Source organism: Choristoneura fumiferana, chromosome 13 (assembly GCF_025370935.1).
Source record: "Choristoneura fumiferana chromosome 13, NRCan_CFum_1, whole genome shotgun sequence".
NCBI classification, from domain to species: Eukaryota; Metazoa; Arthropoda; class Insecta; order Lepidoptera; family Tortricidae; genus Choristoneura; species Choristoneura fumiferana.
This window is the reverse complement of record NC_133484.1, coordinates 15,065,505-15,122,251: the sequence shown is the minus strand read 5'-3', so window position 1 is coordinate 15,122,251 and position 56,747 is coordinate 15,065,505. Positions and strand designations below refer to the sequence as shown.

Genomic DNA, 56,747 nt, shown 5'->3' with positions numbered 1-56,747 from the left:
TAGGTCGTGCATTATTAGGGTGTCCAAATTTTTGCTCGGCCTGTTAATGCTCGACCTGTTATTGTACGTCGTTATAATCGGAATCCAATCGAATCGAATGACCATAGATTTGTGTTAGGTTGTGTTAGGTCCAATTGTGACCACAATGCGCGAGCCGAGCGAGCGTAGCGAGCGTGCCGCGGCAGCGGCCGGCGAAGCGCCAGGACCAAATTAATTTATTTTCTACTAAATTTATTAATATTCGGTGTACACGAAAAACATGATCAATCGTGCGAATGCGTTCTGTCTAAAGTGTGCTCCGATTATTAGGTCGTACAAAATCAGGTTGTCCAATAGCACCTTGAACATTATCGGTACAGGGTGATAAAGCTCGACCCGTGTTCCAAGTGACATGTGATTGAATTATCAGGTCGTACAAAATCGGTCGAGCATTGTCCAGGTCGTACAATAACTACACCCGCTAGTGTTACATACGATACGATAATGAACGTATTGTAATACAGTTGCCAGCTTCAGAGGCAATTTTGATCCCCTAAATTTAAGGATAAATTTTCAAAATTTTTACTGTGAAACTTGATCACCGATCATAATTATGCGAACTCGCTTCACGGATTTTACAGAATTGGATTGGATTTTAGAGGAGTGCTAGTAAACGTCTAACGTAACGTTAATGTAGCTGCCAAGTTGCGCTGGTGAACCATTCGACGTGTTGATGGATAGTGTAGTGATGCACCCCAGCAGGGCTACTCCGAAACTCGAAACTCGAAGTTCGTGTCGTGCGGTCCCTCTCACTCTCGTATTAAATAGTATAAGTGTCAGAGGGACCGCACGACACGAACTTCGAGTTTCGAGTGTCGGAGTAGTCCTGCTGGTAATCTTTCTTAGTTTGATTAAAAATGAAAATGAAAGAGTTTATTCCACGCACAATATACAAAACACAAGAAAAAAAAAAATTTGGGATGGACTAGTTGCTACGATTTTTCAATTTTATCAGGACACGGAGGCTTACAGGTTCAGGTATCCATAGGCGGTAGTAAGTACATATAACCACCACGTGAACCACAATATGTCCGTTTGTCAGCTGTAGTATATAAATCACACAAACAAAAAAAATTCTGTAACAGCAAAAAGTTAGTCATAAAAAGTCTAAAATATCAATTTTTATTAGATATTTTAGTCACCAGCCTTGACTGTTCTAATTTTTTTAAGGACCAAACAAATTTACTCTAAGATAAGATATTTAAACAAGTTTTGTAAAAATAATACATAAGTAATAATATTTTGACGACCAGATGGCCTAGTGGTTAGAGAACCTGACTACGAAGCTTGAGGTCCCGGGTTCGATTCCCGTGTCGGGGCAGATATTTGTATGAAAAATACGAATGTTTGTTCTCGGGTCTTGGGTGTTTAATATTTATTTAAGTATGTATCTATCTATATAGTTATATTTATCCGTTGCTTAGTACCCATAACACAAGCTTTGCTAAGCTTACTTTGGGACTAGGTTAATTGGTGTGAATTGTCCCGTGATATTTATTTATTTATTTATTTATTCATTTATAATAAATTATTTTTAATATAGTTTTTATACGTGACACGTTTCACTAAGGAAGAAGACATCTTTTTTTACGGAGTGAACTTCAGACTTGAACAACAACTACTACGAAACTCGAAACTAGAATTTCGTGTAGTGCGGTCCCTCTGACACTTATACTATTTATTTAATACGAGAGCGAGAGGGACGGTACGATACGAACTTTGAGTTTCGGGTTTCGTAGTAGCCCTGCAGATACCGCTTTCTATTTTAACAGTTTTTTGCTGCAAGGTTGCCAACCGTACGAGGTTCCTCGTACAATTTTACGTCGAGGTACGGGGACAACATCAACCTCGTACAATTATGTACGAGATTTTGATAATATGGCCATACGAACATTTTGCACAACCATTTTTTGCAAAATTTCGTAATAATATAGACAAATTTAGTTTTTTTCTGAGTTTATTTGAATTTTGAGTCACGAGAAAACATTTTGTTTAGTAGGAAACTTGGACAGTTTATTGAATTTTAAGTACAGTGATGTTTTATTTAGTAGGAAACTTGGACAGTTTATTGAATTGAGTAAAAAGTCTTAAATCCAATAGTTTAATATGGCTTAATTTTGGTTTTAGCACGTTTTAGACGCATAATAATAAATATACAAGGTTTGAAAGCCAAAATACAAGATTTTTAGCTGTATATTATGTACGAGGGATTTTTTTTAGGTTGGTAGCCCTGTCTTCTGGCCATACTTGGAAACCTAAGTTGGAAAATGGAAACACTGACGGACGACCGCCATCTTGAAGCGTAATTGTTGTCATGTTTACGTTGTGTGTGGAAGGTGAAATTAATGAGTTTTGATACTAAAATCAGGTAAAATCAGCGTTATTATCGCAATAACTATAAACTGTTTACCCTTCTGTCGTCATAATGTATTTCCAACAGAGTACGTTAGTGTTCTCATCGAAATATACTACAATGTAGATTAGGCGCCAAACTACATTAGTCGTTAAGCAACACTAACGAGCATTGTTTAGTTTATTCTTCTTTTTTGTGACCAAAATGACTTCGACAGACGTGTTTGGAGTGGAGTCGTGATGGATTCACTAAACCCTTTAACATGGTGTGCATTTTTTCTAGGCCAGCGTTGATGTAACTGTTGATCGAAAACAGTAGACATTCACTATGTTTTACGCACATTTTGTGCTGGCCAAAAAGGGCCCGCTAGCCAAAATTTGGCTGGCGGCCCACTGGGACAAGAAGCTGACGAAGGCCCATGTGTTTGAGACAAATATTGAGAAGTCAGTTGATGGTATTTTGAAGCCTAAAGTGAAGATGGCTTTGCGGACTTCTGGTCATCTCCTGCTTGGCGTTGTCAGAATTTACTCCAGAAAGGCCAAATATTTGCTGCAGGATTGTAATGAAGCATTCGTCAAGATCAAGGTCAGTTGTTTTTTTATGTGATTTAGAAAAGTTGCTTATTCTGTCAATTGGTATTCTGAACAACCATCTTTTACATGTAAAGTTGTAAACTATATAATACAAATTTATAGTGTTATGCATGTACAATTATGTGGTTCAAGAAAAGAGGTTTTTGAAGATCTTTCATTCTGAAATTCTATTGTTTTTTGTGCTATAAATTACATTAATTAGTTTTGGGTGAAGCCAAGAAAATTGTGTCAAAACTATGCAACTTCTGACCATGGCCTCTGCAATGTGGTTGAAACATCTTGGTAATTTTAGCAATAAAATAATTTGTGATGAAGTCTTCAGAAATATTAGTTGAGTGACAATCACAAAAGTTACCACCACACGCACATACTTACCACAAGCAAGGGAAGGGCTTTTAGATTAAAATGATTAATCTTTGTTAGTCTAGTTTATATGCAGATTCAACAAGTTCAGTTATTTTGGTTGTTTAAATTTTAATAGTTTCTCAGAGAAAACTGTTGGCCTCTGTAATCCTCCACATATCTAATTTAATCTAAATTGTTAGCCATTTTCAAGATCCCTGAAACAAGTAAATATACAAGGTTTGCTCATCATCCCCGCCTATATACGTCCCACTGCTGGGCACAGGCCTCCTCTCAGAACAAGAGGGCTTGGGCCATAGTTCCCACGCGGGCCCAGTGCGGATTGGGAACTTCACACACACCATTGAATTGTTTCGCAGGTCGTGCAGGTTTCCTCACAATGTTTTCCTTCACTGCAAAGCTTGTGGTCAATTTAAAATGTAATTCTGCACATGAATTTTGAAAAACTCAGAGGTGCGAGCCGGGGTTTGAACCCACAACCTTCTGCTTGAGAGGCGATAGGTCAAACCACTAGGCCACCACAACTTTTTTAGCATGATTTAAAGGTATTTAGCTGTATTCACAGCTGTACTAAAATTAAAACAGAAACTGACAAAAATAATATTGAGGTAAATGGTATTCTCTTCCTATCCCACCTTAACATACACACACACAACATTATTTCCCAATATTTATTATATATTTTATGGTAGTTTATTCTATATCAGCTAACAGGATCATTGGGGCTTACACTGTATGTAATAAAGTCAATTTTCCTGTGGAGTCCCATACTTTTGGATACTTTGGCTGTTATGGTACTTATGTTGGCTTTAAGATTACCAAGTATTTGGCGATGTGTGTGCGTGCTCCAGTGTTTGTACATGATGTTGAACAATTTCACCGCTTTGACTGAGTCACTGTTAAGTTAAGGACTATTTTGTATTTTTCCAAGTATTTAGTGATCTTGACTGCTATGCATTATATGACACTGTATAGGCTCCTATTTCACCAACATGACAATTGTCAGTGACTTATATCAAGTGAAAACCTATTATTTGTATCTAATGAAAATGAAAATTATATTATGAAACAAGGATTATATTTCGTAATCAATATTTATTTTTAGATTTGTCGGTAATTCTTGACATAAGATTTACCTTACAAGTAGTGTTTTGTGGTGAATATACAGTGTCTCTCTATGAAAATAGTAGTCGCACCTGTCAGTGTGGTGGAATAGGGCCCTAGTGCTAGTGTTACGAAATCACTTTGACAACTTATATTGCATTGGCATCACATTTGCAGTTATAATAAATAACTACATGAGCCAATCCTAAGCAAGACTGTAACGTCAAATGGTCCTCTTGATAACATTACCTAGCTATACATATTCTGCCTGGTTAGTTACCCTCATGGTGATACTTTACTACTAACATCCTAAGGACTTGGTTGCAACCAATTACTGGTAAGTGCCACCTCTTTGATTTGTCAAGAACATTGTCTATTTTTTTTTTCAGATGGCCTTCAGGCCAGGCATGGTGGACCTGCCCGAGGAGCACAGAGAGGCCGCCATGAATGCCATTACCTTGCCTGAGGTTTTCCACGACTTTGACTCCGCTATGCCAGAGTTGAAGTGAGCATTTTACTTTTTTTATACTGATGCATATTATATCCTAACAATTTTACATTAAAAAAAAAAACACCTTTTATGGAAATCTACTAAAAAATTAAGATCATCAAGCAATCATTTTAAAGAATTTTATAATTCTGATTTGATTATTAACATTCAGTTATTTCGAACTTAAGTTGCTTTCAAGTGATTTACAGCTTTATCAGAACTTATCCATGAAGTTTTGATGCAAACCTAGAGTCAAATTCTTACTTTACAAAAATATTTCACTAATTACTTTTCAATTCTAGTGAGGTAGACATTGAAGCCCAATTCTCTCTCAACCAATCCCGTGCCGAGGAGATCACTATGCGCGAGGACTATGGATCCCTAAATCTAGTCACTCATGATGATGGGTTTGGGGATATGGGATTTGATACTGACAATCCCGATATCATGCGAGAAGCTATTGGCAACGAGGGAGGACTGGAACAGGTATGACGATATAAAAATGTAATTGATTACAGTTAAAATCGTTTATAGTGACACCAGTTGTAACAATATATACGATGTAATGACATCTACAAGCATATTGCTCGTAGAATGGCATATATCGGGGTTTTCGGTGCGGGAATGTTTGACATTAGCCAAAGAGTAGGTATTGACATAAAAAACAGAATGTACTATAGCAGGTTTCTGTTCAATGAATAATTAATTGGAAAAAAAAGTACATGAAAACATAATATTATATAAATGAAAAAGATCAGTCATTATATAAGATATGAACCTCTTCAGTTAAGTCCCTACACGCGCCTATTACAACTACCGACGTAGAAAGATCGTTCAGTTAGTTGAAATGGATATTTACAGAAAGACGCCATAGCTCAACTGTTCCAAATATAGAATAATAATAAATAAATAAATATCACGGGACACTTAACACCAGACTTTTACAGACAAACTTCTCTGTTTATCTCTACTCTTTCTCAAATCATTCCCGCACCGAAAACCTCCATGTATGGAATGATCAAGAAAAAAGTCCTAATTAAAGGGATTTTTTTTTTAAAACGGTTTTCAATAAAATCCCAGGTCAAGATTGATTAATTTCTATTGAAAAAAAAAAACTGAAGTATTGTATTGCGTTTGTTTACCTGAAAAAAAAAACGACCAAATTTGAAAGACAACAAATAGTAAAATTTGTACAATATTTCAACTTGACTTGTATATTCCAGAGTAACCTCCTGTTCGCGGACGGGTCATCCCTGGAGCTGGGCGGCAAGGAGGCGGCGGCGGCGGCCGGGCCCGCGCTGTCGGCGCCGGGCCACGAGCGGCGCCTCGAGGCCGCGCCGCACGCAGCCATGGACGATGGCTTTGGCGGCACCATCGGGGACGTCGCTGATTTTGGACGTCAGTTCATTTTCATAAGTGAAATACTCTCGTCCATACGAATTCGTGTTTCTCTCAGCTAGATTTCTTATTATTTGAGACTGACCAGCGCTTTGTCTGATGGTAGTAAGTTCTGTATGGTGGTGCTCACTGCTTCAGTGACAGCTTACTCATTCTGGCTTTTAATAGCAGTCAAGACCAACTGCATGAGAGCAGTCGCAGTCGTTGGCTTCGCCTTTAACCCGACTGTCAGCACTGACTGCTCTAAGCGGTCCGTTTATGGAGGTCATTAACAATACTGACAATAGACTAAAATTCCATTTGTACGAGAAAACAAAACATTTACTTAACTTTTATATATTATAGAATAATATATAATTCAGAAGTATGATAACACTCCTAAACCACGATATCCTATCCTCAGATGCAAACATTCTCTGTGGCTGTTGCTAAAAAACCACCAACTTGTTATAAAAGTAGATATAATTCGTTTCCAGATGCGGGCGGGCTGTTCGAGGGAGACTTGTTCGGCGACGTGACGGCGGGCAGCGCGGCGGGCGGCGCGGCCGCGGGGCTCGCCGGCACCTCCGCGCAGCCGCAGTCACTGCAGGTCACTAATTATGCTGATTAAAGCTGTAATATACACAAAAAAGTGGCAAGACATTAACGCATGCTAATTTACAAATAATGTACATATATGGTAAGATTCAAACCTGCAATTTTTTTCTCAATGTGCCTTGCTGCTATTTTAGCACTTGATTGTCTGATTGTCTAACTAACAGACTAATTAGCACTTTTCATCCGTGCTAGCTCTTTGAATCGTCCTGTACGTTGGTTTTCCGTTAAAATTAGTGTTATTGTATTCCAGGCTGAGATAGAAGCGGCGGGGGTGAGCGGTGGCGACGCGGGCGCGGCGGCGGCGGCGGACGCACCTGACTCCGATGACGACATGGGCGACCACTATGACGCAGGCAACTCGCCGCAACACAGGTACATAGCTCGTTAAAACCACTAAATTCTTGGACACTTAGCCAGTATGTATTTTGTTTTTGGAATATTTTTTTGCATTTGCCATATTTTTTACTAAAGTAAGAAAAAGTTTAGTTTACTTTTTTTTCTCTAATTTTGTATTTTATTCAATAAGTAGGTAGGTAAGTCGTAGAAAATATATAAGTAAATGTATAAGTAAGTCAAAAAAAGCCCGCGGCTTCTTCTTAAGATGTTCGCTACGCTCACATCGTAATTCACGCCGCTCGCCTTTTTTTAACCATTGCTTTACAACTGTTGCATAAATGACTATTGTGTATCAAAATGTTGTTTTGTGGTCAGCTGGGGCGGGTCTCCGCCGCACGACATGGACGAGCCGCGGCCGCTGGACGACGCGGCCGACCTGATGCCGCCACCGCCGCCCGCCGCGCCGCGCCCGCCCTCCGTCAGGCCCATGGTAACACCACGCAACCTCACTTAGGCTATAGGCTCCTAGGAACGCCATCGGTCGCTCACGTCACGTCGTACGCTGCGTCACTATGGGTACGTTCCACTCAACGCCCTCGACCAAGACCGCAGGGCTGTCTTGGGCCCTTTAGGCACACAAGAATTTAGGGCCCTTTTGGAAATTAAAGGAGGGAATGATAATGTTTTAGTGGAACGTAGCGTATGGTTACTATAGAGATGTACTAAGCTGTTGTGGTCTCTTTTGATTTTGATGTCGTGCGCGGCATTCAAACTCATTCATGCAACACTGAGATGGAACTTAACTCACGACTCTCACTCTTCGAGTGGGCTAACGAATATTTTCACTCTACACCACTGTCTTAACTTATACACTAAACAACTGTGTTGTTGCCAGGAGGTGGACGAGCCGCCGGGCTTGGCAGAGGAGCCTCCAGCCGCGGCGCCGGCGGCCGATAACACCACATTGCTGCAAAACGACGAGGAGTCCTTCGCGCTCGCGCCGGTCGACGCTACAGTCCTCAAAGGTATGTTGACTTGCTTCTCATCATCAGCCGGAAGACGCCCACTGAACAAAGGCCTACCCTTGGGGGCCTAAGGGCTACTAACGCATTATACGGCTAACCGCTCGGTTTTAGCGCGTCGTCTCTTTCTCAAGCGATGTTGTGAAGACTCGGTCAGACTGCGGTGTGGCTAGTCGAGAATGAAGATCGATACTTTTGATTATATCCTTTATAATATACTATAGTAAATCATGAACAAAAAGTTTAAAATATGAAATATATAAGAATTTGATGCTTATTTTCAAAATTCCACGCTAAAAGTATACACTCAAGTTTAGCAGCTAATTCAACCCGTAGGCATCACCAAAACGAAGCGCAAACGCAAGCTGATCGTGGACGAAGTAAAGAACATATCGGGAGAAGAGATGAAGAATCAGCTCAGTAACACATCGGACATCGTAACCACGCTAGACCTAGCGCCTCCCACCAGGAGGCTCATGCACTGGAAGGAGACGGGAGGCGTCGAGAAACTGTTCACACTGCCCGCCAGGCCGATACCTTCGAGAGTTCTGTTCAAGGTGAGATTACAGTGAAGTCTTTGAAGTGTAGGGTATCACGTTCGATTAGGCGCGCGAGTTTTTGACCTACCTGCACTTGATTTTCCTGTGCATAATATAATAACACAATTCACAATATCTCGCGATTTATCCGAAGACACATCTCGACGCTCGCATTGGCTTATCAACGATTCCATGCAGAAGAGAGCTTATATCATCATCATCCTAAATGTTTTTATTAATTATTTATGTATTACATGTGTTAAAATGATCCCAGAAATACCAACGCAACATGACGCTCCGCAACGAGAATGAGGATGGCGACGCCAAGTCCCCCGAGCACCCCGAGCCCAGCACCGCGCGCCGCGGCCCGCGCAAGCGCCGGCACGAGGAGGTACGGTTCATAACGACTTGCCAAACTTAAGGGACAGAAAGATTAACCCCCTTATTCATAAAACTTAATAAGCCTATGTTAACTAACAAATGCTTTGTCCCTTTCTAACAAATACAAATGTCGAAGTGACAGATAAGGACAAACGAATTTTAGCGGCATTTTAACTAAAATAGGTTTGATTGTCGTTTATGAATAAGGGGGTTAAATGCTAATATAGTTTAAGGCAGAGATGCAGACTGCGGCTCGCCAGCAACCTAATAGGAATAGCGAAAACCTAATGATAATGTTAGTTGTTTTTATTTACTGCGGCCCCCCTAGGTCATGATGTGGCAGCGTGGCCCCTTGGTCCTAATAATATTGTGTATCCCTGGCTTAAGGCAATACCCGTTATAAATGCTTTGTGATCAAATTAAGTTGTCTATTTTAGTAAAATCTGAAGCTCCGTTTTTTGGAAAACAATACATTTCCTCTAACCTACTCTATTTTTTTCATAGACCATGCAGCCACCAGAAACGCCAGCGCCCACTCCTGCCGCCGATATCGAACCCCCCACCCCCATGCCGCAGGAGTATGAACCTTCAGTCGGTAAGTACTGCTTTAATTTACTACCATTTTGCTTTGAACACGCTCCCCTGGTATGGTCATTCACCAAATCACCTTTGGGCTGTTTCATTCTTTCACAAAACTTGTACTTATAAAAAAATGCTTCAATACTTTATGACTGTTATAAGTTTATGGGATACTTGAACAAGGACTGTTCAATTTGCAAATATCTTGTCGGTTACATTTGCTAAGCGTTTGAATTTGTTCTTTCATAAGTGAGACAGAACCCTTCGTGTGCCACGTGAGGTTAGATTCGTACTTGGCCGGTTTTTAGTCTTTTGAGTAACACGTTTTTAATCAAACATCTTGCCCACATCCAGTCCAACTTTTATTATAACATAAAATTCCAATAATCTTTAGTTAGACACTGAAATTATTTATAATATAACTTAATTTAACCATGAAAATATTTTAGAATTTAAATTTTGTGTATTTTGATTCATTTCTTATTCATCTACTTAAAAAATCTGATGGTGACAGTCGATCATAATTTCAAACTGCCAAATAATGCTCACTCAATGCGCTTCAAAATCACTTTGGATCATTTCATTAAAACATTTAACATACGATTGGGGACCATCCATATATTACGTCTCAACAATTTTGACACTACATTTAACACCTACTACTATGAAAATCGCAATCATTTTGTTCGTATGTCACAAATCGCGAGACAGCCCCACCCAGCGAAACGTGGCGTATTTTAAGGATGGTCCATTATTAATTGCACGATAAGCAACTAACATAACTCTCATGGGCTCTGGCAGAGCCGGAGAGGGAGGCCTACCCGCAGACGCCACGCTCCGAGGCCGACGAGGCTCCGCAGACACCCGGTGAGACTAACCCACGTCATCTCACATTGTATTTATCTGATGTACAGTCAACCAATTTGATTCCTATAGGCCACAAGGCCTAGGAGTGTTCGAGATGCATTGACCGTTATTGTTTCGCCCAGTAGTGATAAGATAACTGCAGACATAATCAGAGTTGGTTACAATATTCATGACGGTACCGCGAAGGCGGTAGCTGCCATAGCGACGTTTTGACAAAATAAATGTAAAACTGTCAAATAGAATTATGCTGTCATAACAAACAACTCGCCAATACGTCATTTCGTGGTCAGTGAATATATCAAAGTGAATGACGTTATTGTCGTGAATAAAAGACTGACGATTGGTTGATTTACCTTTAAAAAATATTCTGTTTGATAAATTCGGGACGCGACGCATGTGTCGAGACTTGGTACGTGTCGAATTTAGTTGTTTTGTCATACTAAGTCAGATTCCATAGTGGCACAGAAATTAAATTGGTTGACTGTCCTATTTTTAATGTAAATTTTCCTTCTTCTCGCTTTACTAGGGTGGATCAACATTTGTATCATTTAAAGGCGCTTACACGGGCAACAAAAATTGCTCAATTATGAGCATACACACAAAAAGGAACACACAGCATTATCTCTTTTAAAAGATTCTACGATACAAGCCAGCAGCATTGCAGTTGTTGCAGCATTTTCCTGCTAACATCATAGACTTAACTTCATATTAAATTCCACTCGACAAATTCACTTAACTAAACACTAAAACCATTCGGCCATTAAAACTGGAGTCCAATCCACCAGTTTTAGTGGAAAATCCACGTTGGCAACACTGCCCCGCGCGCTGGTGCCCCCGCCCGCGCGTGGTCTCCCCGCGGAAGCGAGACGTAGAAGCCGCAGAATAAATAAGTGCATACGAGTTAGAAAACAAATTGACTTGAATTTCTGTACCCACTGGATATTGAGCAATATGGAATATATGGAACAATTAGAAGAAATATTGCCGAAACAATTGCCGCATTTTTTTGGAATTGCTGCATATCGCTCCACTAATTACTCCAGATTGATCCATTCGTGTTGCCGAGCAATTATTGCTCAAAAAATTGCCCGTGTAAGCGCACCTTAAGACAACATAGATTAATTGTAGGGTACCATGGTTATTAGTCTGGAGGCCGTGGTGGCCGAGTGGTTTGACCTATGGATCGTGGGTTCAAATCCCGGCTCGCACCTCTGAGTTTTTCGGAATTCATGTGCGAAATTACATTAGAGATTTACCACGAGCTTTTCGGTGAAGGAAAACATCGTGAGGAAACCTGTACAAATCTGCGAAGCAATTCAATAGTGTGTGTGAAGTTCCCAATCCGCACTGGGCCCGCGAGGGAACTACGGCCCAAGCCCTGTCATTCCTAGAGGAGGCCTGTGCCCAGCAGTGGGACGTATATAGGCTGGGATAATGATGGTTATTAGTTTGGACGTGAAAAGAAACAAGATCATGCATGCCGTATCTGATGCGTAGCGATCTTTGTAGCACCGGGTACCTTACCTCGGCGCTACTGCGAGCTAGTCAAAGTCTTTTAAATTGTCTCGTGATATCTATTTATCTCGCTCTCGCTCCGAGTCATTTCTAGTGCAAAGGCTGTCCATAGCTATCCAATGTGGAAATGCCGCAAGCGCCGCGCAAATAGTGTTTTGGTATTTATCTTGTATTATACGCTACCTTTGGTTGCCAGTAGTTAGTATTATGCTTCCATTACACGTCGACAGAAGTTTGCGCGGACGTCGGTAAATGCATCAGCAGATGGATCTCCACGAGTCGACCACACGTGGTCGACGCCGTGCGCTCGCGCTTAAACCCTTTGATCCGTGCCACAAAAACCGACAACAAACGGATCGGTTGCAGATGCATCTGCCGACATTAAATACCTGCTACAGATGAGCAAATTAACCCGTCTACACGTCCGCGGCGGCATACGCAGATAACATCTGCTGATGGATCTGTCGACTTGTAGTGGAGGCTTTAGGTTCTTGTGGCGGTAGGTTTAATACGGTTTATGATGCAGGCATGCTCAGCGCGCTGGGCCCCCCCCTGACACCGGGCGCGCTCGGGCCCCTCACTCCGGGCACGCTGCTGCAGGGCGGCCTAACGCCCGGGAACTTGCCGCTCGGAGGCCTTACGCCAGGTATTATAATAACCATTACTTTTCGCATTTATCTCGAAAAAGTAAAAGTTTTGATTTACATTAGTGTTGTTTGTTTTAGAAGTGCGATTTTATTAGAAATCAAGCCAATGATTGACTATAACGATGAATATAACCTAACCAACATTCAAGTTTAAAAATCCTCTTCATTGTCATTTCACAGTTCAATATCCTCAAAAACGGTTCTACCAATTGAAACATAACTAAGAACTACTTACCGCAAGAAAACTTGCTTTCACGTATAAAAATCGCATCGGACACAGACGTCAAACATATAACAAGCCTCTTTTTACGGCGGAGGTTGAAATTGTGCCTTAAAACTTAATTAATTCATCCGGCTGTATTGTCCAGGAGGGCTCCAACACGGCGGCATGACGCCCGTGGGCCTGCAGCACGGGGACAGCGACTTCGGCGCCGGCGGCATGACCCCTGCTCACCTTCACCATGGCGGTAAGTCCCCTTGGAAACTACATAATCAGGGAAGTGGGATTTTCTATAAAATTCATCAGATCTTTATGATCCGAATTTATTTACTCTTATATTTATGACAAATTGCATGTTCTGTTATTATTAACCTTATCTAGTGTTACGAATTTATTTATTTATTTTGTTAATTTAATGACAGTGTTTAGTTTAATTTAATTAATTAATTTGTTATTATAAATATAATACTACTGCGAAATATTGGGGTACCTCGCTCGCTACGATATATCTGAGGCGACTGATTATTTTCGAGGTAATTTGTGAAGGATTCGGATCAGTTCAAAGCTGACCAAAAGCTCTAGACAAATCAAATGGGGGACTTTTTTAACCCTGGCGAAGAATATGGAACTTAACCCGTCCACCAAAGTAACCAACTACTTTTTTGGGTAATTTTTTTAAGTACCCTATGCTAGAAGGTAAACAAAAGTAGTGATAAAAATGCAAATCAAAAACAATTATTTCTGCACATATGATGCGCACGGAACGTTCCATTGGTAATTTATTTAATACCCATCATGGCTGGGCCTCGTCAATATAAATTGTATTATTATTATTATTTTTTTTTTTTTTTTTTTTAATTTATTACGGCAACAAACAGTCACATATTTAAACATTGCATTTAAGACATGATAAGGTATAGACCTGGAGTGCCATAACAGTAATAAAGCATACATCGGTAAACAGGAATGGTAGATGCGATAAAATGGCAATTGCAATTGAAGTAAAAACAGAATAATCCTTATACGCTGAAAAACAAAAACAGTTAACCATTCTTATGGAGTTAAACAAGAAAATTGGAAAATTGGAACTGCGAATTATATTGTGAATTTGTGACCATTCCGCCCACCTTGAGCATGAGCTTTCATTCCACGACTTCGTCTGGGTTGAATTAATTTTTCTTGTGAATTTCCAGCTTAAAAATACAGTATGTCCTTTTTATTCAAATCAGCCAAGCGGGTTACCCATGAAAACTAATAGATAGATTAAACACTCGCAAATTTCGGACTAACGTGAGTGTGTTTGTTGCAGGCATGACTCCCGGCCTGGGGCTGGACAGCGGCATGACGCCGGGCGGGCTCGGCCACGGCGGGCTGACGCCGGCCGGCCTTCATCACGGTGGAATTACGCCAGGTTCGTAGCTGTTAATTATTTCTTTACTTAAACGGGTGAATATTCGAGCGTTTTGACCGCTCGGTTAAATGTCATTAGTTCATTACCATCCCGCGTTCATTTGCACAATGGTAGGACAAGTTACAAGAATTTTGATCAGCCTAGATTTAGCATTGGTGGGTACATTGTTCTCTCTAACCATTTTACGAATATAATTTCTCACATTATTAAATATTATCCTAAATTAGGTTTGTTTTGTAACTATAGATTTATGAGATTTAGAAGTATTATTAAAAGAATCCATTGGCCACTTTTTTGACATAAAATACTCTGAAAACAAACTCCTTTCAGAATCAGTATAGTTTTAAATGCCTAGAAAAAAGTTTCTGTTCCCAACAAACAAGATGTACAAATGAGTAACTTATTTCCCGTGACTGAATCACAATCGCTTTCACCGCTTGTTTCTGTCAAACAGTCGAGGATGAAGGTAGAAAGAGTCGGTAAATGCTGTCGTCCGCGTCTTACACAATACGGCCTCTAATTTGATCGTGTCCGCTTACTATTTTAGACTTAAGACCTTTGCATTTAACAGTCCTAACCAGTGCTTATATTTTCAGGAGGTTTAGACCACGGCGGTATGACACCAGTCGGTCTCCAGCACGGAGGCATGACGCCGGCCGGCCTCCAACATGGCGGCATGACGCCCGCCGGGCTACAGCACGGCGGGATGACGCCAGTGGGTCTACAGCACGGAGGAATGACTCCCGTGGGGTTACAACACGGTGGCATGACACCAGTAGGGCTGCAGCACGGAGGAATGACCCCGGGAGGGTTGCAGCACGGCGGCATGACACCTGCGGGATTACAGCATGGCGGTATGACGCCTTCTGGTTAGTACTGAACACTTCTAGAAGTTTCTCTCATTAGGACGGAGTGGTAATATCAACTATTATAAATGCTGCGCTATCGCTACTCCCACTGTCATGCTGACGAGCCAGGTCGTTGATTTCGATATGGCTTCTAGTCACGAGGCGAGGTAATTTAAAGCAAAAGCAACGAGACGTTAGCGTATTATTATTTGTCTCATGAGCGTGGTGTTTACGAAGGCTTCTCCCAAAGTCGGGATATCGACTCAGAGTCGGCAATTATTCTATTGTCATGAAACCTTTTATGGTAAATGCAGATAAGGCTGAAGATGCTAACTCAAGAACTCGTTAACTCCACCTGTTTCCGGTTCTTCGGCAGATATGGCCAGCCCACTGCCACTTCAACTTGCTAATTCTCTAAACCGACTAAATACTTGGAGTAATGTTATCTGCACACCCTTCCTCAGTGATGAAGGTATGATGTGTGTAATTGCAGGTCTGCAGCACGGCATGTTGGGGCACGGGCTGGAGCAGCTGCCGATGATGCCGGCGCTGGAGGGCGAGGCGCCGCTGCTGGCGCGCGCGCCGCCGCCGCACGAGCTGCACGTGCCCATGGAGCCGCTGCCGCTGCACGCGCTCACGGACCACCCGCACTACCAGGTGAGTGCACGTGTCTAGCAGGGCCCCTTCCGGTCAAGCCCGCTTTAACCCTTAATAAGGCCCCATTTATTGGAGCATACTACCACAGAATCAAAAGCAGCTATCTAATACATACCTGGCAATTACTCTTTATTGTACACCAGAAATAGTAAGCGATATTTTTAAAGCTAGTAGTATTTTCAATATTAACAATGAATATTGTAACTTATAACTAAAACAATAAGGTTGAATTTCCAAATCAATGCATGTGGTCGCTAAATGGCCTCTATCTTATTAAGGGTTAAGATCTTCGCACACTTATCAACCGAATTAGTCGTTAATGCACGGAGACTGTTCTCTAGCCGTTGGGGCCGAAAGGTTCTCGAATAAAGACTACGCGGAAAGTGCAGCGTAGAACGTCCACCAACGAGATGGATGGATGACCGGGTTATAGCCGCAGGTTCACGGTGGATGCAGGCTGCTTCCAACAGAAGTAACTGGAGGTGTTTGTATCAACTCCACACCACTGCAGCGCAAATCCCCCAATGGTGACTGCATAGTCGCCACGGGATCAAGGATCAACGTTTGGGAAACGCGTGGCAAATAGGTTCGAGTTGACGCGAAATTTTGAAAAGTGAACTGTAGGAAATACGACATAAGACTTAAATTTCCAGATTTAACTTTTGAGTATAGAGGCCATTGAGTTCTTTAAGTGTGCGAAGAGATTTAGGGCCTCAGCGCTGCTCTAATGGATGACATGAAACAACCGCCAGTTAGGAAGACTCTTAGGTGGAGAGGAGAAGAGACCGCAGCAGAACCTGGGGTTGTATTTGTATAGTCTAACACGATCTGAATCCTGAGGTTTTTAATGTTTTCATTATTGTCGTGCTTAACACAATGCCTTGGTTTTTCAGTCCGGTATGCAGATGACCAATTTGGGCTACGAGGACAACAATGGCCACCACAGTCCACAGCACGACTACGATTTACCGCCCAGTGTCGAAAATGTAAGTATTCATTTCATATTTTAATATATCGAATTCTCTGAGAGACCCCACATTATAGCTGTGTCCTATCCTAATTGTAAAACCATAGATTGTTTTGCGCATAGCCAGTATGCGAAATAACTTGTCACCAATGATATTGGCGATTGTCTGCAATATGAACTTATTTTAACTCTTTGAACGTCACTGTAACCTACTCGCCATGTCAACGCTAAAAATTAACTTGAACCTTGAACACTCACATATCACATTGCATGCTGTAGTTTAATCGATTACATAGGTCGGGGACTATATAGTGGGGAGAGAAGTGGATTCCGACACTTTTAATTGTTGTGTTTGAACGATTCTGCTCGTCTCCGTTCCTCCGACGCTGTGGAGCTATTATAATATACGACCTAAAGCAAAGCCAACGAGACGCGATATGTTTCATCCTTGTTTAATACGTCAGTATTATCATATTGCTCCTTCTTCTCTACATAAGTTGTTTCTTCTCGTTGGCTTTAGCTACATTGTAATTGTGTTGCAGCCGGAAGAAGGCGAGCGTGAGGCGGGCGAGACCGACGAGCAGTTCGAGGAGCGAGTGCTGAACCGGCGCGCGGCGCAGCTGTTCGCGGCCATGCGGCCCAAGCTCGCCGCCGGGAACGAGCTCGCGTTCAATGAGCTCGCGCCACGGCACAACAACCGGAAACAGGTACGGTTCTATAATCACACATTCGGAGAGGTGGCTAAAGGTGGCAGAGATGTAGCGTGGCTACGGTACTAGTCGTACCCGCTGCGCCCTTTTTTGTCCGTTTTGCGACAGTAAGCTCTATCTAGAGCTTCCCTCTAGCTAGAAAATTAGCGTGCGTTCAAATTGTAAGGGAGCTCTGTCAAATTTCCAATAATCTTTATTTTTACGACCTCTCGATATACTTTAAAATATCGTTGTTTTCTTCCAGGTGGCACAGAAGTTCTACAGTTTACTTGTCCTCAAAAAGCACCAAGTACTAAAGTTAATACAACAAGAAACATATGGACCTATTACTATTATGAAGGGCGCCCAATTTGAGACGGAGGCGATTTAAACGCGATAATGTTATTTATATTAATTATTATAATATAAAGAGGAATATCTAAATTAATATGTAAAAGAGGGTATTGCGAGGTATCAGTTATAGTGATGTTTATTGAAGTTGTTAACTCGAAGTTATGGACTTCACTCAGTACTAGATTGAGCCAAAAATAACGGGTGTTTGTTGACCTTTTGATTCGAGTCCACGGGAGCATTTTAATTTTCTTAATTGACGGACCAAGTGAAAGCGGTGATCTCAGTAAAGTTGAAATAACGATATATTTATATTATATACATACATATTAATTAATATTACACTTCTCGAAGCCCCGCGGACTCCGGTCAGGAATGACAACAGGTAAGCGCGAACGTTCCGTTGATAGACATGTGTAGGAAAATGCCTTATTTTGTTTTTGCTCTAGATTAAGTCAAATTATTGTAAAAATGTTTACAAATGATGTTTCAATTGCTTTTCAGTCGAAGATGATAGTGATGCTGTTGTGAAGTATCTTGAATCCCAAAATTATGTAAGCGTGTATTTTTTGTACTGATCATGTCATTAAGAGAAATTTATTGTGCATATTTGCCGACTGCATCCATTCTCAAGGAAATGTAGGGTTTGTAGTGGATTTAGAATTACAGCTGCAAAATGCAGTAATGGAATTGTAAATTATTATAATGTAGTAAGTATTATACCTGTTATGAATAAGTGTATTGTTTAAAAGTTACATACGGAAGGGTGGACTTGTGCAGAGAATGAATCATTTCTTTTTTTCCTAGTGACAGAAGAGTTTTTTTATAGGTATGACAATTTTGTATTAATCGTGTGATAAAATTTTGCACGTAAATGCATTGTACAGTGCGCTCCTGGATGTTTATAGGATCGACTTGCGTTAGTCTCGTCAAGTGGGCATCCAATAAAAATGAACTAAGGGGTGGCAACCGAAGAAAATATATTATTGGTTTGTGATTGTGCTGTCAAATTGTTTCATTAGAATCGTGTGAACATAAAGCGAAGTATACATATTTTATATCCTAATATCGTAGTCATCTGCGTTAAAAGTTTGAAACGATTGGTATAAGCCTTTTTGACATGTTTTTGTTTTGTCCGAGTGAAATTTCGTGAACTACTTACCACTGACTGGCTTTAACATTGCATCTTTTTTTGTAGTATCTGTACTATTTCATGGGTTTAATTGCTGATCACTTTAGTTCTATATCTTGAAAGTTTCTCGCTTATCGCCAATTCTGATCTTTCACGCTATACTTTAAAAAATGTAGAATCAAACTTTCTTATAAGTTCTACTGTATATTGTAATAAGATTTGAAAACTGCCTTATCGTAACTATTGCAATATCACTGTCAATATTAAATTTATGTAGCCAAGTAGCCGCAGAGCTAATTTCTGTAGTACAGTTTTGTTCTTACAACATGCATTTTTTCCGTACAATTGCATTAGTCTATCGGAGGCAATCAAGGTGCTTCAAATATCAGACTGTAAAAATATGTATTACACGCTCTTATTCCAACGCAATAAGATCGTGGTTCATAGTTGAGCATATCCAATAGTTCCATACGTTTACACTCGACTGTACTTTACACTGTAAGGCAGCATTTCGTCACTACTTTCGAAAAATCTCGTATCTTAAATCAATGCGTCAGCAAAATAATGTTTATAAAGTTTACTCAAAAATTATCAATTTTAAGGTGCAAGCTTTAAAAGAAGTGACGATTTATAAGAGGCATAAGCAGCGTTGCTGGCGCACCGCTCGAAAACTTGTTCGTTCAAAATGTATGAAAGCGATGCGACATAAATTATAACTAAGTGGCATGGCGCAATGCCGCTTGCTTGGTATTTGTAAATGCTAACTTGAGTAGAAAATATAGGGTTTAAATGACTTGCATAGTAAAATGCCGTGAGTAAAGTGAAACAAGTAATCATAGTTGGGAGATGCTGCTTCAGTGGCGTGGACTGAACATTTTCGTTGCAACCTGTAGAAAGAGAAGAATGAGTTAGGTACTTTTTCATATGCCACCTTTCAGTTGGCGTATTTCAACACAAATTTGTGAAACGGTATTAGACGAGGCAATAAATCGCTTTTATCTTCTAGTCGGGAGTTGAACAAATTCAAAGGGCTTGCTCAGAGAAAACTTTAAACTTTAATAAATCTACTGTACTCCCTGAAGTGTAAAACAAGCTTTTTGCGTTTATTGAACTTTAACACGTTTGGCGCATGTCTACGGAATTCATACTTTTATGCCGGTGACATCCTTAAGTTTGATCGCGAAGATACTTGCCTTTTTACTCCATTTTTGTACTTATTTATTTTTATTTGGTCTCTTGCGCCGCTCCGTAAGACGTCGAATGCGCGTACCGAACAGCGTAAGGACAAAAATATATAAAGTTTTGCCGTATTGTTTAATCAATGCCGAAACAGCACGCTTTTGTTTTCCTATGCTTAACCCAAATTAAAAGTAAGGACTGAAATCGGCGAATGACAAATGGATGCCGTAAAATTGCACCTCGCTGTGTCACACAGTTGCACGCGAAAATGTGCAGTTACCAAAATACACTGTTGTTCGCAGATCGTCTATTTTTTATTTGGACAGAGTTCTTATATGCTGGCGGCGAACAAAAGACTAAATGCAACAGATTTTGTAGCAATGTATACTACATAGGTAACTATGTCTAAGTTAGCAAAATATTCATTTCTGTGACTGCTAACGCGGCTATAGTATTTTCAATATTTTATGTAATGTTTTTGAGAATTGTTAGAAAATAGCTGATGCGGTTTCACTTGGCGATTGAAGTGTAGTTAAAGAGATTACCTTAGCTTTATACATTATAAGTAATATCCATAGGTTGCAATCCCAAAAATGTACAAGAGATATAAGAGTGATATTGTAAAGAACACCAACAACCTTCCATAAATAAATGTATGTATAAGTATTCGATGGCTTGTTTGTGTAGTTGTTACATTTCTTTGAGAACGATGTTTTTTGTGTGTTCATGATTCATGGCGCACCAAACTGGATCCATTCTACAATTTTAGACTGTATTCATTTTGACGTCTTAATTAAAATTGTGTAAAATTTATATAGCATTATAAATGCCAGGCACTTGTAACAAATCCCTAAGTTTACTTTTAACCGAAATTTAAGCGTTTACCTCCGCGACAGAAGTGCTTCAATAATTCTGGTCAAGTTACGGGGGTAATGGCTTAGATGATTATCACAAACCATCTGTATTTGCAATAAATTTGTTAATAAAATGTAGTTGTATTATTTATACCATGTTCGTAACGTAATTTTCGTCAGCCAAACGCTTGTAAATTATGTTCGCTTCGTAAGACAAACAAGTGGTAAGGTCAACCGGGGCTAATGCGTCCATTCCAATTATCATAAGAAAATCATCCTTTAGAACATACTCACGACATTTTTTTAAAGGTTTTGGCACTAAAAGTACTAAAAATGATCACTAGATGTCGTGGCCGAGCTCTTTTTTAGGGTTCCGGAGCCAAAATGGCAAAGACGGAACCCTTAAAGGTGCCTTATAGTTTCGCCATGTCTGTCTGTCCGTCCGCAGCTTTGCTCAGGGACTATCAATGCTAGAAAGCTGTAATTTTGCACGGATATATATGTAAACTATGCCGAAAAAATGGTACAGTCAAGGGCAAAGATATCGACACGGCCAAAGTTACAAAAATATGTATATACCACTTTATGCACTTAACATTAAGGCCGTGTATACATATTATTGCAACTTTGGCCGTGTCGATATCTTTGCCCTTGAGTGTACAATAAAAAAAACTTTTAGGGTACCTCCCATAGACGTAAAGCGGGGGTGTTTTTTTTCTCATCCAACCCTATAGTGTGGGTATTGTTGGATTGGTCTTTTAAAACCATTAGGGGTTTGCTAAGACGATTTTTCGATTTAGTGATGTGTTTGCGGAATATTTAACTAAAGTGCAAATTTTCATTAAAATCGAGCGTCCCCCCCCCCCCCTTCTAAAATCTAAACCGGTGGGTGGAAAAATTTGAAAAAAATCAGGATGGTAGTAAGTATATCAAACTTTCAAGGAAAACTATAACGGCTAAGTTTGCTTGAGAATTATTAGTAGTTTATAAATAGCACACTTAAGTATAAAATATACCTAAACTTGGAAGATTCCGTATAAAATACGATATCCTTTCAAAAATTTTACATTTTTTCGTAATGGCTTCGGAACCCTATTTTGGGCGTGTCCGACACGCTCTTGGCCGGTTTTTTTAAGTAATCCGCCATCTTTAATGAGTCATTTCATTTCGATTCTTCTTGTTTGCCAATACGTGCATTTGTACCTAACAAAATCTCAAGTGTTTAAGTAAATCGATGTTTCTGAACCGTAAGTACTTTCGTTAATTCATTGGAATACATGTTGTTTTGATTATTTTATTTTAATGAGTCGATGTTCGTAATTCTAGTACCGCCTGTGCGACATACAATGTTTTTCATCACATTTGCGAGTAAAATTGTATATTTGTAAAAGAAAAATTAATATTTTTTTCAAAAATTGCACATACCGCTGATTGCGCTCTTGGCAGCGCCAGCTCCCCGCCGCCCTCCCCCTCCGCAGCATGTGCATGGCGTGCGTGTGCAGCGCGCGCACGGAGCAGCAGCACACCATGCAGTAACAAACTCATTTACCGACCTTGGGCTCCATGGCATGAAAATTAGTACGGGCAATGACTCATTATATGACTTTTTATTATTATTATTTTTTTAATAAGAAACGAGGTCAATTAGACGCTATAATCCCGAATATTTTTGTTCAACTAATTACCCTAAACTAAGGCTAGAATTTAGCGTACAACATAATAATAAAGTTTGTCTTCTGTGATTATATAAAATTGTCTCGATTAAAATCATTCCGACCAATCCGATCACATAATACTAGTAAAAGACGCTTTCACCCCACCTGCCACCTGGGGTTATAGCGTCTAAAAATCCCAGCTTTTACAGAATAGTACATTACTGCAGAGGCCATGAAGTAAGGGATTGATGGACGAGTTCGGGTTAGACGGCCAAGTCGTAGACGAGGCCGGATAAAACGAGTCCAGCAATCCCTGTTCTGGCCGAGGTTTGTATAGTGCTTTTCTCAATGTGAGGAAGTATTTCATTCATCCATCCATCGCATCGCATCGCATCGCAGTATCGCAAATACTTACAGAGTAGTGGTGGTTGGCTGTTCGTAATTTTTCCTTTGTCAGTATAATGTTAGTAAGCAAATTTAAAAAGTTAGGGCAGCGGACAATAATGGATTTTCATACATACTTCATGGCCTAGGCCAAGAAGTTATGTAGGGAGGTGGTAGGGAGCCATAAATGAGAAACTTCATGTCTCCATTTCGTGACATTAACGCATACATTTCCGAGCATGTTTGAGAAAACGTAATTTATAGGTAAAGTTATTAAAATGCCATAAAATGGCACTAAAATATGAAATTAGATAAGATATGCTAACTTGTATCATAAGTTAGAGCTTTTAAGGATACATCATGTGTTTGTTATAATCTGATAAATATGCTGTTTTAAGTATTGTGACGCATTAGCCCCGGTTGACCTTACTAGTAGGTCCACTCGAACAAACTGAATCGTGATACACTGTAGAACCTTTTCGCAGAAAGTCATAGTGACACGCATTGCTTGACAAGGGAATTTATTATGTATGACACTGCGAGAACGTTACGATAGGCCAGGAATCAATTGGTTTGACTGTTTAAAGCACGGGTTTAAAGTTATAGATCGGCAATGAAAAAGGAAAGGAGCCAGTGTTAGGTTAGGGCACTCTAAATCACGCTGTACGCAGACGCAGCCCGCTGACTCGCAGACACGGTGCAAACGGGAGAGGCACCAAGGACGAGCTTCCAATGGTCCATACAACAACACAACGCTGACATCGTGTCAACACACGGCGAATGAACCGTGCTTTTTCACAGCAAAAAAAAAAAAAATGGACAAGCGGCCTAATCATTTTGGCCTCTAACGTATGTTTCTGTGTTTTATGACTTACTTCAGAGACCGACCGAATTTGTTTTCAGCGTTAAATTGTAGTTAGTTTTGGCATTTTATCTGGAAACTAGGGTCGAAACCCATTTGTAGCCTTGGGGAGCAATCGGGATCGTGGAGTGGCTCGGTTCCGCCACTCGCGTACCTGTCTGCTGGCATGAATGAATGATAATTAATAATATTATGTCATGTCTGGTCTGTGCATCACAAAATGATTACATTCAGGCTGGTTTATTTATTAACCGTGTAATAAATATTGATTTTTTTTTATTGTACTGGATGGCAAACGAGCAAGTGGGTCTCCTGAGGGTTAGAGATCACCACCGCCCATAAACATCTGCAACACCAGGGGTGCAGGGGAGGGGGGGCAGATGCGTTGCTAACCTAGAGGCTTAAGATACCTCAAGTGCCAGGAATTTCACCGGCTGTCTTATTCTCCACGCCGAAACACAACAGTGCAAGCCCTGCTGCTTCACGGCAGGATTAGATAAGATGGTGGTAGCAATCCGGGCGGACCTTACACAAGGTCCTACCACCTGCATGTATGTACAGTTAAGTGCAAAGATGGACACGGCCAAAGTTACAAACAATTTTATACACGACCTTATGCACTTAACATTAAGGTCTAGTATACATATTTTTGTAACATTGGCCGTGTCGAAATCTTTGACTACAAAAAGAGCCCCGGCATTGTCATTTCAAGTTCAATATCTCAATTACGGCTTAACTGATTTTTATCATGCACAGCTAAGAATCGCCGCAACAGAACTAGTTTTCATGTAAATAAACTGCATCGAAATCGGTCCATTCATTATTCGATCGGTAAATTCATTATTCCAATAACTACCTACAATTCGTACTTTTCTCATTCTCAATATTAACTACGAAGCTTGAGGTCCTGGGTTCGATTCCCGTGTCGGGGCAGATATTTGTATGAAAAATACGAATGTTTGTTCTCGGGTCTTGGGTGTTTAATATGTATCTATCTATCTATATAATTATATTTATCCGTTGCTTAGTACCCATAACACAAGCTTTGCTAAGCTTACTTTGGGACTAGGTCAATACGGTATTTGACAACTCCTGATTTTGCCATATCTTAATATTATTATCAAAATATAGATATACAGATAGTGTTTAGGGAAGAGAAAATTTAAATCTGTTGAAAATTGGATTTAGTGATTTTTTGAAAAATCTATATACCTGTCTCTTTCTCAAATGCTTTTCTCTATGCAGCAGGTATGGCGGTACTGGCGTGTGACGTCACATGCCAGTATGTCTCTTTGTCTAATCTTGAATTTCAAACCTTTATAACTTTGTTATTTGTACAGGTAACTTAAAAAATATTTTTCTATTCGATAACAGGCATTGTGTGGTTTTAATTTATAAGACATATACAAAATAGTCAAATACCTTATTGGTGTGAATTGTCCCGTGATATTTATTTGAGGGCCAGATTTTTTGTCGCTCAGTATATCTTTTCAGGCCAAGACTATTTGCGAGACTATCCTTGTAGGTACCTCTAATAAGAAAGAATACTGAATTCATTGGATCAATGCCAGACGGTCGTGTTGTCCTGTAAGTTATGCAACTATGGCTGTTTAATGGTGAGGCAAAACTAGGTGGTTCAATGTTTAGCATTTGTCATTGAATGGTTGAAACTAAACTAAATCTAGCAAAAAAATTTAACTACGGCTGTTGTACATCCCAGGCAATGCCCGCTTGCTACAGTATTCAATTCAGGGCCACTATGCTATGAAGAGAAATGTTATTTATCGATTAATTACAAATTTGTCAGAACAATCATTTTAGATAATGTGGAAATATCATGAATTCGGACTAAACAACTTATCGGTTTGAGATTACCACTCTTCTTGTCCGAGCTCATGCAAAAGGAGGATTTAGAAGAAACTCTGAACCAGTATTTGGGGAGTCAAGTAATAAATGGGTGGTGAAATTGTTTTGTATCATTTAATTGCCCTAAAAATGTACAATACATATTGCTGACATTCTCGAACAGGATAACTCATTTTTAAGTCGATGACAATTCTTACACGCAATACACGCATTCACTGGCTTTATAAATTTATCATCGGCTTCTAAACATTACTTATTCCGCGAGATTATGAATAACATGATTCAGAGTAACAGTCTACCAAAATCAGGAATAGAAATAATTGTAGCATCCATGTAATGTTTACGTACAACATTTTATTTGCAGATTTTCTTTATACTACATAATTAAATAATTGCATTCCTGATGACGCGCACTGACAAGTTAACACATTATATTCAGTCCTTGCATCACTATGAGGGTGAGGTTTCCACACATTTGATTCCATGGCCGTCCAATCAGATAGTAAACACTGAAACCTCATTACGTTTGGTGGCAGTTGTAGTGTTCTTAAAAGTAAATGGCTTAGAAAGCGAACAGCAACAGGAAGGCCATCATAAGACAGAACAGACCCATAGCCTCAGACAGGGCGAAACCCAGGATGGCGTACGAGAACAGCTGCTGTTTGAGAGACGGGTTCCTGGCGTAGCCGATGATCAGGGAGCCGAACACCGTGCCGATACCAGCGCCTGCAATCACACAATAAAGGTTACTCACATTCTACAGACCCACAATGGAAAGGGACTTATCTCAGTTATGGAAATGGGACTTATAACATTATCTCAGTTCTAACTACATACATATAAGAAGCTGTCTCACCTGTAACTCGTCTTCTCAAATCATAAAATTGTATTCAAAACTTGAAAATTGTTTGTATAAAAAAATATGGCAAGTAAAAAAGTCCACACATGGTAGGTAATATACACTGTACATAAATCTTGCCAAAAAAAAAAAAAACTAAAATGCAAACAACATCAAGAAGGCAATCATCAAACAGAACAGGCCCATCGCTTCCGAAAGCGCAAACCCCAGGATAGCATATGAGAAAATTTGCTGCTTCAAGGAGGGATTTCGTGCATAGCCAATGATCAAGCATCCGAACACCACACCAATACCAATACCTGTAGGTGACACATTAATGGGGTTATAAAAATAATATTAGACAAAGCAGGAAACAACTGTTAGTAAAAAAAAAAAGTGATGATCAACTTTTCAAACCCTTAAAACAATGATCAGAGACAAGAAAAATCAATATACTGCAGTGTTATGCAATCACTGTCAATTTCCTGGTTTTAAGATGCAAAAGGGGTTTCAAAAGTTGCCAAAGTTAAACTGCAACAAGGACAAAAGTACAGAAAGTTAGTAAATTAAGTTAATTGTTAATTAAATTAAGGTAACTCAAGCAGGGACAATCACAAAAAAGTTGTAAGACACACACACAGGGGTTAATTATTGGTATGTTACATACCAGAGCCTGCAACTCCGACTGTCGCGGCGCCAGCACCAATGAATTTGGCAGCAGAGTCAATATCTTTGGAAACCGCTGTGGTCTGGAAGGAGCGGACTGCCGAGAGCTGGGCAGGGGCTACCGGTACAATCTGTGTCTGCGAGGGCACAGCTGCTAGTGGTCGCACCAGCGCTGTGTTGCTGAAGATCTGAAATATCCATGTTACTAATTATTTTCCATTGATTTCAAAAACTTCCTGTAAAGAGTCATGTAGAGAACTATTATTGAACAGCAGATAAAATAATTGTGTAATCAGAAGACTGAATTCAAGAAACCATAAGACAGAAAGATGTTTCAGTGTTCAACTTAATAAATGTAAAAGGATTGAATTGACAAATCAATATCATGCACTTTGGAAGTAGTTTTTAAGTTCATTCACATTTAAAACTTATTAGGACAGTTATCGTTGTGATAAACCAAGATTTATGTGGTTATGTAACACCCATTTTGAAGTTCAATGGATAAAGAATATGGATTTTTCTGAAGTTTCCAGTCAGGACAGTAGATACCATGTAAAATCGAACTAGATTTCCAAAAAACCGGTATGCAATCGGTAACATACAAGGTCAAATACTGATTATGTACCCTATCAAAGACGATACTATCAAATTCCGGCTGGTCGATTATTACTGTATACATTGAGTAAAAACCTAAGGGTTGGTAATTTATCACTGGATATAGAGGATAATAAAAGAGATACTCACAGCAGACCTGGCAGCAGGGGCGATCAATCTTGCGGCAGACAGCATTTTGTGTTGATTTAGGTGCGGCGAGCGACAACTGAAAGAAACCGAAGCACGAGATGAGTATCCGGTAGGGCGCAGAGGAGTACTGGCGCAGATCTGAAGGATACTTGGGAGACTTGACAGTTTGACCGACGAACCGCAAAGCGTTACGTAATTTGCGGGACTACGTAACGGAGGCTGAGGACCGCCCAATCAACACTTATGCAAATATATGAATTGTGGTATCACTGTGCTTGTAGCTTTGCAGAGGTTTTGAATTAAGTACAGCAGAAATATTTTTTTTACGAAGGAAAATGGCCGATGTCCAGAGCCGACTCAGAATGAAGATTTTATATGACAACTTACGAAATCACAATAAAATATTAACACTGACACCCACTATACGCCGGTGCGGAACGGTTTTATCACTAATTGACTGAGGATGGCTTATTATTTTAACACTTTTCCACGATTCGTTTTATTCACCAAATTCACCGCACTTACCAAAGAACACCGCGAAGGAGGAGACCGGCCTTTGGAATGTTCAATTTCTGAGTGGTAAAACGAAACAGAGTATAGTTTGCGCACTCCTATTGGCTGAAACGTTTGAGGTCAGCGCAGTACGTGACGTCTAGCCAGCTATTGATCAAATGGCTTCAATGACAATACTTTTTTCTTAAAAAACGTAAAGTTTGAAGTATGTCAATTATTAACCTTCGGTAAAATCTACACCACAATTGTAGTATTGCCGCACATTTGTAAATAAATCGAACTTTTTAAAACAAATGTCAATGATAACAAAACTTTTCATTGAATGTAGTTTCTAATTTGACCTAGTACATTACCATCTGTACGACAATGGCCGTCTTCATGATAAACATCTGTAAATTTAATGGCTGTGGTATAACATTTCCACGATTAGCGGACTTAATTGAACACATCGAAGACGTGCATATAGGTAAATATAAAATGATCATTCCATCAACACGTTGCATTGCTGAAATTGAGGCTTTTAATTTGTGAACCTCCCATCTTTGCGTAGTTGCTAAGTTTTTGATGTTGTCAGCCCTGTAATGCATTACCGCTTGAAGGGAAGTGCACCGCGGCAACTTTCAACTTTTTACTTATTTTATCTTTCGGAAATCAATTGTTATGAAATATAAATAGCAAATAATCCTAGTAACCATTGAGACTTTTTCGAATTACTTCGTCACCAGTTTTTAATGTAGCACAATAGAAACAGTCATTATGGTCAACTTTGGGAAACAGCTGATCGGATGTAAACAACGCGGAATGTTTTTTTTTCAGATTATGATCCTGCTGTCGTAGAACAAAAAGAGGCTTCCCAGCCATCATGTATCCCGTTGAGTTATGTTTTGAAGTTTTTTACTGAAGCCTCGAGGAGGGAGATTCAAAATATGCCTCCAGCAGCGGAGGTCCGTCGGCGTCTCCTCTCTGCTCCTAAAACTCCGTCTGTGCGCAGCAGCACCCCAACTGGTTTGTAATTAATTTATTACAGCCTGAAAAGGTAGCAATAGTTATTACCCCATCGTATGCGGGACCGGTTTCACAATTTGACACCTCAATTGCGGCCGCATTCGGAATCGGTGTAAATTATTTTTGACCTATGTTTTACAGCAGTAAAGTAGAAAATTTAGTAAAATGTGAACATACTATGCATAGTAGCTTTGGAACATGGATACGTGCTATCGCAATTCATAAACTGGCGCGGATCCGTGTCTAAGCATACGAGGGGTTAAACATCCACATTTGCATTCTACACATAGAAAGTGGGAGGTAAACGATTCAATGTGTCACCATACAGTAACTGACATGGGCGCTGGGATGGGGGTGCAAGTGGGTGCAGTGCACTTGAATCCCCCTGGGGTAAAAGAAAATACATAGAACAAAACTAAGATACAGAATTAAACTTATAAATGCATCTCTCTGTATTCAGATGCTAGATGCAATGCACCGGTGCCCATGGTACTAATCATTGCTACTCATCATCCAATGGACGGAATAGACCATGGTCGAAGATTCATAATTTTTTCAGTCTCAATACTCACTCATGTCAGTTGGGATACTATCTGTTTCAATGGTTTGATCTGTTCAATAGAAAATTACATAGGATTTTAGTCTATTAATTAATTGATCATCCAACTATGATTGGACTAGCTGGTGACTCAGGAGAAATTAAATAGTGATTCATGTGTATAAACATCAGATAATATTATGACACACTCATCACATCACTTAATAAATAATGTTTCGCTTTGATTATCCCTAGGATTAAATATTGGGTTATTATCATTTGGTGACAGTGAAAATTTACCTAAATTAAAATACTTATATATTTTTTATTTCAATTTTAGTCTCATTTACACTCAATTTTATTGTTACCACCCTAACCCTAGGTCTGTTATTTCCATGATAATGTTCCAGGCAGCGATATGGATGAAGATGAGATGATGAGCCCATCGGAGGACAGCAATGACTCGTGGACCACTGTTGAGGAATACAGTTCGGAATACATACTACGCTATGGCGTCAAGTAAGAGAAACCTTAATTATGTTTATAACTTAGAAGAGTTATAATCCTGACTATAACTTACCATAGTCCATTATAGATTTTCTGTTTATCTTGTGTTTCTTCTACTTTTACGGGCTATGATTGTGGGCACATGGAAAGAATATACTAGAGTAAATTATAGTGTGCACCTAGTCTAAAAATTGTTTAGCGCGCGATTTAGCAGAGGCTCTTATAATATTAGTAGGATTTAGAAAAGCCAGCTTCAGGGTATCTAATGAATATACTTTGTAATGTTTCAGTCGTTTAGGCGCAAACGCGGCCGCAGCAGTGGGTCCAGCTGTCCACGATAAGCCGTTTGCTTGCCCAGTGCCCGGGTGCAAGAAACGCTACAAAAACGTCAACGGCATCAAGTACCATTCCAAGAATGGCCATAAGAAGGATGGCAAGTGAGTACCAGTCTAAATAATATAAAACGACTGCTGAATCAATGGTATAGTCAACCAATTTCAATACTGGGTCATCAATAGTCATCATAGAACCTAGAACTTTATCATAGTAAATATTCTTACTTAAATCTGATGTTGCTTAATGAATGACGTAAATGTCATGATGACAAAGTTCTATTGTGCCTAGAAGTCAAAGCTGAGTCTGACCAGGGAATCGTGGCAGTAAGGAATGATTTTAAATTAAAAAAAAATGGGCAAAATATTTCCCAGATAAAAAAATATAGTACCTAGTGCCATCCACGAAGACGCGTGATTTTAAAATTAGCCATTAATGACATTACAGAACCACGGCACACGTCATCGTGAATACCTATTCTATATACAAATATTCTTTATTGATCACCAAAAGCAGTACAGTGACATCACAAAAATAAAAAAATCAGGTAGACAATAGGCGGTCTTATTGCTAAAAAATAATAATATATGTATCTGTCACAAATACGTAAAAGGGGGATAACACATGCGTACAAACATTTGTGCTTTGTACAAATGAAATTAAACTGAATGAAAAGAGACAGCATCGATTTTATTATCAAGAACGTTAATTCTAATTCAGTGTATAGAATGATCTGAGCCGTAGTCAAAATCTGAATTAAGAAATTCAAAGCTACGTATAAATTACTATATCTAGCCGTCTCTGTCCGCGTTGAATTTGGTTATCGCTATCCCGCGGGAATTATGCAATTTTCCGGGATAAAAATTACCTATTCTATGTCCTTTCCCGGGACTCAAACTTTACCGAATTTCATCTAAACCGGTTCAGCGGTTTAGGCGTGATGAAGTAACAAACAAACAGACTTACAAATTTTCGCATTTATAATATTAGTGGGATCGTCACTATGACTTTCATCATCACGGACATCAGTAAGGAATGGTTCAAGGTTTTTTTTCCTTTTGAGGCCTGGAAGACTAAAAACTGAAAAGTTGGTGGCCCGTCGAAATTTACATATTTTTTTAAACTTATTTTTGGGAGCCCTTCCCAACATCAGCTTAATTACGTCTCAAAAATAATTTTATTTGTTTAATAGAAAATACACTGTTATATCGGCGTCTGATCATTATAACAAAAAGCTTATGCCTGGACCCAAGAAACGGTTGACTGCTCAAGAATATTTCTGGAAGAAATGGGTATCCTTCCTTTTTTTTTAAGTAATAAAAGGATTTGGGCTGAATGCAAAGTGCTGCATCAACTTGTATGGTTTAAAGTATAGAATTTGATGCAGTTTATGGCCTCAGTATTTTATCTTAGCTCATTTTGTTACATAGCACTAAGTAGAGGAAGTTAGTTTAATTTAGTATAAAATACGGATATTATTAGTTCTCATAATGTATTTTCATATTTAGATTTGTGGTAAATTTCAAGTACAGATACATATTTATTAAGAGGCAGTTATTTGATTACCAGTCTAAATTTTGGTTAATTCAAACAGTTAAATTTTGTATCAGTAATCCCGATGCCAATTAATGAGGGCTATCGTTTTTTGTCTCACTAGATGGCGCACTGTTGCGTGAGGTTTTTAAGTGTGGCTTTCAGAGTCTGTTATTACGGGCGTTAAAACAAAGTTTAGATTAAAATCATATTTAAAACACCTTAAAACCGTACCATAAAAATATCCAGCAACCACAGTGTTGCTTAGTCCCGTTTTGTTCGGAAAAAAAGGGAGGACAAAAGTTTCCGAAAGACAAAACTGTCTCAAAACACAGACATTCATTGCCCCGTAATGCATAATTGCCATAATTAATTTTAGGTAATGAAAAATATTCACAAAAAAATTCTAATTATAAATAAATCCGCGTAGCTCACCCAAACACTATGAGATTTGGCATTTCGGAGACCTCACGCTACACTAGCGCCTCTAGCGGCGAATTCATTCGCGATAGCCCTCATTGGCTTAGGAAATTAGTGTAATGCTAATGTAAATATTGTTAAAAAATAAATAAGTAGAGTTACAATTAATATTCGGACAATTTTTAGAACCTGATTCCACGTACATTGGAAACTTGAGAACACTCCTAATGACACTGGCATTTCTATTTTCAGGGTAAAAAAGGCTTACAAATGCCAATGCGGCAAAAGCTACAAAACTGCTCAAGGGCTTAAGAGTCACTCCATAACGCAGCATATCGCAGCCAGCCAGCCGTCGACGAGCCATGAGCTGTCGCGCGTGCCTCGCATGCCCGGGCTCGTGGTCACCGCCTCCCCTGCCCGACCCATGAACATCATCGATGGCATAGACGGAAACAAGTTAGTCCGCATCTACGACAGCATCAAAACCAAAGACCTACCGACGTTCACTATCCCGAAGCATAACCTGACCAGTCTGAACATAGTGAGCGCTCACGGCCAGGTGCTCCGCCACGGGCTGCTCACGCCGGGCTCCACTCCTGGCTCCAGCCCAGTGGATAAGGTCAAATTCGACCGCTCACCCAAGGTCACAGTCCAGGCTCGACCGCTCACTCCGCTCACTCCGTCGTTCGGCACCGAAGTGTAAAGCTTCTGAACGCGGGTGCAGCGACACAAAACGAATTTAAAGTCATTAATGTTTAAGCATAGTTACGTATGAACGTGCAGTTCCTATTGATGAAAAAATACAAAAAAATATTCATTTATTAGCCTTCATTATAAAAATTTGTTACTCTTTTATATTTTATTTCCTTATTTAAAAGTGTTACACGTTTTAAACATGAATATTGTATGTTAGGAGCTAACCGCATGCTTAATTTAATTGTTTTATTGCACAAAGATTTAAACGCGCGTCCTGTTAGTAGGAGTGCTTATGTTATTTTTTAACCGACTTCAAAAAAAGGAGGAGGAGGTTATCAATTCGATTGTATTTTTTTTTCTCATTATGATTAGAAACTGATTATAATTTCGAATTGGACGGAATACAGCTAACAAGGGAGGCTGTGATGTGATTTTTAATTTATTTGATTGTTTGTTTTTTGTGTTTGAGATTATTTTATGTTGACTAGTATTATTAATAAAGCCCGACGATTGTTGATGTCCCTAATGACTTAGGTACTTAAATGATTGTGAAATCATTAGAGCTTAACAGGAGTAAGTAGTAGTATATGTATGTTAATTTTTGTGTCGTGTCCAGAGACTGGCTCTCTGGGATAGCTATATGGGTGTTACAATATGCTTTGACTGTAAAACCGGAGATGGATTTGAGCATTTACAGGAGTGGCACAATGGTATTTGTTTTGTACTACAACACAACAGACGAAACAAATCAAATTTTGCAGTGAAAGTTGTTTTGTTCTACATTGATTTACGTTACCGTCGATTCTCCATCTCTTACAAATGGTGGCCCAAAGAAAATGTTTGAAAAACCCGTGACTCAGTGAATGCTCAGATTATGTCGCTCCAATGAGTTCGCTCCAGTGTAAAGCATCGCGGTGTGCCATTTCCTCCTCTCTGTTTGTGGGTACTTAATTAAAAATTCACGTAATCTGCTTTCGCTTCGCCACTATATTATTGCTGTCAAATTTCTCCTGTTGAAAATGTATTCTTATGAAGTTTCGATATAAATTAGGCATCTAATAAGATTCATTTATAAAGCGAAAAAAATACAAAAAACGGCATTTGTTTTAAGTAACATCTATATCTAGGTTAAAGGAGATACTCGTAAATGTGATATGTAGAAAAAGTAAAAAAAAAAATGCTTATAAGCGTACACGTATATTTAGTTAGTAAGGCTGGCATTATTTTGGTTTGTTATTTGTGTATTTTTGTGACAAAATGAGTAAGTGTCGTTTGTTTTGGTTTCTACCTATCCGTTGAAAACGACATAAAGTAATGTAAGATAGATTGGACGTTCCTGTCTTGTCACAATCACAATGTTTTGAAATACCTAATAATTTTAGATTTAACTTCCAATATAAACCTCATTTTGTACTTCGGAACTATCTTCAATATAAGTAGTATCTATATAAATACCCTAATGTATAACTTTTAATGTAACAGAAATGTAACTCATTTTGTATGTAATCCTCTCATTCGAACCTCATTCATCGTTTGTCATTGGGATCATTTTATTATAATATTATCAATTATGAAAAAACTGTTATCAAATAAACGTTTTGAATCTAATGGATAAAAACAAAAATTGTTGAATACCTGTAAAAAGATTCAGAGGTAAATGAACCAAATGAAAGGTCAAGCTTTGGCAGATAAAACATTGAACCGCTTTTAGCAAACAGCTAAGGTCTCAATGGCGAACGCTTGGTTTGGTTCACTCTCAATATCCGAGGTTGAGGTGCTAAAACAAGGGATTCGAAGATTTACTGTGAGATAGATTAGACAGTTAAGAGAAAAATAATGGTGTAATTTTGAATTACGGTGCTTAACGGGTAAAAGTGTGATATTTGAATATAAAAGTCGCGATACCAAAGGAAGACGCGGAGTGGGTATAAATAAGCCCAGGCTGAAGAAAGAATAGCAGGCATTTTGCATTAAATGCTTATCTCAGTAAGCCAAAGTAACGATAACTTTAATGAAGGCTTCTCAAAGTCACTTTAAAAGGATCCTGCCTTGATATTTATTCATATAAGCCTTTTAATTCGACTGATAATAAATTCACTTCAGTAGGAACTGAAGTCATTCTTATTAATAAAGTTTTGTCCCCAGTGTGAATGAAACTACAAATATTCCATGTCGTATCGTTTATTTTGTAATCAATCCCAGTGTCTTGTTGCAGCATTTAGTTAATATTTGTACCTGTGTTCAAGTAAACTAGTAGTAGGTACATGGTATTGATGTTTCTATTTTGCTAACCGCAGAGTATATGTACTTTACCACTACTTTTTCATGATCCTATACAAGCCATTGTTATAAAGACATTGTTATTTATTTGACATAATTATAATGGTTTAATTTCTTCAGTTGGACTTTAACTTGTGAATGTTAAACAAAATTTTCGACTCTTCCTGTTTGTTCTGTTAAAGGTTTATTTCAAGATAAAATTCGTGTGAAATTGCTCATGTTATTTTTATGTAGTAGTGTTTTCATGTTGAACATTGGTAGCCATTGTTTCATTTAAGACTGATAGTTGGAATGTTTAGTGTAAAATTAATTTATTTTATATTGCATCAGAAGGATATGTTGTCAGGCGCATACATTTGCATGATGTAATATTACCTTAATTTCTCACACTTAAAAAAAGCCTCTCATCCTTTATATACTTGCGTTGAGAGCAAAGAAATCGAGCCAACCTTGCAATTTTTACGTTAATTTATATGTATAAGTGTTATCATAGAAACGTAAAAATTTGCAAGGGTGGCTCGATTTCTTTGCCCCCAAGTGTAGATACTTTACGTATTGCAAGGTTCGACCGATACAGGTGATCTAGCAAAGCAAACATCACTACTTTCTTTTAAGCTCGTACCTGAAAATCGATAATTTTTCTGAGTGAACTTTATGTACATTATTTTAAGAGTCACTTTGGTTGACGTCTTGATTTGATTTGAGATACGTGATTTTTTCAAAGTAGTGAACAAATATTGCCAAGGCTACCATTTACTGTGTGAAAGATAAAAATATAATTACTTTCGTAACAAAATCAATCCTGAAAGTAGATTAGCTTGCTGGGAAGCTGGAATACTGTTAAAATGTTCTCAAAGTTTAGTTTTATTTGAGTCTTGTTAAATTGTCACGATTGGACAGGGTAAAATTTAAATTACAAAATTAGTGTTTCAAGCTCGTTTAATGCATATAATGCATTAATTCATTTGTTAAAATTCATTTAATTCAATTTGAGGTTTCTATACATTGAGATTGTGGTTAAAGTATGAATGAACATCTACAATTAATCAGAATATAAAAAAAATGTGTAAGTGCAATATAATGTCCAGCATTAATTGAGCTTGAAACAATAATTAATGTATCGAGATTTAAATTTCACCCTGTAGTTAAAAAAATGTTCTAATATTAATTTTGAAATGAGATCTGTCTTTATTGAGATTTCTCGTCAATTATAACGACCAATTTTTAAATTGTTGCAAAAGCGCGATATCTCGGTGGATTATTAGTAAGGATTATTGATATTTGAAAAGAAAACTACCTATATAAGATTTTTAATTAATAACCTATTAATACTTTCGATTATTTTGAAATTATTTCTAAACAATGTCACGTTTTCCTGTAATATCTTTCTATTGTAAGAAAGTAATCATTATCCATAAACGGTTGTGAGAATAATATGTATATATCTTAGATAAAGGTATGTAGGTTTGCGTATTGCAAGTCGAAAATAGAAAAACTTTCATCCAGATTAATTAAATCTACCTTATCTAATATGCCCAAAAAGTTCATGGCATGTCAGAATATTTAAAATAATTTATAAGGTTTGTGTTTTAATTCGTCTTACGAAATATGCCAAACATGCTTAACGTATTTAAATTGCTGTTCCAAAATATGACAAATAATAATTATAATTCATCATCATCATGTTTATGTAAATTGTAATTTGTTTATTTTTAAGAACCATGTACCGTTTGTGCCCAAATAAACATAAAACATCATCATCATCAGCCGGAAGACGTCCACTGCTGAACAAAGGCCTCCCCAATGACAATGAACGACAACTCGCCACTTGCATCCATCGGTTTCCCGCAACTCTCACGATGTCGTCAGTCCACCTGGTGGGAGGCCTGCCAACGCTTCGTCTTCCGGTTCGTGGTTGTCACGAAACTTATAACTGTTGGACAATTAATCAGCTATTTAACAAGAACATATTTTGTGCGATTGTAACTTTTTTGAAGTCTGATTGTGATTTAATGATAAATTACATTTGTGGCATGTCTCCATTTACTTAACAACACAGCGTTTTAATTGTAAGGTTTGCCTTCCTAGCAATGTTTTATTATCTTTATATATTCACGATGAAACTTGTAAATGTTGAGTATATCCCTTCGCTGTCGTAAGTTTCTCAAAAAACAATGTCTGCTTATCGGTATACTGTGAAGCAAATTCGTTAGATGTTTGTACTTCATAAAATGAAAGGAAAAACATGGATTAATTCTTCGGAATAAATTCATGCGATATTGTCCCGTGTTTACACAAGCACAGAATAAAGAATTCTTTATAATCTGGTTAGTTTATTTACCTATATATTTGTTCAATGTATAATTATAGTGCGGCAAAAGGCCGCTTGTCAACACGTGTTTCTGTATAGGTAGTGCCACCAGAGTTGAGGTCACGCATACAAGAACATGTCATGTAATGACAGCGGAATTTTGACATTCAAGAAAGAAAGAAACGAAATTGATTTATTAACGGTCCCAACAGTACCACCACCAAACACAAAAAACAGTAATATATTACTAATACAAGCATAATTTACGTCGTACGTATGGTGATGACACCAACAGTCACCGAAAAAGGGTCACATTCACTCATTCATTTTCGTTCTATGCAATCAGTTCTTCATGTAACTGTGTGTGACATAATTCACTTTCAACTCGTGGCACTACCTATACTCCTGTGTTTACGGTATTTTTCATTCATGTTCTTACTGTTCGTTGAATCCATGTAATAATTTTGTATCGACCACATTTTTATGTGTTTTAACAAGGATATTTTAATAGTTTGTGAACATTAAATAAAAATACGGATGTAAAAGTTCCAGTTTCTTTAAAATTTTACACATTTTTCTACCAAATTCAAAGTATTCAAATTTGAAGCAACGGTTGTAATTCTGATCAATAAGGGTCTCCGCTATGACGGGCGTAAGTGAGGACCGCCAAGGCTCGGATACCGGTTAAATTTCCACACCGTTATCATGTACTTGGCGCAAAACCTTTTCATTTTGTTTTCGTTCGCGAAACCGTTATTTTTAAACCGGTTTTGAAGGGAACATTTCCATAAAGTTCTTGTCAGATTAACCGGTTTAGAACAATAAAAAACGGTTTATTTCGGCGCAGGATAAACGTCGCCGCCCGGCCAGCTGTCACTCGTCGAATAAATCGGTTTATTTAGGTTATAGTTAAGTTCTTAAAAACGTTCGCGTTCTTATGAAAGTTCGGAGTTAAACCGAAATAAACCGGTATTTAGCGCTATTTTATAAACCGGTTCCGAGCCTTGATGGCCGCACGCCTAACGCAGCCATGACAAGTTCGTATGTTACACTCGGTAAAGCGCTGTCGCAGGGAGCCTCGCTGTTGCCCCTATCAATCGTGCAACCGCGCAAATTAGCGGAGGCCCTAAGCTACTGGAGAATTTGTTCAATGTCGTGCATTAATGTCATGTATTGATGTAATACATCAAAGTAAAACCAAACTACAGCCATATATTATAGTTTTTTATTTACATTGATTACGTGTGAAACATCAGAAAGCAGATACCGTCGCTAGACTCATAACTAGCCCCAGGGGCGAGTTATGTGTCAGCGACTGTATCTTGATAAAATATACATGTAATAAATACTAAGTTCGACCTGCAATACAACTTTGTCTCTGGATGCTGTTCTTGTACCATCAGCCAAATATGTGGTCTACCACCCTAAAGTTGATAATAGTTTGCATGTCACAAAACAATAATGCCAATAGACGTGTCTGTCAACTTGAAAGTTCGACTTTAGCGACATATTCATTTGATAGGAACTTGTTTAAAAATTGACAGAACACTTATTTGGCTGATGGTACCTACTCGTCAAGAATGTCAATGGGGCATTTATTGTGAAAAGGTAATATTGCGGGCCAAGTTTATGGCAGATTACTTACGAGCGTAAGGAAGTAAACGTTGGTTATCCGGGTGCGGCTCTGAAGCGTTTCAACCGAATTAATCTATGTGTTATGAAAATATGAGGATAATATCCAAGAACTAGAAACAATTGCAATTCTGCAACCACATTACATTTATATTTAGTTGACGGACATATTATTAGTTGATTTTCTTAACATAAGAGAAAAGGTGGTTGAAATGCTTCAGAACCCTACCCATCTCTTACGCAGTGAATGAGCACGACAATCATCAGAGCCCAGCGAGTCTTGCGCGTCAATAGAATACATTAGATTGGTAAAGGGATTTCTTCGCCGATTATACTTCTGCAGTACAGTCACCAGCATTAATATCTGCCACAGCGGAGCGTGCAAAAATATCTGACACGTCTTTCCGGCCCTAGAAATAGGATCGTATCATATATTTATGCACGCTTGTCGTGTCAGATATTGGCGCTGGTGACTGTACCTATAGGTTCAACTTCGCTCCTTACAAAACTACTACACGGCATTGATCGTTATTAAATTCACAATTTTCTACTAATCGATTTAGAATGATCTATTTTCTAGTAGCTAACTGTTCCAGTAGAGAAGCGATTCTTTCGTGTTTCGAACTCTCTCGCAGTGGACATTTGCTCTGAACGTAGGTAAGCGCACTTTGGTCGCGCTGTTCGAACGCCACCTGAGCTGCTTCTTCGTAGAAACTGTAAAAAAAATAATGATTGACTCGCAATTAGAATCAATGCCATATTATATGGCAGAATGCGACAGCGTTTTCAGACAGAAAACAATTTTTTTTTGCGAGTGCGATAGACAATAGTAGGTGCTCATTTGGCCCATTACTCGAACGTTTGTTCAGAATCACTTTTACCCGCGACTTTGTACGCGACATAGACAATATCGTAAGTAAGACAAATACTAGTTTTTAATGGAAGAAGAAATGATAGTACCCAAGCTCAAAGAAATTAATAAAATATTCAGCGGCGTCTTTAGCCCATGTAGCGCCCGTGTGCAAATATTACTTAACGCCATCTAGGAAGCGCACGGTCAAAATGGAATAGGTACAGTCACCAGCATTAATATCTGCCACAGCGGAGCGTGCAAAAATATCTGACACGTCCTTCCGGCCCTAGAAATAGAGTCGTATCAGATATTTCTACACGCTTGTTGTGTCAGATATTGGTGCTGGTGAGTGTTTTTATCCCGCGGGAATTTTACACTGTTTCGGGAAAAAAATTGCATTTTTTTGAAGAAAAGTAGTTGTGTCAATCAGGGATAGCGTAGTTTACAATTGGTGGAAGATTTTTTTAAATCGGTTCAGTAGTTTCAGAGATTATCCCTACAAACACAAATGTTATAAAAAATTTAGATATTGCCCTATCACACGGGAATTTAAAAAAATCCTTCCTTGGCGCACCTCTATGATATTCTTGGAACATGTATGCCAAATGTCTAGTCTCTAGCACCAGAGGCTTAGGATGAGCGTTGTCTGTCAGTCAGTCAATCACTGTACTGTTTTATAGGTTTGGATAGTTATAGATAGTTAGTTATTATTCTTACCCAGCCTTGACGTAATATTTGACTTTGATGTCGTCCCGGCACCGCGGCAGGTATTTAAGCGCCTCATCGCTGTTATTCCGGTTGAGGCAGGCGTCCACAAACGGTTCGTACCCCACCGGAGACTTCTTGGATTTGGAGAACCGGTCCAGCTCTGCCCAGTCGTTCTTCTCCGCCAGTGTTAGTATGCGTAACCACCAGTATCTGAGGAAAGGTTACTATTAAAACTGTTGTCTGGTTTTGACAAAAACAAAAGGAGTTATTTACGTCTTTGCAGGTGGAAGAACCTTGTGCAAGGTCCGCCCGGATTGCTACCACCATCTTGCTCGCTAATCCTGCCGTGAAGCAGCAGTGCTTGCACTGTTGTGTTTCGGCGTGGAGAGTAAGACAGGCGGTGAAATTACTGGCACTTGAGGAATACCATCTTAGGCCTCTAGGTTGGCAACGCATCTGCAATCCCCCTGGCATTGCAGGTGTCTATGGGCGGTGGTGTTCTCTTACCATCATGAGACCCACTTACTCGTTTGCCATCCAGTCGAAAAAAAAAGTCGACGCGTATATTCTATGTATTTTTTTTGTTTGATCATGTAAGTATCATGACCACTTTTGACAAAATAACGATTAGGTCCACCAGGTCAGGTTAGGACCAGGTTAAAAACAAACAACCTTCATAATTTCCTGGTCTCTCCAACAGAGATGTGCTATGCAGCTATGCTGCGAGGATGTGTGAAAGCTACGTTACGAAACTATGTGACCGTTTCCATTAATGTTAAGGTATGTAGGCGATCGACGAAGATGCGCAGCCACGACATAGCTGTGCGAGGTAGATTCGCAGGTCGAGCTACGCGCTGTGTTCTGCACATAGCTACACCACTCGCGACCATCCTGACACGCATCCACAACACGAATCCAGAGCACGCATCTTTTTATATAAAAAAACATAGCTTAGTTGAACCCGTTTCCACCTACGCTAAGTGGACCAGTGAATATGATTGGTGGATATCAAACGCATAAAAATTTCAAAAAAGAAAAGGGTAAACTTTTTTTTGAAAACGCCCGTTCACGTAGCATGGCACATCTCTGGTGGAAAGGCACTGTTAAGATTGTGTACCTCCTATCTGGCATTTTGTATTCAGAGCGCAGTTTGTCCGCCAGTTTGATCTCGCCCTGATTCAGTAGTTTCTTCACAGTATCGTGCAGAGACAATCCGACGAAACTCTCCCCGTACGTCTCTTGCAGACTCGATTGTTGCTTGTAGAGCTTGCGGGCATCTTCGCAGATCGACACACCTGCAAAAGTAAGCTGGAGTGTTTATGTGAAGCGGAGCAAAGGTCGTCCAAAGCTTAGTGTAGCTTCAAAATTCGAAAATCGTGCAAGTTGCATACATTGCGAGAGCGTAAAGCGAACGAGTTTGTAGGGTCAATGGAGCGCCGCAATGTAATCGTAACTTGAAAGGTTTTTTTTACAGGACTAAACTGGGCTTAATACGTAAATATCTCACTATAGGGATTTGCATATTGAGAGAACGTCGCGCTATATCAAATCTCGATTAAAAAAGTGTCAAGTGACGTTTGCCTTCAAGAAAAATGAAAGCGGAAGGGAATCTTGGTAAGTACACATCAGGGATTGATAGACTTGAGAAGGCATTAAGGCAGGGCCAGTGCTAATCTTACCTAGATCATTCTTCCCTTTCTTGTAGCATTCCCGGGCAGATATAAGCGAGGCCTCAGCGCTCCCCGGACTGGACTGTTCGATGGCGTCCCGGATGTGCGTGGCGGCCTGTCCGGTAAAGTCGTCCTCTTGCACATACACTTTGCGCAACGCTTCGCGGTTGTGGCTCGCGCAGTACTTTATGTAGAGCGCGTGAGCGAGCGGGAAGCCGCGGATTGTTAGCTGGAGAGCGAAGTTGACCGTTAAGCAGAAGGGGATAGTATCATTTCTTCTAAAAAGTAACTCGTCTAAGAAGCAATTGGTTGTTCGTGGCGGAAACTTGAAAAAAAATAGGTTAGCCACGCGGAAAAGGAGCTCCGTGAAGCGGAGCTCCGTCAGCGGAGCTCCGTCGTCTTTGAGTCATAGAATTAACGATGAACGGAGACCGACTAGAGTCTAAACACTAGACATTCGCAGAACTTCTTAGATCATTTGCTATTTAATCCAGTTGATTCTTAGACAAACTAAATAAATAAGCTGCCATCAATTTAGAAAAGCAGCACTGTACTTTTCTCTTATTTCTAAACGAAACTATTCGGCCTTCATACAACGGAAAATTATGTTATGTTCTTAAGTTCTATTAATAACCTCAAATTCATGTTTCCCCATTTTCTCTTTGAGATGTAACAGTACGATGTATACAAGGTCGGTGTCGCCGCTGGCCGTCGCTTTGAGAAGGGCTGTGGACCCTTCACCCAGTTCTAGGAGCAAGGGCACTTGGAGTTTGCTGCGAGTCTCGTATTCTAAAATCTGAACAAGAAATTCTGTTGTTAGAATTAAAACATATGTAAGATCTTAAAACTATTTTTACAAGTTACAAGTTTTATAAATTGACAATCTTGCAAATCGAATTTCATATAGGTCAGTTATAGGTAGGTTAGTAGACAAGATTCAAGTGTGCAAGTACAGTCAGCAAAAAACTGTATTCACAATGTTTATTTTTATTTAACAACACTTACTTAAGTTATACTTGATGCACTTGACCTAAAATGTACTTTGATATAGGAAGTAGAAAAATATATTAAAAAAAGCAAAAAGCCAACGGCACGCGGTGTTCCCAGGCGGTCACCCATCCAAGTACTGACCGCGCCCGACGTTGCTTAACTTCGGTGATCGGACGAGAACCGGTGTTTTCAACGTGGTATGGACGTTGGCAACCACATATCTGAATTTCAATACCAACATCGGAACATTACAACGTCACGTGTAATAAACTTTTTTTTATTGTTAACATACTTTGATCGCCAGCGCCTTTCTGCCTTTATCGGAAGCTTTCTTTGCTATGGTGGTATATGAGATGCCGGGTACGTTTCGTAACTTCTCGCCGATTTCACGCGCCGCACTTTCATTGTCCAAGTGGGGCTGTGTAACCTAAAAAATAAACAAAATTAAATTATACTTGATGGTCTAAGAGCTAGCTACGGAAATAGGTTTGCAATTCATAGGGCAACGAAATCCTTCTAGTTAGTGTGCCATAATAACATTATTAATAGATCCGGGCGCCTGGAGCTGTTCAGCGGTGGGTGTGACAGTGGTTGGGCATCAAAGGGGTTGTAAAATCAATTGAAGGCGTGCAATTTATAGCCCTCTGCGTTTGGTGTGTTATTATTATTTCCACTAATTAAAACGCATGGCAATGTTATATTCCAATTAAATACACACTTAACTATAATATGACACAAAACTCGGAGCTCTATAAATTGCACGCTTTCAATTGACTTTACAACCCCTTTGATGCCTAACCACTGTCACACCCACCGCTGGACAGCTGCCAGGCGCCCGGATCTATTAATAATGATACTATGGCACACTAACTAGAGGAATTTTGTTGCTCTATAAATTGTAAACCTATTTCCGTAGCTGGCTCTACGACTATGAGATTGATCTACTCATCTAGTAAACTGGGCATTATGCGATTTGGAATAGGGTGGCAAAGCAGCAAGTGTGTCAATGGTAAGTGTGGAACTTCACCCATGGACAATTACCTTGTAGCAGGCCCAGTGTGACAGCACCCGGGTTTGTCCATCCTTGAGTTGTAGGTACCCGGCAATGTGTCGCGCCAGGCAATGCAGGCGCCGCCAGATCAGGCGGTCTAGCAAGATACGCTCGCCTAGGTTTTGGACTCTGGAGCGCTGGGTTAAGGTCATTTTATTTATTTGCTTCAGGCGACAGCCTGTAGATAATATCATCATCATCAACATCATCCCAGCCTATATACGCCCCACTGCAGGGCACAGGCCTCCTCTCGGAATAAGAGGGCTTGGGCAGTAGTTCCCACGCGGGCCTGTGCGGATTGCGAACTTCACACACACCGTTGAATTGCTTCGCAGCAAATAATATATTACAGCATTATACAATAATACTTTTTAAACACAGTAAAATATAATTCACTAGCCTTTTGTCGGCGACTCCGCGGGAACTATGTAATTTTCCGGGATACAATACAATACAATTCAAAGACTCTTTATTGTACACCAGAAATAGTAAGCGTTACAGAAAACAGATACGCAGAGAGAAAATTATAAAAAAATATCCTATTCATCTAAAACGGTTCAGCGGTTTAGACGTGACAAGGTAACAAATAAACAAACAGACTTAGGAGCTTTCGCATTCATAATATTAGTGGGATTAACTCATAAGTTCATATCATAACATAATAAGTTAAGTCAGTGAAGCATTACGCACTTTCGCAGCTGTGTCATATTTAAACCCTGCCACTCCCCTCCTCCACTGCCGGCAATAATAATTTCTGAAAGGAATCCTAGGGTTAAATAAAATGAGGTTGGAAGAGTAAAGTTTGACAAGATGTAGCTAGCTACCTACCATCCTACGAAATATTGAAACAAAATGTCTATAGTAGTTTATCCTACACTATAGTATAGAAAGATACGATAGTATAGTAAAGACGCACAGATGGTTGGAGCTCTTTTAAAGTACTTACCAATTATTGTGCCATTTACCCTGACGAAGATAAAAATAGACACATTATTTTCGACATCCATTGTAAACAAATGTCGCAGTATGTATTATTGTGCCATCGGAAAAATAATTTTTAGTTCAATGAATAAAGCTTGTTACGTTTAAACTCTATGTTGTAGTTGTAAATAGCACATAAAAACAGTAGCGTTGTTTTCACGTGATGTACCGTAATGTTTTGGCAAAATGCCAAAAAAACCGTAATATTTTTTAGGTTAATAGTGTTACAGACGATGACCCGTGACGAACGGACAGACCATTAAGAATTTTCCGTAGTGTTTTAAGGTCCCGTATCCAAAGAGTCCAAACGGAGCTCCATTATTACTCACGAGTCTGTCTGTCAAACAGGTTTTACAGTCAAACGGGTATAGCGGGTATTTTGGTGATCAAATTATAACAATACCTCTCCTTTCAGTCGGGTAAAAAAAAATGTTGTTAAAGCGGCTCCCATACAGTTAAAGAGAGGCTCGAAAAAAAATGTTGAATGTACCTTTAAAGTAAACGGAAATCAAAAATAACACGTTGTATACTACCTACCGTGAAAAATTATCTAGCTGATGGTGAACACCGCAATTAAATCCATCCCTTAGTTTACATGATCTAAGCGTACAGACGGCGTTTATTTTATACTACCTGTGTAAAGAAGTAGAAATCACGCGAACCGGAAGACGAAGCGTTGGCAGGCCTACTACTTTTTTATTTTTTTTTATTCGACTGGATGGCAAACGAGCAAGTGGGTCTCCTGATGGTAAGAGATCACCACCGCCCATAGACAACTGCAACACCAGGGTATTGCAGATGCGTTGCCAACCTAGAGGCCTAAGATGAAATACCTGAAGTGCCAGTTATTTCACCGGCTGTCTTACTCTCCACCCCGAAACACAACAGTGCAAGCACTGCTGCTTCACGGCAGGTTTAGCGAGCAAGATGGTGGTAGCAATCTGGGCGGACCTTGCACAAGGTCCTACCACCTGCCTACTAGATGGATTGACCACATCGTGAGATTCGTAACCGATGGATGCAAGTGGGGAGTTGTCATTCATTGCGACGTGAAAGTGGAAGTCTTTCGGCTGATGATGATGATGAAAGAAGTAGGAAAAGGATACTGCCAGAACGTAAGTGGTATGGCGACTTTAGGATCTCGTATGGCATTCAAGACCCTTAGCCATCGACAGGTCTTGACATAATGGTCGGTCAGTTGTTGGTCAATGATGAATCCCTTGCCGAATTGCGCCGCTCGTATCAGCATCTTCTGCACTTCGGGGTCGAATTCGAACGCTGCTGCGTCGATGCAATCTTGCACCGCTTTGGCTAGGTCAGGTTTGACCAGCCGGATGTATTCGTCGGCTCTGTGGCTGCGTCTCTGTTAAAGTAATGGAGATTGGGAAGAGGCATATTAGAAGTTGGTTGGACACTTGAGAATACGATAGCCTGCATTATGTTTTACATAACTAACTTTATGTTACTTATATCAATATCTCCGGTACCTGAATGTGTTTATGCTTCGTTATTGGTTGGACATATTGTGCAACACAATAGTGTTGAATTGCCGCTTTTTCTACTTTCCTTTTATCAATGTTTAGTTTAGTTTATTTATTCACTCAACATAACAATTACATTATATAAATACATTAAGTCAGATTATATAAGAATTTATGCTGAGATCGTCAAAACTTTAAGCTCGCCTTTGTTCTCCTCTCTGTGTATTTGTATTTTTATTTTTATGTGCAATAAAGAGTTTACATACATACATACATGGGCCAATCAACTTTTTTACCGACACTAATTTGTCCGCGACATTTTTCAAACAATTGCAGATTTTTGTAAGAAAACATGTTTTTTCTGTAATTTAATAGATGATGTACATGAATACGTGCCATCCTACGTATGTTCAACCTATTAAACCGTGAAATATCTTGTTGGAAGTAAGATTTTTTGGTAACGCCAGAGACAATTTTGGTAACGCTGGAGACGCCCAAAGTGTCGGTAAAATAGTTGATTGGCCCACATACTTATAAAAGTAAGCAAAGATAAAAAACAATCTATAAAATACAATATCAAAATAAATTAAATTCGTCCCCAAGGGGGAGTTGTCAAAAAATCAAATTATTAAAATGCTGTGTACAATTGGAGGACATGGGGGGAGGCCTTTGCCCAGCAGTGGGACACCTCTACAGGCTTCTAAATAATAATAAATAATAATAATAATATGTGCACCTACAATTAATATTGTGATGTATTGCGCTGTAATTATTGAGATTAAATCACTATTTATAATTTCGTTAGCTTGCATTATGTTATTGTAGGTACGTAAGTTAATATAATAAAAATAAATAAGAACGAACATATTAAATATAATGACCCGGATAACTCACGTCTTAAATCGAGTTGCTGAGTCGCGTTGCTCCGAAGACGAAGGGCTACGGATTAGCCCGAAACATGTCGAGCTAAACTCGATTTAAGACGTGAGTTATCCGGGTCATTATATTTAATATGAGTGAGTCTCACGATAGTTTCATGTTCAAAGAACGAACATAGCATATAGTGTTTTATTTGTAAATTTCCAATGTCTGTTTTTATACTTTTAGACTCACTTTTTGTTAGTCCCTAACCAAATGCTCCTATCATCCACTCAAAGGTTGACTGGTAGAGATCCCTCCCTTAAAGGTATAAGTTCGCCTTTGTACATATGACTCAACGTTTGTCAATTGTGTTTGTTTATTTATTTTGTACAATAAAGAGTTTACATACATATATAAAATCAGTAAAAAAACTGTTGTTAACGTTTGTCTGCCTGATTATAACACGTTAGGTATATGACAACTCTTAAATTTGCCATAACCGTAAAAAATACATTTCGTTACCTGGAATTGTTTTGAAGCTTCAACTAGATATGAGCCGGGCGCCGTGCTGTCGATCCGGAATATCTTCTCAATTACCACCGGCACTCTTTCTATCAGTTCGTGCGTCATTTCGGAGATGACTCGGACGCAGTCCATCTCGGGGATGATGTGGAAAGGACCGTCGTAGAAGAACTTCTCGACTTGCCCTTTTGAACCGAACACGCAGAGCATGTCGTCCCAATGGGCCACCACGGCTTGGGAACCACACCTAAAATAAATTGTTCATATAATTACTTTTTATAATGACAGTGTTTTATTTTAGAGCACGCTTGTCTAGGACACAATAGAGCTGTCGCCATTACATTGACTTGGCTTAATTTTACGTACAGACTATTTATGTATTATGTACAGTCCATGTTACTTTGTAGAAACATTACAGCCACGCCACCTGACGCCAGGCAACGAAAATATGTCGCGCAGCCGCATAAGCGATCTGACGTACTACTACTATACAATACCATACAATACAAATATTCTTTATTGATCACCAAAAGCAGTACAGAGACATAACAAAAATAGCAAAATATGCCTAGGTCTAGGTCTATGTACAGGTCTTATGTTCGAATTCTTAACCGTCAATACTCGTCATATTATAAATAAATGATTTCTAGCGAAAAACTTAGACCTTCTAAACTGGTGAACCCGGCGTGAGAGACTTACTTACTTTTAGACTTCTAAAACTTTTTAAAAAATTGGTTTGTTGGTAAAAAATAGCTAAGTCAAGTCTTGACCCTGTATTACATCCCAAGTGAAATAACTTGACAGCTATACCGACCTCAATACTTTTCTCGGCGAAGTCAACAACGACGCATATTCTTAATAGAGAACTTGGCTTTCATTTCACATTTATGTTTTTGATGGATCATACTAACCACACCAACTCTTTTGGCTGCTTGATATACCCAGTGTCGGTCTCGCAATACTTATTCCTGAAGTCCGAGGACCCAATCCATAGGAATCCAGAGTCAGTGAACAGCGCCGCGTGCCGTCCATTCTGCGACGGCACTATGGACAGGATTTGTGTGTACGGGTTCCTTATCTCAGGGCGCTGAGGAAAAATGTGTGTCAATTAAACCCTGCTAATATTAAAGCCAAGTAAAAATCTGCTGAGGAACATTGTTGAATCAACGTGTTGCTGAGTTTTCGCTCACCATGGGGCAACATGCAGCGAAAAACTAAATATATAAATACGACAGTTTGTGAGTGTTTGTATTGTTTGTCACGCTATTGAATCATGACCCAGGGTAGAACCTTTGTGTTACTAATGCCATGTTGACATCTTAATAAACAATTTCCTTATTTTTGATACAATATGTAATGTTGACATCTCATACTTTTGTCAAGGAAATGATAATGAAATTGATTATCAAAAGGTTCCTGGGTCATGATTCTATTTGTTCGACTGTAGATAGCTGGGCATCTGGATTCACACATTGGCTACTTTTTATCCTAATATTCCCATGGGATCAGGATAAAATCTTGAAATTTTAAGTGGTCAGATTAGAGTCATCAAATCTGGCATGTTTGTTTTATAAACAACACTACTGCTTTTTAATACTAATACCTAATTAATTTGCAATATTTAATTTACATTCTATTTTATTTAAGTCTAAGCTATTGTTTTATGTTTCTGAGTTTATAGTGTTAGTGTTGTAATTTTTGACATGTGTGTGAGTTGCATTTAATAAACAATACCTGGGCGACCGAGCTTCGCTCGGGCTAATACTCGATAGTAAGCTTTTTCTCAGAGGTAAGACCCCTTCATACCAAATTTCATCGAAATCGCTGGAGCAGCTTATTTATATATACACTAGTGTTTAACCGCGGCTTCGCACACGTAAATCATTAGATCCAGTATCAGAATTGAAATTTTGGGATTTTTAAAAATTCTCGTGGGCATTCCCGAAAATTAAATCGTTGTCTTCATTGAGGTTACATTAAAAATAATGGTGTCAAATTTCATGAATCCCAGCGGTTGTTGTTTCGAGATTTTTTTCCTATCCCGTGGGAATATCGGAATAAAAAGTAGCCTATGTTTTATGAAATTTGGTATGTAGATAGCTACATACCAATTTTAATCCAAATCCGTCTAGCCGTTTCAGCGCGAAGGAGTAAAAAACATACTCACTCACTCACAAACTTTCGCATTTATAATATTAGCAGGATATATAATACAAGAGTTGCTCGTTTAAAGGTATTAGATTGATAGATAATAGCTGATATCTACCAAGGGAATAGCCCTGGACTCTCCGAGCTGGCACTTGTAAATCTCCTTGTCCCGACACACCAGGAAGCCTATGACAGCCGAGGACCTCAGGCCCGTGCTCAGAACACACCAACACGTTATGGGTTCGCTGGCCCCTGGAATTAGAAATAACGGCCCCTGTAGCCGGATTGCTTAGCTTGCGATAAGGCTAACACGCGCTGGCTTTAGTCTACAGCCCCAGTAGTACCTCGCTCGCCAACGCAAAGTGACATTTACTCATCTGTTAGAGTAATGGAGTAAGTTGTAACACGTTCTATAATTTGGAACAACCCTGAAGAACCAGTTAAAAACTATCCTAAAGGCCGTACACACAACAGCTGTAAAAGAATTGGTGGCCTAGTGGTTTGGCCTCTTAAGAAGAGGCTCGTGGGTCCAAACCCGGGCTCACACGCATCTCGGAGTTTTTTAAATTCATGTGTGAAATTATATTCGAAATTTACGGTGAACGAAAACAACTTACGTGGCAAGTCAGGCACGGGCCGAATCTTGGGCTCGGCGATGTTGCTAAGTAGGAACATGCGATTGGTGGATGTCATTACAGCCAGCCCCACTCCAAACGGGTTAGGGAACAGCTGTGCCTTGGTCACCTGTCCAAAAAAAACACCAAGATAGTAATACAGTTTCTAGTTTCCTTACTGGCGTATTTTTATTTTTCAGGGAGAGTATGACGCGAGAGGAAGATCCAGAAAAGTGTTGGCTTATAGGTACAGGTCGATTTACAAGAGCTGGCACGAATAGATTGAATGAGTGGAGTGAATGAAAGTATCTGTGTGTTACCGATTGAATACACTCCACACAAATATGAAAATGTCATGCATCAGTCATTTTCCTACATAAATGTCTAAGTGACATTACTTTCGTTCATTACTTTCGTTCAATCCATTCGTGCCAGCTCTTGTGAATCAAGCTGTAGATCTAGAATTTGGGGTTCTTAATCCTCGCTACAGAAAATCTTGGCAGTGAATGTGACCCATTTCTGTCCTTCCTTTGTATAGGCACATCTATCAGTTCCAGTTTTTTAAAAGATGACCAGGGCCCAATTGCTTAACAAATTACAAGCTAATAGTATTTGAAAAGAAAAAAGAAAAGAATCAATTTATTTGCCAAATTTCGGCACAGCAAAAAGAAAAAAAAATACAATTAAAAATAAGACAACCTTATTACATACTAAAAAAGAAAAATACTGTGCCGAAAGAAGCAAAAAGGGCCATACTCAGCGTGTTGCCACGGCAAGCCGCAGCTCTGGTTTTCAGTATGACCCTTTAACTTAGCGATTTTGTATAGAAATTTTTGCATTGAATTGCATTTTTTTGGATTGAATTTGCTTGTAATTTGTTATGCAATTGGGCCCTGGTGGAAATAATCTTACGAACTTAGAGAACATGCAAAACACTCAACATTGTTATTTCAAAGTTCAATATCTCAAAAACAGCTGAACCAATAACCGAGACCCACTGCAAGGAAACTCGCTTTCACATATTAAACCTTATGCAAATAGGTCCAACCGTTTGAGAGCTACATTTCATAGACAGATATACAGACATTGGCAACAAACTTATTTATAACACCCTTCCTTTTGCATTGGGGGTTAACAATAAATTGATATATGTAAAAATCTTAAATTTGCTCGAACCTGCTCTTTTATTATCACAAGCTTTTATTTGATTGTTTGTATGGGTCAAACCTTAAAAGTCAAATTGAACCTACTTCCAATCCAATGGTTGGGTTAACTTGAAACACATTATGTAAGTTACAATGTAAGTACAATCAACAAAAAGGACACGCAATAAAAAAAAGCTTAAAGTAAAAGTTATTTTTTTAACATAAACTAATAATACCCTACCTTAGTGTCCCTAACTTCTTGGCCCATATTGAATGTCTTCTGGTAAGCTCCAAACATGTCATATATAAGGACGTCTCCACTCTCCTGAACACACAGGAGCTGCTCTCCATCTGACCAGCCCATGTGGACCAAGACCCCACTGTTCCACTAGAATGGTTCAAACAATACAGATTCCATTATTTTCAATGTTTCTCTCCAGCAGAGGGTTGTGGGCTCAAGCCCAGGCTCCGTATCGCTGAGCCTTTTCAAACTGATGTGTGTACCATGAATTTTATGGTACAGAAAAACATTATAAGGGATCCTGCACACATCTGTCAAGAAATTCAGTGTTGTGTATGTTGTTCCCAATTTTCAATGGACCCATGTGGGAACAATAGCCCAATCCCTCACATTCTGAGAGGAAGACCTGTGTATTTTAAAATTTATGACAGTGGAAGCATTCTACACTTCCACTGAACGTAGATATAGTTTAGATATAGTTAGTGTTTAGTATTGTAACTAAGGGACCCCATACATCCCTGTATTTTTATTATTATTATTTTTTGTATTTTTTTTTCTTTAATTGTATAATATAGTTTTTAAGTATTTTATTTGTAATTATATTATTATGAAAAAATGACTTTCTGCCAAGTTTCTTGCGGCGCATTCTTCGTAGTTTAAAAAAAAAGACGTGTAAAAGTGCCCATTGCGGCCTATTTACTGAATAAATCATTTGAATTTGAATTTTGATTTTTTTTGAATTTGAATTTGTGTTTTGGGATAGAACATCTATAGGCTAAGATGATGATAATTATGATCTCCGATGTGCCATAATTAAATTATTTATTATTATACTCATAGTTACATGGTTAGGAGAAAGGAACTCGTTTTTACGAGTATTAGCAAAACTATTACATAACTAAGATATATTTTTCTATTATTGGTGTTAAACACCCCCATGACTGCTACATTACATGAAGATGATGTGGATTATTATTATCTAGTGCATTTGTACAGACAAAAAAAAAATAGTGTTACACAAAGTCAATTTATTTTGCAGTGTCATTCAATAACATTCTCTACTGTTAAATTCAAATCTCTGTAAACTTTTTATAAGAAAACATTAAATTTATATATTTAGGCTGCGATTTTTTTTATTCTATTGATATTTTTGTGTCAGATGAGTGATGACATGACCTGAACAAAATGATTACCTTATAGTAGTCTTACCAAAATCTTAGATATAACATTTCCTGCACAATTGTATATGGTAATGACTGGTTTAGTTGTTGTAGCAATCCGCACAAACTGTTTCCTGTCCCGTACAACAGCAATTGGCCCCCCATATGGAGCTCCAGTGACTATCATATTGTCCAAACCCTCATCCATCGCCCAGCTCATATTGTATATGTCGAATTTCCTAAAATGATAAAATATATTGTACTTTAAACAATACTTTTCTCAATTGTTTTGTATCAACATAATGACATATTATTTCTGTGTTTGAGATCATGACAAGTAATTCCATGACATTCTGGTAGAAATATTTGCTATTGGTTTGCTAAATTACTGATGGTAAAACGCCCATTGTATCATAACAAGGCATGCAATCGGAAAAAGTACATGTCATTAGTTAGCTGACCTGTAATAGGAATCCAACTGGAACCAGTCCGCAGTAAGCAAGGCCGACATTGTGGCTGGTGGCAATTAAACACACAAAATTGTGATAAGTTCCTGATAACACGATTAATTTTCCTCTATTGTTATTAGTGCTATGGAGAACAAACTCTCGTTTGCTACGGAAGTTCACACAGGTTACCAACTTTTACATGTTTGGTCGCTATTAAATGAATTCTTTATGAGTATTATTTGTATTTAATTTAAATAAACTCCGATTTATTTTTACATTCCTTAGTAAATAAAGTATCACACAGCGCGCAGCGCAAGCAAAAATACAACAAAATTTGTATTGACAGGAGACAGCTATGACTTGTGTTATGTCAATGTCAGTTTGACGTTAGTTGACCGTTTAGAAATAATTAATGGAATAATAATATTAATAATAACAATATTGTATACCTAGTACGAACGTAAAAAACGCCTGCATTCCGGAGAAAAAATTATCAAGTATTCGCGCAAATGTGAAGACTGGACGGGTTTTTAGGGTTCCAGAAGGATATTTGCTGTACATTGCAAAGAGTATATAATCACTACGTTTTAAGAGTCTGAACTCTCATACAAAAAATTTACCACGATTGTAGTATGAATTCAGTGCGTTTTGGTTGCCAATATCATTGTTACTATCAAGTAAGTCATTGTACATTGCTACTGTCAAGTCTTGCTGGTTCTCTATTGCTTTATGTTCAGGGCCGTCTTAAGCCATGCGCAAGCCCTGGCCTGGGACACGCAAGAACTAGGGGCCCTTTTGGAAGTTAAGGTTAAGGTTTTGGTTGCTAAGACAATTTTTATATTCAGTGATCTGTTGGCGAAATATTCAACTTTAAAGTACAAATTTTCATTGAAATCGAGCGACCCCCTCCCCCCCCTCCTCTAAAATCTAAACTGTTGGGTGGAAAATTTTGAAAAAAATCAGAATGGTAGTAAATATATCAAACTTACAAGGAAAATTATAGCGGCTAAGATTGCTTGAGAATTATTAGTAGTTTAAGAGTAAATAGCAGCCTAAGGTAGGTATAAAATATACCTCAACTTGTATGATTCAGTACACAATACGAAATCCTTAGAAAAATATTAAGTACTTGATTTTTTTTCGTAATGGCTACGGAACTCTATCCTGGGCGTGTCCGACACGCTCTTGGCCGGTTTTTTATTCTACAATTTATCTATGTATTTTTACCTAAAGTAGAACATAAATCTTTGAATAGCCTCAGAATCTTGCTGATTGCATCGATTTATTGTATTAAGGTACAACTGAACATGTCTGTGTTTATCTAGCTTTATGTAGGACAGTCATATTGTTGCGAATGCAGTTCCACATCTACTAGAAAATCCGATTAAAACAACTCTCTTGAGGATGTGCCATAAAAACAAATATATTACTTATACCAAATGTTGTCAGCGACTACCTACTTAAAGAAAACTTGTCTCACTGATTACTTATTAGTCAATTTTATTCACACTTGAAATACCACTTCGCTCGCTTTCTATGTAAACTTCTTCGCACGTAGGGGAGACCGAGGAGAGTTTTAACAGAGGATAGTAGTGACAATGTCGATTTTTTGGAGCTTATTAACAGCTAGCGAGCTCGCAATAGCGCGCGTTTTGTAGTTCAAGTCTCGAACTATCAAACTCGTGCTGTACCCCTAGTGTAAGTTTTCGGTTACAAAATACATCTCGATCGCGTTCGCGTAAAAATCTCAATTTATATGGAAACACGAACAGCGCCTCTAGCGGAACGTTTGCGATGTTCGTGTTTCTATACAAATTGAGATTTTAACGCGAACGCGATCGAGACGTATTTTGTACCCGAAAACTTACACTAAGGGCACAGACCTACACTCGCAAAAGTTGTTGCGCAAACGTGCCGCTAGAGGCGCTGTTCGTGTTTCCATACAAATTAAGATTTTAA

The 56,747-nt window shown here is 38.9% G+C and overlaps 4 protein-coding genes and 1 non-coding gene across 7 annotated transcripts; 2 read left to right on the top strand and 3 right to left on the bottom strand.

The window, feature by feature from the left end:
• The first annotated feature begins 2,314 nt into the window (after positions 1-2,314).
• Positions 2,315-21,265, top strand: vtd (RAD21 cohesin complex component verthandi). Of its 2 annotated transcripts, XM_074096436.1 has the most exons (21): positions 2,315-2,407; positions 2,675-2,977; positions 4,842-4,957; positions 5,245-5,428; positions 6,166-6,340; positions 6,817-6,929; positions 7,188-7,309; positions 7,649-7,763; positions 8,169-8,298; positions 8,632-8,852; positions 9,109-9,225; positions 9,720-9,810; positions 10,596-10,661; positions 12,703-12,822; positions 13,192-13,290; positions 14,353-14,454; positions 15,051-15,323; positions 15,796-15,959; positions 16,853-16,945; positions 17,469-17,633; positions 17,881-21,265. In XM_074096436.1, exons 2-21 carry the CDS (start codon positions 2,720-2,722, stop codon positions 18,004-18,006), a joined length of 2,850 nt encoding a protein of 949 aa, XP_073952537.1. In that variant the 5' UTR covers positions 2,315-2,407; positions 2,675-2,719; the 3' UTR covers positions 18,007-21,265. The 2 variants fall into 2 exon arrangements, with proteins under 2 accessions (XP_073952537.1, XP_073952538.1); XM_074096437.1 differs by lacking the exon at positions 10,596-10,661.
• A 4,728-nt stretch (positions 21,266-25,993) lies between these two features.
• Positions 25,994-28,771, bottom strand: ATPsynC (ATP synthase, subunit C). 2 transcript variants are annotated; one of them, XM_074096434.1, is made up of 4 exons: positions 28,672-28,771; positions 28,147-28,222; positions 27,404-27,590; positions 25,994-26,624 (listed from the first exon to the last, which is right to left on the bottom strand). In XM_074096434.1, exons 2-4 carry the CDS (start codon positions 28,189-28,191, stop codon positions 26,461-26,463), a joined length of 396 nt encoding a protein of 131 aa, XP_073952535.1. In that variant the 5' UTR covers positions 28,192-28,222; positions 28,672-28,771; the 3' UTR covers positions 25,994-26,460. The 2 variants fall into 2 exon arrangements, with proteins under 2 accessions (XP_073952535.1, XP_073952536.1); XM_074096435.1 differs by lacking the exon at positions 28,672-28,771 and adding an exon at positions 28,534-28,646.
• A 103-nt stretch (positions 28,772-28,874) lies between these two features.
• LOC141434140 (juxtaposed with another zinc finger protein 1) lies at positions 28,875-38,830 on the top strand. The gene is made up of 5 exons (XM_074096433.1): positions 28,875-29,125; positions 29,476-29,664; positions 30,613-30,721; positions 31,000-31,146; positions 33,248-38,830. Exons 1-5 carry the CDS (start codon positions 29,026-29,028, stop codon positions 33,696-33,698), a joined length of 996 nt encoding a protein of 331 aa, XP_073952534.1. The 5' UTR covers positions 28,875-29,025; the 3' UTR covers positions 33,699-38,830.
• Positions 38,831-39,485: 655 nt separating this feature from the next.
• LOC141434139 (vacuolar protein sorting-associated protein 16 homolog) lies at positions 39,486-55,128 on the bottom strand. Its single transcript, XM_074096431.1, has 15 exons — positions 54,801-55,128; positions 54,389-54,578; positions 53,180-53,326; positions 51,797-51,923; positions 51,298-51,431; positions 49,943-50,118; positions 49,032-49,278; positions 47,274-47,530; positions 45,177-45,315; positions 44,428-44,562; positions 43,780-43,941; positions 43,155-43,374; positions 42,593-42,770; positions 41,485-41,685; positions 39,486-40,628 (listed from the first exon to the last, which is right to left on the bottom strand). The coding sequence occupies exons 1-15, from the start codon at positions 54,848-54,850 to the stop codon at positions 40,484-40,486; spliced, it is 2,508 nt and encodes an 835-aa protein (XP_073952532.1). The 5' UTR covers positions 54,851-55,128; the 3' UTR covers positions 39,486-40,483.
• On the bottom strand, positions 44,228-44,346 carry LOC141434566 (5S ribosomal RNA). The gene has a single exon (XR_012452066.1). It is a non-coding gene; the product is annotated as a 5S ribosomal RNA (ribosomal RNA).
• Positions 55,129-56,747: the final 1,619 nt, after the last annotated feature.

Bases quoted from the DNA above. Each gene is read 5' to 3' on its own strand.
- vtd (XM_074096436.1), top strand. From the start codon at position 2,720: ATGTTTTACGCACATTTTGTGCTGGCCAAAAAGGGCCCGCTAGCCAAA. The intron at 2,978-4,841 runs GTCAGTTGTTTT...TTTTTTTTTCAG, and splicing joins AAGCATTCGTCAAGATCAAG to ATGGCCTTCAGGCCAGGCAT. The intron at 5,429-6,165 runs GTATGACGATAT...TGTATATTCCAG, and splicing joins ACGAGGGAGGACTGGAACAG to AGTAACCTCCTGTTCGCGGA.
- ATPsynC (XM_074096434.1), bottom strand. From the start codon at position 28,191: ATGCTGTCTGCCGCAAGATTGATCGCCCCTGCTGCCAGGTCTGCT. The intron at 27,591-28,146 runs GTGAGTATCTCT...TGGATATTTCAG, and splicing joins CCCCTGCTGCCAGGTCTGCT to ATCTTCAGCAACACAGCGCT. The intron at 26,625-27,403 runs GTATGTAACATA...GTGTGATTGCAG, and splicing joins AGTCGGAGTTGCAGGCTCTG to GCGCTGGTATCGGCACGGTG.
- LOC141434140 (XM_074096433.1), top strand. From the start codon at position 29,026: ATGGCCGTCTTCATGATAAACATCTGTAAATTTAATGGCTGTGGTATA. The intron at 29,126-29,475 runs GTAAATATAAAA...TTTTTTTTTCAG, and splicing joins CATCGAAGACGTGCATATAG to ATTATGATCCTGCTGTCGTA. The intron at 29,665-30,612 runs GTTTGTAATTAA...ATAATGTTCCAG, and splicing joins GCGCAGCAGCACCCCAACTG to GCAGCGATATGGATGAAGAT.
- LOC141434139 (XM_074096431.1), bottom strand. From the start codon at position 54,850: ATGTCGGCCTTGCTTACTGCGGACTGGTTCCAGTTGGATTCCTATTAC. The intron at 50,119-51,297 runs GTAGATATCAGC...ATTTTTCCTCAG, and splicing joins AGTCCAGGGCTATTCCCTTG to CGCCCTGAGATAAGGAACCC. The intron at 40,629-41,484 runs GTAAGAATAATA...TTTTTTTTACAG, and splicing joins AAATATTACGTCAAGGCTGG to TTTCTACGAAGAAGCAGCTC.